The 69,987-nt window shown below is 47.4% G+C and overlaps 3 protein-coding genes and 1 long non-coding RNA gene across 14 annotated transcripts; 2 read left to right on the top strand and 2 right to left on the bottom strand.

The window, feature by feature from the left end:
- Positions 1–34,175: 34,175 nt before the first annotated feature.
- On the bottom strand, positions 34,176–37,141 carry LOC125404938 (uncharacterized). 3 transcript variants are annotated; one of them, XR_015739007.1, is made up of 2 exons: positions 36,825–37,141; positions 34,176–34,992 (listed from the first exon to the last, which is right to left on the bottom strand). It is a non-coding gene; the product is annotated as an uncharacterized LOC125404938 (long non-coding RNA). The 3 variants fall into 3 exon arrangements; XR_015004232.2 differs by lacking the exon at positions 36,825–37,141 and adding an exon at positions 35,968–36,244 and having other exon boundaries at positions 34,176–34,995; XR_015004231.2 differs by lacking the exon at positions 36,825–37,141 and adding an exon at positions 35,968–36,244.
- Positions 35,424–44,864, top strand: Mims2 (mitochondrial inner membrane scaffold 2). The gene is made up of 3 exons (XM_048441192.3): positions 35,424–35,671; positions 40,944–41,113; positions 41,865–44,864. The coding sequence occupies exons 1-3, from the start codon at positions 35,486–35,488 to the stop codon at positions 42,079–42,081; spliced, it is 573 nt and encodes a 190-aa protein (XP_048297149.2). The 5' UTR covers positions 35,424–35,485; the 3' UTR covers positions 42,082–44,864.
- A 487-nt stretch (positions 44,865–45,351) lies between these two features.
- Positions 45,352–60,225, bottom strand: Aurka (aurora kinase A). Of its 5 annotated transcripts, none has more exons than XM_048441203.3 (9): positions 60,091–60,225; positions 57,615–57,661; positions 55,732–55,990; positions 54,186–54,240; positions 53,283–53,474; positions 52,571–52,709; positions 49,139–49,287; positions 46,229–46,403; positions 45,352–46,143 (listed from the first exon to the last, which is right to left on the bottom strand). In XM_048441203.3, the coding sequence occupies exons 2-9, from the start codon at positions 57,654–57,656 to the stop codon at positions 45,958–45,960; spliced, it is 1,197 nt and encodes a 398-aa protein (XP_048297160.1). In that variant the 5' UTR covers positions 57,657–57,661; positions 60,091–60,225; the 3' UTR covers positions 45,352–45,957. The 5 variants fall into 5 exon arrangements, with proteins under 5 accessions (XP_048297160.1, XP_048297162.1, XP_087767070.1 ...); XM_048441205.3 differs by having other exon boundaries at positions 55,732–55,927; XM_087910944.1 differs by lacking the exon at positions 60,091–60,225 and adding an exon at positions 59,933–60,079 and having other exon boundaries at positions 53,283–53,471.
- Cstf1 (cleavage stimulation factor subunit 1) lies at positions 60,189–69,571 on the top strand. Of its 5 annotated transcripts, none has more exons than XM_048441199.3 (6): positions 60,189–60,321; positions 62,130–62,324; positions 64,688–64,965; positions 65,102–65,299; positions 66,101–66,491; positions 68,787–69,571. In XM_048441199.3, the coding sequence occupies exons 2-6, from the start codon at positions 62,156–62,158 to the stop codon at positions 69,044–69,046; spliced, it is 1,296 nt and encodes a 431-aa protein (XP_048297156.1). In that variant the 5' UTR covers positions 60,189–60,321; positions 62,130–62,155; the 3' UTR covers positions 69,047–69,571. The 5 variants fall into 5 exon arrangements, with proteins under 5 accessions (XP_048297156.1, XP_048297155.1, XP_048297153.1 ...); XM_048441198.3 differs by having other exon boundaries at positions 62,127–62,324; XM_048441196.3 differs by lacking the exon at positions 60,189–60,321 and adding an exon at positions 60,388–60,493 and having other exon boundaries at positions 62,127–62,324.
- The last annotated feature ends 416 nt before the right edge of the window (positions 69,572–69,987 follow it).

Genomic DNA, 69,987 nt, shown 5'->3' with positions numbered 1-69,987 from the left:
GACTGGATCCGGGACCGGGTGAGATCGAGTCAGCTGAGCGCTGGCAGACATGGGGGCATTCATGCTCTCTCTTCCCTGGACTGTGAATGTGAACTGCTGCTTCAGGCTCCCGCTCCACTGCCCTTGTCAGAGTATTTCATCATGGTAACAGAAAAGGAAACTGAGATGATGGGTGGTATGAGATGAGGCTTCAAGGGACCTGGGAGAGAGGCATGCGGGCCCACACAACAGGGGTCTTGTGCACCTCAGGAGCTGGGGACCAGAACAGAGGATAATGGGAGTCTCAGAGGCTACCCTATCGAGTGAGCGAAGGCATCCAGAGCCAAAGAGCAGCAAAACCTTGTCTTCCCGCACTACATGAGGCTCCAGAATGTGGACTACACAGAGAAGGAACCAATGGCCAGAGTCAGAGCCAGGAACCCGTCTTCCACTGGCAATGCCAAGATCTGAGTGGTGCGCATGGAGCTTGGGTCCATAGTGACCTTGTGCCCAGCCAGAAATGAGGTATAGCAGAAGATACTCCACAATGATGTTTGAACCATGACCATAGAGCCCATGTTTTTCTGAGTCAGTCCAGGCCAGATTTGGAGCCAGAGTTGGGAAATGTGACATTTGGCATATGTTCACCAAGTTCAAGCCTTTCCTGAGGAACATTTATATTTTTTTCGACCTGGGATAGAATCTAGTTTATTGGTTGCCTGGGAGACAAAACGTACTGCTTTGTACCACTTCAATGTTGAGAGGGTTTCAATGTTGTTTGGCGAAAGAGTTTGCCCTGCACCAAATCCCATAGACCTCACAGTCTCACGGGCAAGGTACTCCGTTCCATTACAAGCATCTTTGAAAACGAAGAAGCTGGGGTTCATTTCTATCAGCTCTTGCTTTATACCGATCTCCAAAGTAGCTCCAGCCCAAGGTTGAACATGTCAGGTCCACAAGGTCACTGTGACTTTGTATTTCGTATTAGGCCCGATCACCATCAGCTAAGCCCCACATCTGTGCGAGCTGTGCTTCAGTTGTCTCCAATCACTCAAAACCCCAGTTAGCGCTGTTCCAGAGAAGAATCTGAGAAATAATGGGAAGCACACGCGAAAACAGAACTTTAACTCAGGCCTGCATGATCCCAAAGCTGTGCTCTGCAGCAGCAGGCAGCATCCATGCACAGCCCCCAGCCGTGTGAGCTTTGATTTGTGGGTTGGCCTCAGGTTCCTGACCCTGGGGGGGGGGGTTACACATGAGCTAAGTGCAAGCTTTCATTCCCTCCCCTGTATCTGCAGGTTTAACCTTGGAGTATAATTGTCACTTGTGGTAGCAGGAAAAAAGTGACATGAGTCTTCCGGTGTGTGTGTGTGTGTGTATGTGTGTGTGTGTGTGTGTGTGTGTGTGTGTGTGTGTGTGTGTGTGTGTGCGCGCATGCCCATTGCCACCTCCCACCTCCCCGTAGGAGTTCTGGGATTACAGACACTAATGCTCAGCGTGTGTCCCGTGATCCTCCTGTTTGCACAGCAGCTGCCTTTAGCTACTAAGCAATCTCCCCAGTCCAGAGATGGATCTTTTATTAGGCTGACGTAAAGCATGCCTCCTCTGTCTAGGCCTAATGTTTGTCAATAGCTCAGCCCTTTTTTCCACTGAGACCAGGTGATTCTAGGCTGCTTTTTGACATTTAAAACTAACTATCACAATAAGGGTCCAGTTCCTTCATACCCTGGCCAACATGAGTCACTGACCTTTCTTATGACAGTCATCCTAGTTGGTGAGACATGATTTTTTGACTCATGTGCTCAGAAACACTGCAACAAGACAGGTGTGGAGCTGTCCACAGCCCTAGTGCTGAAACCAGCAAGTTATTCCGTGTGTGATAACCTCCACTGAACATGGCCAGCACCATACCATGGCTTGAGGCCCTGAAGTCTATAAGAGAGGGAAAGTCAGCTAAGAGAAGAATAAGAAAAATGTGAGAATTCATGCATTCCCTGTCTGCTTTGGCTGTGAATTGTAGCAACTACTTCAGCCAGTAATCTTTAAGATACCGGCCCGCTTTGGGTGTGGTCTCATGTACTATAAGTGCAGAGGAAAAGTGTTCTCGGCCCTCTTTTCTGCTGGATTTTGTTCCAGTTCCCAGTGCATGCAGTAAGGGTGCAGATCGCTACCCTTACTGTGAGTTTATCCCCAAATAAATAAACCTACGTTATACTCCATCCTGGGCTATTGTTGAACTGCCTCTATGTCCCCTCAATGATGGACCCTGTAACCTAAAATTGTAAGCCAGATAAACCGTTTCTTCCCCTCTAGTGCTTTTTGCCAGGGTGTCTTACAATAACTACCACTTGAAGTCCCTCTTGTCTGCTTTTTACTTATATATGACAAGCCAACCTGTGTATTTCAGCATTTGTTTGAGTCTGTCTGAGAAATGCTCACCTTGGTTGACCTTGGATCCCTTGGCCTTAGGCCTGGGACAATTCTAGAACTTCACAGTATGCTTCTCCTGCTTTTCTTGATGTTGTAGTTTATTGTCTTGTTTGGCTGGTTTGTTTTGAGACAGTTTTATTGTGTATCTCAAGCTGCCCTCAAATCCATGTAGTCCAGGCTGGCCTCTAACTTGGAATCATACACTGGCCTCTACAGTGCTGTGTCACAGGCGCCCCCCCCACCATGCTCAACTCTGACTCACTTCTCCACAGCATCCCTTGGCCTCTGCTTTTGCGAAACTCCTGTTCCCCTTTCTCTCTTTGCCCTCCTTCCCATCCACTTCCCAGCTTGCCAAAAAATCCCTTGGCTTTGGACTTCTTAACAGCTTCTATAATCCCTTCTGAACTCATGGTCTAAATCTTTCATGCTTGACCTACGGTTCGCCTCTAAACACTTAAAACCGAAAAATGCCTTCCATGTTATTGGAAGATTGTGTGAAGATGGTGGGGGTGGTACTGCTTTTAGCACCTGGGAAAGTATCTATTATTGTTGGTTACCAGTGTTTTTATGGTGAACTGAATACCATCCAGGTGTTAGCAAGCCCCCAAAGAAGTTCCCAAAAATCTATACCTCCTGGAAACCACACCTTTGTGTGCCCTCAGCATTGAGCAGCAGGGTTTAACCAATAGAATATTGCAGGCACAATGGTGCATGACTTACAAAGTGAAGCTATTAAAAGCATCTTGGCCTCTGTTATGTACTTTAAGGATTACCTGGTACTCTGTATGACCTGGAGAATTTCCTGTAGTAGCCATGCTTTCAGTTTTGAATGAGTGAATTTATTGGGTGTATAGGAAGAAAAAGTAAAAAGTATAAATAGCAAGTAATAGGTAGATGATAGATAGATACATAGATAGATAGATACATAGATGATAGATAGATGATAGAAGATACATAGACAGATACATACATACATAAGTACATCTATACATACATACATACATAGTATGATAGTTTGAATGTAATTGGCCCACATAAGCTCATAAGGAGTGCCACTATTTGAGGTGTGTGCTGTGAGAGAATCTTCTTGTACACTGTAAAGATTTGTCATCATATTGGCTTAATAAAATACTGATTGGCCAATAGCCAGGTAGGAAGTATAGGTGGAGTAACCAGATTAGTAAAATTCTGGGAAGAGGACAGGCAGAGATGCAGTCACCAGCCAGATGCAGAGGGAGAAAGATGAGAATGCTTCACTGAGAAAAGGTACCAAGCCACAAGGCTAAACACAGACAAGAATTATGGGTTAAGTTGTAAGAGCTAGTTAATAGTAAGTCTGAGCTAGTAGGCCAAATAGTTTATAAGTACTATAAGCCACTGTATGTTTCTTTGGGACTGAACAGCTGTAGGACTGTGTGGGACAGAAATGTCTGTCTACAGGTGTGGCCTTGTTGAGGTAGGTATAACCTTGTTGGAGGAAGAGTGTCACCACAAGGGCAAGATTTGAGGCAAGATTTGCCTAGCTCAGATCATTTCCTATTGCCTACAAGTTAAGATGGAGGACTCTCAGCTACTTCTCCAGCACCATGTCTGCCTGAAGGCTGCCATGTCCCATAATAATAATAATGGACTGGACCTCTGAAAATGTAAGCCAGCCCAATTATTTTTTTTTCCTTTATAAGAATTGCTGTGGTCATGGTGTCTCTCCACAGCAATAGTAACCCTAACTTAGACAGAAACAGAAGTTGTTACCAAGGACTGGAGTATTGCTGTAATAGGCCTGACCCTGCTTTTATTTGAAGGAAAATGGATCTTGAGACTGTATATTAGAAAATCAATTGGGAACCAACAATCAGGGAGCCTGAATGGGACTGGCTTAGGCCCTCTGCACATATGTGACAATTGTGTAGCTTGATCTTCTCGTGGGACTCCTAACAGTGGGAGCAGGGCCTGTCTTTGACTCTTTTTGCTAGCTTTGGGGCCCCTATTCCTCATATTGGTTGGTTTTCCCAGCCTTAATCCAAGAAGAGGAACTTAGTCTTACTGCAACTTGATATGTCATGTTTTGATGATATCCATAGGAGGCTGGCCCTTTTATGAATAGAAATGGAGGAGGAGTGGATTTATTTTTAGGCCAGCCTGGTCTACAGAGCAAGTTCCAGGACATCCAAGCTTAGGCAGTGAGGAAAACCATGGAAAACAGAAAGCTGATGAAGATGTGATTGAACAAGGGGGCCATGTTCTAGTCCCAGGAAGCAGCAGAACTTGGCATCTTTGGCTATGTGGTTCTGGCTTTAGAGTCGAGGAGCGACTAAGGAAAGCCTCTGAGGACAGGCATGGGTCAGGAGTGTCCCTGTATGGAGTTCTAGAGAGGCCATTGCATGAAGCTGTGAAGGTGAAGCCTGGATTGCCTTGGAGACCCCAAGAGGTTGGAGATGCCAGAGCCGTGGGATCCCTGCCGAGGAGAGCTGCTAACAGAGCGTGGAACCCGCCCAAGAGAAAGAAGTGTGCTGCAGTCAGCAATGCTGGAAGAAGTTGGAGATCTGAAGAGCACTTTGACATCAGACGTGGAGATGCAGAGTTTGGAGTCTGCCCAGCTGGTTTTCAGTCTTGCTTTGGTCCAGTGTTTCCTCACTATGCTCCCTTCCCTACATTTTGGAATGATAATGTATATCCTGTGCCATTATATGTTAGAAGTATATGATCTGGTTTTTTTTATTTTGATTTTATAGGGGATTACAGTTAAGAAATTACACAAACCTCAGAAGAGACTTTGAACTTTGGACTTTAAAACATTGCTGAGACTGTAATAGACCATGGGGAATTTTGAAGTAGGACTAAATGCATGTTGTATGATGATATGGTTACACACTTATAGGGGCCAGGGAGTGTTTTTAAATGCTTTTCCTTTATAAGAGTTGTTGTGGTCATGGTGTCTCTTCACAGCAATAGAAACCCTAACTAAGACACATAAATAAGACCTTTAGATACATAAATTGATGCATAGATAAATATGTAGATAGATGCATACATACATAGATTGACAAGTGATTATGATAAATAAATACATATATACATAGATCAATAGATGATGATGAAGAGAGATAGATGATAGATAGATAGATAGATAGATAGATAGATAGATAGATAGATAGACAGACAGACAGACAGACAGACAGACATAAAAGTCAGGAGCTCACCATATCCAGCGGAAACCCACTGAGGAAGTAGAGGTTATAAGCAGAAGTTCCCAACCGAGCTTTCTGCTATGTCTGGGCATCCCACGCTGAACTTCTCTCCCACCAAGGCTAGGCATCACATGCTTGGGTCCCCTCTTCTGTTTCCCATTACAGACACTTTCACACCACGGGACAAGCAATAGCAACCTCTGTCAGAAACGATTTGCCTGCTTTGTTTTGTTTTTAGCTGTTCTCAGGGTACGATACTTTTATTCTTGGGCTGCTTTGCTGTTCTCATCCCTTCCCCTACGATAGCAGTAAGGGGACCAGCCCATCCCCAGACAGGGGCCTTGGAGGACACTTTGAGACAAACATGCTTGGGTCTGAAATGAGAAAGGAGGCAAACCTGCTTCCAGAGTCAACTTCTCGGTGAACTCCAGTGCCTGGCCCATGAGCTGACACAGCCTCGTGAGCATCCTTGAACAAAATACCAGACAGAAAATAAAGGTTTCTTTGGGCTCATGGTTTAAAAAGGAATTCCATCCATCATGGTGGGAGAAAACAGCGGTGGCCTCATGAGGCAGCTGGTCAGTACTATCCATCACGGTGGGAGACAAAATGAGACATGAGGCCGCTGGTCACATTGCACCTGTAGTCATAGAGCAGAGAGAGGTGAGTGCTGGGTGTTTAACTGGCTCCTCCTTCTCCTCCCTGTCTATTCAGGCCACGGAAGAGTGCAGTCCACCCTTAGGATGGGCCCTCTTCCTCCATTAAACCTTTAAGCTATGTCTCCATGGCGATTCTAAATCCAATTAAACTGACGAATGGGATAAACTATGACAGAGAACCGTCCAGTCCAGTTCTTTCTGAGGCAATAGTGAGGTGGCTGTGGTTTGAAATTCTAGCTGCTCTTCCAAAGGACCCAAATGTCATTGCTAGCACCCACGTTCTGTAGCTCCCAACCACCTGCGCTCGAGCCCCAGGGAATACCACGCCGTCTTTTGGCCTCTGCCACAGCCATACCCATATGACGTACACACAGAGAGAGAGATACACACATACACATAAAAATAAACAAATGGGCACCTTTCATCTGCCCTTCTGACCAGGGAGAACGTGACTGATAACAGAATGCCAATGCTGCTTTCAGTTACTAAGTGGCAGGTGACTGATTACACAGAAACGGATGACGGCTACAGTTTACTAGAGAGCAGCCATGCTTCAATGACACAAAGTTCCTTCCGAATGGTAGCATCCTAAATCAGGTAGAGACACGTCTCTCTCAGTCGGAGATGGCCCTTCCAACCTGTGCTAAGACAGAGTTTTCATTAACTAACAACACTCTCCTGAGAGCTGAGAGTGTAACTCAGGGGCGGAGCATTGGCTCACCATGCATAAGGCCCGGGTGCACATGTACACACACGCACATACACACACACGTGCACACACACACGTACACACATGGAATACATATACATGCATGCACATGAACACACACACAATTCTGGAAACCCAATCAAAGCCAGTTTTCCACACTTTCTAGATCAGACTTTTAAGATTCTACACTTAACAAGGGTGAAGCCTCCCAAGAGCTCACCTCTGGGCCACACTGCCTCCTCCCTCTCCACCCTAATGGACTCTAGACAGTTTCCTAATAACTGGCTTACATTGCATGCCACAGACTCCAGATCTGTGGCTTAAGCTTGGACCCATGCATGAGTGGTCAAAAAAGGTCCTTATCCTATCCTTGCCCAAGTGATGTTTGGAAGGTGGTCCCCTGTCCCAGGTGATGCTAGGAAGGCGGTCCCCTGTCACAGGTGATGCTGAGCAGGTGGTCCCCTGTCCCAGGTGATGCTGGGCAGGCAGTCCCCTGTCACAGGTGATGCTGAGCAGGTGGTCACCTATCACTGATGATGCTGAGCAGGTGGTCCCCTGTCCCAGGTGTTGCTGGGAAGGTGGTCCGATGACCACAACTGAAGAGAAAATGCTTTTAAAGCCGGTGCTGCCCTCATCCCAGCCCTGCCTTGCCAAGTCCTTTGCCCGAGCAATTGCAGCAGCACATGAAATGAGAACAGCACTGAATGCATTTACCCGCACAGATGAGCTGGCTCGAGGGATGGGATTGAAAAAAAGCATTGAAAGCTTTTACAAGCACAAAGGGAGCCTTCTCCAGACCTGAAGCTGGAGGGTCGCAAGCTGTGCTCCAGTGCGGGTGACAGTAGGAGGCGCCGCATTTCTCTGTCTCTCATAAAGCGCTCCAGCCAATAACTTAAGGAGCAGAGACCACTCCCATCTCCAAACTTCCTGTACCCTTTTCTACTTTGGCAACTCTAAGTGAATTACATCTATTTCTTAACGGTTGGTGTTTATGGCTAAATTGGATTTAAGAGCCTTTTAACATCTCCAAAACTAGTGTAAGTGCTGGGCAGATGGCTCGGCAGGTAAAGCACCTGCTGATTTAGGGCACGCACCATGGAACTAGAAAGGAAACCGTGAGGGGAAGAAGAGGCCTTAAGAGAGGGAATGAGGTCATTTTTTAGGTGAGGCTAACAGAGTACATATGATGAGAACACAGGAGAGGGTACCGGAGGAAGGAGAGAACCCAGCGAGAGTGGAGCAAGAGGGCAGGGGAGGAAGGGAGCATCAGTGCAAAGTGTGTGCAAAACCACCGTAACAACAAAAAGTCTAAAAGTTTGCATTGCTTCCGCACTTTTCTGGTACAATTTCTTATCCTCAATTCACAGCCTGCCTTTTTGAGCTCCGCATATTACGGCACTGTTTGGCTAGTCTAAATCTCTAGCCAGGTTCTCCTTGAGAATTCTCCATCTTTTAATCCTAAGTACAGTGCCTCGGTGCTCAGCAGAAGCAGCTATTCCGAACTGCTTGAATAAATGAATTAATTAAAAAATATTTGCAAAAATCTATAGGGTTCTTAAATTCACGGCCAACACTTAGAAATCCTCATGTGGCCAGGGATAAAGCTCAGTCAGTGACATCCTTACCTGCAAGCATGAGACCCTGAGTTCAGATCCCCAACTCCAGTGTAGAGGGGGAAAGAAGCCGTGCAGAGAGGCTGACTGTGATCTCAGGTTAATGAGGCAGAGACATGAGGATCCCGGGGACTCCTTGCCAAACAGCTTAGCCTTCTTGGCAAACTTCTGGCCAAAGGAAGACTCTCAAAATAAATGACTGACTGACTGGCTGAATGAATGAATGAATGGATGGATGAACGAACACATAAATAACAAGATGAACCGCTCTTGCAGAGTGACACCTAAGGTTGATCTCTGGCTTCCACAGGTATACACATTTAAATACACAGACACACACACACACCACATACATACACACTATATATATATATATACATATCTATTCATACACACACTACATACACATACACACACCACACATACACACACGCCCATACACACACACACACACACACACAGGCATATATACACACATGTGCGCAGTCTAGATGCCCAAGTCAATTAGCATTTTCTGTGTGACAGACCACCACTTCACGATCGGCAGCCCAAGATGGCTTCTGCTCAGCAGATATCAGCTGCCCAGGAGCACTTGGCTAGGGTGTCAGCCTCCAGCGTGCTAACCTGGGCTGTGCGTGAGGCGTTCACAGTTCTAGAAACAACAGCAGGAACACTGAGACCTTTTGAGGGCTGGGTTCACACACATGTGTCATGATTTCTACTTAATTCTGTTTATCAAAGGTCACATGGCAAACCAGAGCCAGGGGATGGAGTAACAACCTCACCCCTGGGTGGGAAGAGGGGTGTCTGTCCATTTTGACAGGTTCTCATGCTTCTCTAAGATGAGCCGCTTCAGGCATGCAAGCCAGGAAGGGCTGATCTGGAGCGAGGAAGCACAGCCGCCTCAGACAATATGGCCCCCTCCTCAGGGCTTCACTATACTGATTTTCTCACTTACATGAGCTCCCAGTTCAGTGGGCATGGAAAGACTGGCCTCTCGCCATCCCAAGGTGACTTCCCACCCAATATATCCCAGATCTCAGCCTAATTTCCCTCCCTAGTACATCCCAGAATGACCTCCTACCCCTGTTCATACCAAGTCCTAGAATGACCTCCCACCCCAGTGTACCCTAAACCCCAGAGTGACCTCACACTCCAGGATAACCCAAATTCCTGAATGACCCCCCACCCCAGTGTATCCCAGCTCCCAGAGTGACCTCCACCCCAGTAAATTGCAAAGAGTCAGGAGCTCTGCCACAGTCCAACTACAGCTGCACCTTGAAATTGCTTTGTCTTCCAAAGAATGCTCTCCTTTCTCGTCACCCTGTCTCCTTTTCCAGGCAATAGCTAAGGAGCCTCAGCTGATAACCCATACCCCAGGCTGTTCCAGACACGGGTCTGGGACAGGATTTACAGGCTGCCATCTTGGTTCCACAGCCCGCCACTCACTCCAGGTCTCTCAGTCCCAGCACCCTCAACTGCAGATCGGTGTCTACTGTTTTCGTATTTCTCCCTGAAGATATGTCCACTGATTTGTACATTTTGTCCAAGTGCAGCTTCGCTTCGGATGTACTGGCAATGTTCAGTAAGGAAAGAAAATAGCAATAGTTCACTTCTTTTCATTTAGCCCTCTGTCTCCCAGTGTGATCGAGGTATGGCGGCTTCCCACAAGAAGCAATTTTCAACTCGTACAGAGGCGTTTAGCTGAAAGGTAGAAAGGCTCCTTAACTCGGGAGAGCTGCCTTAAGTACTTACATTTGCAAATTACAGTTCAGAGAGAACTGCTTCCAAAGTGACGGGCCATCCCTGCCGCTGTGATCACGACCGTGGGAGAGCCTGCAGCGCCACCTTCTGGGTAAGGATATGTATTACAAAGGTACCCGGTACGAGAAGCCCCTCTCATGGTCACTGCCCCAGGCAGCCTGAACCTGGTAATCAGGGAGCCATGGTCTTCTCCCTCTTGCAGGGGGTGCCTCTGTAATCCCCTGAAACCTCGTACCCAGTGCCTCGCAACAGAGCGAGCGGCCCTCCTTCAACAAACTTGTCTGAAATGCGCAGGAACAGGAAGGGCTCCCAAGAGCTGGCCAGTCACCTGGGGTAGCACCCCATTCTCCCTCCCCTTTCTGAGACCTCAGTTTCCTCGCCTGCAAAATTTAAATGAGGCCAGACTCCTGAGGCTGTTGCCCCAGGACCAACCACAGCTAGTAACAGTGAGCCTGGATTTCCTCTAAACAATGCTGCAAAAACGACTACGATCAAGAGCGGCGCTCCTTATAGCAGAGAGAGTGGCACCGTGGGCTCAAACAACTCACAGACTCTGAGGATATTTGCAAACCTTGGCATCCTATAGACGCAAGGGTATTTCAGCCTCATTCACCGATGGGGGGAACCCACTAAATATCTTGTCCAATGTTGATGGTTTAGTACAAGCAAGAAGTAGACAATAGGCAGGCTAAAAGAGGAGAGAGAGCATGGGTTTATTTTTGCACAAGACACAACAGCTATACAAGGTGTGGGACTCAAAGAAGAAGGTCAGGCAGCTGAAGTTTAAATCTCTCTTCATGGGGGCTTACAGGGGCTGGTGATCTTTAGCGGTGTGGTGAATGATTTGGGGTAGGGAGGCACAAAAGAGTCAAAAGTCTGGGACCAAATTTCTCTGGGTGTTTGACTCTGAGGCTCTCTTCTCACAAGTTGAATTCAGTCTTCCCTGGTGAATGTAATTTCAGGAAGACTGAAGGCCAGGAATGAGACCGAGGGTTCGCCTGGTGTATACGGTCTTGGGTTCCATCCTACACCAGGCATTGGGGTGCAGGCTTGTCATCCCAGCACTTGGGAGGTGGAGGAAGAAGGATCTAAAGTTCAAGGTCATCCTCAACTTCTTAGTGAGACAGTGCTCATCTATCCCTCTGAAACTGTTGGCCTCAGATAAACTCTTCTTCAGATTGCCATGGTCATCGTGTCTCTTCACAGCAATAGAAAAGTAATTAAGACAGCAGTCGGCGCCAACAGTGGGGTGTTGTTATGATGAGCCTGCATGCTGTCTTTAAAAGAACGTGGAAGATTTGGGGACTTTGGTCTAGGGAAGCAGTGTGAGTGCTGTAGAGTTGACTGTGTGATCACGGCTTAATAAGCCATCCTAGCAGGAGCTTGTTAGGCTGTTATAATGCTAAGAACAATGAGGACTATGGAGGCCCAGTTCAAGAGGCTTCCACAGGCACCAGTTTAGCAACTGGACTAGAGATCATTCTTGTGATGTATTGGTTAAGTATTGGATTCCCGGTTATTGAGTTCCTCCTCTGATGTAATAAGTCAAATCAAACCAGATTTAATAAACAGAGCAAAGAAAAACAGGGCACTCCTGAGTGACTCTCACGAAGGGAGAACACGTGGCAGATGGGGGACCGTACCTCAAATAGTCTGTGGACCTGGTTCCGAGCGTCCCAGGGGGAGGAGCTGACCCTTGGTGGGCTATCTTTGTGCTGGGTCTGGAAAGGCAGTTCCAGAGATGGTCCCCAACAATAATCTTTGTCAAAGAACATGGCTGGGTTTTTCCCTTAATGTAGAACAAGGGGAATACCCTTCCATTGCTGGTGGGAGTGTAAACTTGTACAGCCACCATGGAAATCAGTATGGTGTTTTCTCAGAAAGGTGGGAATCACTCTACCTCAAGACCCACCTGTACAACTCTTGAGCTTACACTCAAAAGATGCTCCATCATAACACAAGAACAATTGCCCAACCATGTTCATAGCAGCTTTATTCATAATAGCCAGAGCCTGGAAACAACCTAGGTGGCCTTCAATAGAAGCATGGATGGAGAAAATATGGTAATTTACACAATGGAATATTACTTAGCTGCTTAAAAAAAAAAGACATCATAAAATTTACAGGCAAATGGATAGAATTAGAAAGAAAATCATCTTGAGTGAGGTAACACAGACCCCAAAAGATAAATATGATATGTATTCACTTATATGTGGATATTAGCTGTTAAATAAATGATAACTAAGCTACAATCTATAGACCCAGAGAAGTAAAGTATAGAGCACTGGTTCTCAACCTTCCTAATTCTGAGACTTTTTAATACAGTTCCTCATGTTCTGGAGACTCCCAAACATAAATTTATTTTTGCTGCTACTTCATAACTGTAATTTTGCTATTGTTATGAATATTAAATACTTTTGGAGAGAGAGGCTTGCCAAAGGGGCCACAACCCACAGGTTGAGAACCACTGGCACAGAGGACGGGACTGTGGGGAAGGGGACACATGGATCTCCTTGGGAGGAGGAAATAGAACAGATTTTATTGGTGAACTGGGGCATGAGGGGACAGAAAGAGGAGGATCAGAGGGAGGGAGGGTGGAGGGGGGTTGAGGGAGGAATACAGAATGACAGCCGAAAATGAACCCAAAAAAAATCTGTTTGCAGGTGAGCTAAAAAGTTTGAGGCCAATTTCATTGGCAGAAGAGATTTCAAGATAGACCAATATTGACTCTGTTGCTTTGTTATTAATAACCACTCTATTGCATGTTTATAGTGGAAAAGAGCAAGCAAGGCAAAAAAAAATACAAAATGTACAGTCTGCCAAGAAAAGGCACACCAGGAAATTCAACACTGGAGCCCATGCTTGTGCCGAAAGAGAGATGTGATGAGAGGCAGAATCAAGGGAGCGGTGCCAGGATGTTGGAGGTGCCAATCCTCCGAGATGCCTGCCAAGGAGAGCTGCACACAGAGCGTGGGACCAGCTCGAGAGAGAGAGCAGCGCGTTGCAGTCAGCAAAGCTATCTGGTTCAGTATCCCCTCAATATTCCCCCATGGGTCCTTTTTGGAATAAGCTGAGGAGGTTGAAGGATGACTCCTACCAGTCGGGAAAGGGAGCCTGCACTGCGGTCTTCTGCAACCAGACAAGGCTTCTAGTTTTGAGACGGGGATGTCAACCCAGACACAAAACCTGTGACCTACAATTTGTCCTACCTACAAGACGTGCTGTGATACAGATGGCTTAGAACTTGTGGGAGTGGCCAACCAATGATTGGTCCAACTTGAGGCCCACATCACAAAAGGGAGCCTACCCCTGATGCTACTTCAAGGGCCAGGACCCAGAGGCTTGAAGGCACAGAAACCTAGAATAAAACCAAGCATGACTAGCCAAAAAAAACAAAATGAAATGACTCCTAATGCTATTCTGTTATACTCATAGATTGGTACCTAGCCCAACTGTCATCAGAGAGGCTTCATCTAGCAACTGATGGAAACAGGTGCAGAGAGACCCACAGCCAAACATTAAGTAGAGATCAGGAAACCCTGTAGAAAAGAGGGAGGAAGGATTGTAGTAGCCAGAGGAGGCAAGGACACCACAAGAACACAGCCCAAAGAATCAACTAAGCAGGACCCTTAGGGGCTCACAGAGACCAAAGAGACCATCACGGAGCTTGTATGGGTTTAAGCTATGCCCTCTGCATATCTGTTATGGTTGTATAGCTTGGTATTCTTGTAGGACCCCTAACAGTGGAAGAGGGGGTGTCTCTGACTCTTTGCTTGCTATTAAAACCCTTTTCCTCCTATTGGGTTGCATCAACTAGCCTTGCTATGAGGGTATGTGCCTTGTCTTATTACCTTATTACCTTAAACATGATCCAGCATGTTCAGTTGATATACCTGGGAGGCCTGCTCTTCTCTGAAGGAAAACAGAGGAGGAGTGGATCTCGGGGAGAGGAGAGGTGGGGGGAAGGACTGGGAGGAGTGGAGGGAGGGAAAACTTTGGTCCTGATGTAATCTATGAAAAAGAATAAATAAAAATATAAATAAATAAATATGCAGTCACCGAATAAATAAACTCACTTCCACTCCTACGGGAAAATTCTGTGCTGCCTCCTGAAAGGTTTTATAATAGAGTCTATGAAATAGACAGAGAATAGATAAGCCAACCAGAAAACCCATTTTGTGCATGTGCACACAAGACTCACATACTGGAAACTCAAAGTCGAGCCAGATGGCCGAAGCTCATGCAACACTCTGAGCACAGACAGGGGTGGGTACCTGGAGGCTCAGGTGGAGGGGGTCATCAGCAAGTCGCTTAAGTAAACACATGGCGCCAAGACACAGCTGGGCCTGATCTCTAGGGACAGGCCTCATCACTTACGGTAGCCGTTGCTTGCCGACGCTGTTCTAGTGTGTTTCTGTTAGAGACGGACGTCACTTTTACAGAAGGTCATCTTTTCAAAGCTGTCTGCATGTCTTCAGTGTCTCCAAATAGGCAGCTCAAAACAGGTCCGGCACAATCTGGCCAGCCTCCTGCAATCACTCTTTTGGAGGGACAGGAAGAAGGGGTGTTCTGAGTCCTAGTGAGTTTGTGTTGAATTTTTATTTTTTCCAATAAGAAAGTTACAGTTATATTTAAAAAAAAAAAAAGTTTATCCTTTTAAATCTTCCAAAACTGTTGGGCTCTGGTTGACCTTGCCATTATTGATTTTAGCCCCTGTCGTACCTGCACTTCTCAGACATGAATCAGAGTTCCCTCGGCCGTTATTAGTAATGACTTCCCTCATCGCCGTTAGTGACCATTTCGTACAAACCAACCCTCAGGCATCACCGGCCCACTTCTTCTGGATCCCTCCTGAGTCCTGGGAAATGATGGGCTCTTTCTGAAAAGCGTTGTGATTCTCGGAATGTCGCATAATTCTGTCCTCCGGTCAACTACTCTCCTCTCCCCGATGGGCTTACAGTCTGTGTCTCCCAAGCAACTCAATGTTCCCAACACCTCGGGTACAGTGTCTGGAGCTGCCTGCCCTCCAGCTTAAACCAGCCTCAGATGGATGAGTGAGAAAGGCCACAGTGGGTCCCATGTGTACTGACTGGACTTAGAGAAATGGCATCCTGACCAATTCTGTGCCCACACGCTGAGCTCTGTGTGTGTGTGTGTGTGTGTGTGTGTCTGTCTGTCTGTCTGTCTGTCCGTCTGTCTGTGTCTGTGTGTCTGTGTGTGTATGTGTGTGTATAGTCTGTGTGTGTATGGGGGGGTGTGGTGTGTGTGTGTGTAGTTTATGTGTGTATGGGTGTGTATGTGTCTGTGTATGGTGTGTGTGTATGTGTGTGTATAGTCTGTGTGTGTATGGGTGTGGGTCTGTGTCTGTGTGTGGTGTGTGTGTATGTGTGTGTATAGTCTGTGTGTGTATGGATGGGTGTGTGTCTGTGTGTGGTGTGTGTGTATGTGTGTGTACAGTCTGTGTGTGTATGGGGGTGTGTGTGTCTGTGTGTGGTGTGTGTATGTGTGTGTATAGTCTGTGTGTATGGGTGTGTGTGTGTGTGTGGTGTGTGTGTGTGTGCTCACAGCAACCCTCTGAAGCAGGAACCATCTTTATACAGTCTACAGATGAGGAAGCTGAACCTCAGAGGTGTGGACAGACAAATCTAATTGCCTAATTACATGGTAAATGTGAGGTAAATGGGCATGAACCCTAGACAATCAGATGCCAAAACCTGAAGCCATAAAAAGTCTTTTGCCTCAAAGCACTGGGCCAGTCTTCTGCCTGCTTTGTAGAAACGGAAAGAGAAAGTCCACAAGGGGAGAAACTGGAGCTTTGTTCTGTTTTGTTTTGTCTGCTCTGCGAAACAGGGTTCCCCTGTGTAACAGCCTGGATGTCCTGGAACTCACTCTGTAGACCAGGCTGGCCTCAAACTCACAGAGATCTGCCTGCCTCTGCCTCCCAAGTGCTGGGATTAAAGGTGCATGTCATCATGCCCAGCTGACCAGAACTTTCTGAATTTTTCACAATGTCTATGTTCTTACCCCAGGCCCCACAGAGGCCATCCACTATGGCCTTACCCACACTCACTATGAGCAGAGAGTGGCAGGCAGTGGCAGGCACAGACCCAGTGCCACACTAAGCATTGGTTAAGTCAAAAGCAGGTCAGTTCATATATATAGCCACAATTCTTCTCCCAAAAACAACGGAGGAAAATGAAGACCATCTGAAATCCAGTCCTTATTCAGGACGGGGGAGGTGGCTCAATGGACATGCTTAAATGTGAGGATCCCAGAACTCGATCCCAGGTAGGCAGGATGTCCCACTTGTAACTCCAGCCTCATGACATAGAGGCAGGGGATCTCCAGAGCAGGCTGGCTCACCAAAGAAACTGTATCAATGAGCTCTGGGTTGGATTGAGAGCCCCTGCCTCGCTGAATAAGGTAGAATAGTAATGGGGAATGATTCATCAATCTTGAGCCTCCACATGCACGTGCACACACGTGCACACATATCCACAAGGGTGCCCACCTGCATGCCAACATTCATACAGACACAGATACACCGCACACACATAAAAATAAAAGGGGGCAGGGGGTCTGTCCTAATTCAAACGTGGAAAAGTCATGGGCCAGTCACACAAGAACAGAGTCACTCTGAAACGGGTGGACAGTGGTCACGTCAGCTTGCACAGTGGGGAAGCCCTGTGTCCAAAGTGTTAGGGTTTGAATGTGATGTGACCATCACAGGCTCACATATTTGAACAATTGGTCCCCAGCTCATGCTACTGATTGGGTGTAGGTGGAGACTACTCATTTGTTCCTGGCTGCCCAGACCTGAATAATTACACAGAAACTATATTAATTAAAACACTGCTTTGCCTATTAGCTCAGGCTTCTTGTTAACTAACTCTTACACCTTAAATGAACCTAATTCCTATTATTTTGTATTTTAATACAAGGCTCGTGGTTTACTCGGTAAGGTTCCAGGATGTCTGTCTCCTTCGGCAGCTACATGGCATCTCCTCGACTCCACCTATTCTCTCTCTCTCTCTCTCTCTCTCTCTCTCTTTCTCTCTCTCTCTCTCCATCTGTGTTCAGATTTTCTGCCTGACTTTACTCTGTTAAGTAATTGGCTGAAAGCAGCTTCTTTATTAACCAATGTCAATAAAACATATTCACAGCATACAGTGGGGAATCCCACGTTTAGGGGAGATTGTAAAACCTTTAAGAAGTGGGGCCTAGTTGCAGGAAGTGGATCTCTGGGGGACAAGCCTTGACCTGCTTCCTGCTCTATCTCTGTTTCCAGATGGAAGCACCCAGATGTTGTAAGCTCCTGCTGCCAACAGCTGGGATCTCTCCTGCCATGCTCCCCACCATGATGTACGGACCATGCCATTACATCATGAGCCAAAATAAATCTTGAATTTTCTTTAACCTCACAGCAATAAGAAAAATAGCCAATACACAGGGAATGCTGACACTCAGGGGCTGCAGCCTCAAGAACTGCCCATAGCTTTCCTATCTGCTTATGCTTAGCATAACACAAGCACACAGTAGTTGCTCAAGGAATGCTCACTGAAAATATGGGTGACTCCATGGCCCCTTTTGCAAGACACCCACAGTTTAATCCTTCCCCCTTCCCAGCGCAAGAATGGCCTGAAGATGTGACTCTTCAGTTACACACACACACACACACACACACACACACACACACCGCCTTCCCCAGCTGTGGCTGTGGGAAGTCTTATGAGGTCCTGCTTTCTTTCTGGTCGTGCATGGTGGAGTTGCTTTCCAGAAGTCATAGGATGTATGGGAGCTTATTCCCACATTACAACAAGAAAGCTGGGGTTCAGGGGTTTTAAGAATTACTGTTTTAATTATGGGGGAATGCATATGAGTGAGAATGCCCAGAGAAGCCAAAAGAGAGTGCTGGATTCTTTAGAGCTCAAGTTACAAGTGATTGTGAGCTGCATGATGTGGATGCCGGGAGGGAACTGAACTCAGGTCTTCTGCAAAAGCCACAAGCAATCTTCAGCTCTGAGCCCTCTCTCCAGCCCCTCAAGATTTCTCCAAATCCTTGGGGACACATAGCTGGTAGTCACAAGGTCCAGAAGTCACTTCTGCCCTGTTTACCTCCAGAGATCTTGCCATGTGGCCATCCTAGAATATGGTCTCACTAGGGAGAAGAGTCTGCCGGTGCACATGATGGGCCTGGGTATCTGATGTGTACTGAAAGGATAGACAAATGAGTGGATGGGTGTTGGCTGAGGCTGCTCATTCGTTTCCAGCCGCTTAGACCCAAATTAATCACACAGAAACTTTATTATTTAAATCACTGCTTGGCCAATCACTTAAGCGTATTGCTAGCTAACTCTTATATCTTAAATTAACCCATTTCTATTAATCTGTGTATCACCACGTGACTGTGGCTTACTGGGTAAAGTTCTTTCCAGCATCTATCTCAGTCAGACTACATGACCTTCTCACTGACTTCAATGTGTGTGTATATATATATATATATATATATATATATATATATATATATATACACATATGTGTGTGTGTGTGTATCATGGTCGTGGTGTGTCTTCACAATAGAACACCCTGCAGCTTTGAAAATACTGCTACAGCAGGTCAGTTTCAAGGGTAAAACCACAAGTAAGCTACTAATGGGAAAGGTCATATATGTGTGTGTGTGTGTGTGTGTGTGTGTGTGTGTGTACCTTTTCCAGCCTGGCTATATTTTGTTAAGCCATTGGCTGAAAGCAGCTTCTTTATTCATTAACCAATAAAAGCAACACATATACAGAAGGACTTCCCATGCCAGATGAGAGCATCTCTAAGAACAGGCTGCTGGCAGGATCTGAGGCTGCATGACATCATGATTAATGGGTACTGGAAAATTACCAATGGTTCCAGCTATCTAAATCAGATGATGTCAAGGAAATCATCTATGTGTCTGTCACCAGGAGATGGTCCCAATCATGGTACCTGTGCTGGTTTAAATAAGAATGGCCTCCATAGGTTCATAGATTTGAATACTTGGTCACCAGGGAGCAGCACTATTTGAAAAGATTAGGAGGTGTGGCCTTGTCGGAGGAAGTGTGTCACTGGGGGTGAGCTTTGAGGTTTCAAAAAGTCCATTCCAGGACCAGAGTCTCTTTCTGCTGCCTGTGGAGCCTGTAGAACTCTCAGCTCCTTCTCCAGCACCATGTCTGCCTGCACACCACCATGCTCCCTGTCACGATGACTATGAACTAAAAACCTCTGACACTGTAAGCAAGCCCCAACTAAGTGTTCTGCTTGCTAAGTTGCCATGGTCATGGTGTGTCTTCATAATAGAACGCTGACTAAGGCTGCACCCGGGAATGCCCTGCAGCTTTGAAAATACTGCTCCAGCAGGTCAGTCTCAAGGGTAAAGCAGCAGGCAAGCTACTAAGGGGACAGGACGTGTGAGAATATACGGAGACTGACCCCATGCTCATCCATTCCTGAGAACTTCAGCAGAACTTGGGTCATGTGCCGGACTCCTGGCCAGAGAGTGGTGCGTTAACAGCCTTGCTGAGAGGAGGGAACAGCAAGCAAGCAAAGCAGGGGTGAGTGGCAGCCACCTTGTCACGGCACCTGCCCTTATACCAGGTCCAGTCCCATAGCATTTGCAGATTTTTATCTTGCTTCTGCTATCCAAAACTGGGGCTAAATAGACCTTTTTTCATTGTACGTCACTTGCCTCCCATATTTCATTGTAAGATAAAGCTGACTTGTGGTCCTTCCGCCTCAGCAATGCTTTGAGATGATAGATTTCACAGGCGTGTGAGTACAGGTATCAGTGATTTACAGTGGCATGGGTACCGGAAGCCAAGGGACCCTGACAGATTCCACAGGGATGTGAGTGCCAGGAGGAAAGCCACTGACACTACACAGGGACATGAGCGCCCAGAAGCAGGGCCACTGACACTACACAGGGACATGAGCACCCAGAAGCAGGGCCACTGACACTACACAGGGACATGAGCGCCCAGAAGCAGGGCCACTGACAGATCACACAGGGGCACAAAAATCAGAAGACAGGCTCAGAGCCATCTCAGAGGCTGCCGGCCACAGAAACTGCGCTGGGCACCTGCATTCAAGGAGCTTCCAATGGGATGAGGATCAATGCTTTGCTCTGCCAAGCCGTGAGAACCAGCTCAGAGTCCAAACCAAGCTAGGCTCCGCTCCCCACTTGCCACAAGAAGAAAATCATTTTCTATAATGAGGTCTTCGCGTCTCTCCCTAAGAAGGAAGGCTTGTTGTCAGCCTGCCTCTGCCTCATTACTTTTGAGGTGCAGAGCCAATTTTCCTGGGTGCCAATGTCTTCTCTCTGTGTCATGCAATTGTGAGTCTGAGCTGCAAAGAGCGGTCACCTCATAATCGGGCCATTAGAAAGGTGTGAAGAGGGGCATGCTACCAACGGTGTCTGGGTTTTAAATTCCAATAAAAATGAGCTGAAGCCTGAGGTTCAAAGGCACTTGTTTCTATCTGCTTCTCTTGCCTCTGTCCTATGGGCTTCCTCAGAGAGCCACATGTTCTGTCTACGCCCATGTAGACTCGGTGGCTCTTTTTTAAAAATCGTGTGTGCGTGTGTGTGTGTGTGTCTGTACACTCACACATGAGAAAAACGATACACTTGTGGAGGTCAGAAGACAACTTGCAAGAGTCAGTTCTCTCCTTCTGTGGCGTGGGCCCCAGGATCAAACTCAGGCTGTCAGTCTTGGTTTATCTTCATGCCCTCTCCCTTGCTCTATGTACAGCAGACAGGACGTTCGGAAGCTGCAGAAATCTCCTCTCAGCATGTCTTACCGCAGCTTCTCCAGGATGGCACACACCAGCCAGGAGCCACGCCAATAAGGATGCACAGACACCGACGGGATAAAACCCCAAGAAAGCAAAGCATGGCAATCCCCGACAGCCGCCAGCTTTCCCAGCTCCACCTGCACAGGGAGAATGCCACCAGAGTGAGGTTTGAGCCAACTCCATGGTGTGGGAATGGTTCTTACTGTGTATGTTTGTGCCTTTTCTTGAAACAACTTAAATTATAACCTATGTCCCCATTAGTCCACCATGCACTAAAGTACATACAATCTACATGAACACCCAATGAGAGAAAAAGATATAGAAAATATATTATATTTTGTAATATATAAAAAATTCCAGAAGACCCATGAGATCTTCAGTGTCGTACCAAGTGGTAATTTGAGATGTTTCTCTTAATAGGTACATGAGATAGATATTATGAAGATTGAACGATAAAATGTTGAAATGTTACTATCAGCTGGTCTTTCTGAAACCATTATCCAAGGGGCACAGAGCTCACATTATTCTCCCACTGCCGTGCAAGTGTGGTTGTGGTTTCTGAAGACCACGGTGTGCAGGGGTCGGGGTGTATCTCAATGGACAGAGTGCATCCCTATCATGAAGGAAGCCCAGGACTCAGTCTCTAAAACATCATGGAAAGTGGGTTTAGTGATGTATGCCTGTGATTTCAGCACTTGGGGGAAGAAGCAGGACATTCAGGAAGTTTTAAGGTTGTCGAAAACAAGTTCAAGCCAGCCTGGGCTACATGAAGCTTGTCAAGACAGAGTCAGAGAAAAGAGAGGGGAGTCAGCCTCCGGCATCTTCTTGAATCTCTTTCTACTCATGTTTTGAGGCGGGGTCTCTCACTGGCCTGGAGCTCACAGATGAAGCCAGGCTAGCTGGTCAGCAAGCCCCAAGGAGTCATCTCCCCAGCACTAAGAATACAGCCATGTGCTTTTTTTGTTCTACATGTGTGTTGGGGGATAGAACACAGGTCCTCGTGTTTGTCAGGCAAACACTTTACCAGCATGGCTTTCTCCCCAGCTCTATGTAATGCCGTTTTTAAAGAATGAGAGAAAAACGGGCAGTGTTGACAGAGTGTTGAACGGCAGCGAGAGTTAAGATCTTGGCACCCGGGGACCCCTCCCTGCCCCCACCGCTGCTGCCCTTTTGTCTCCTGGGTCCTGGAAACACCAGCTAGCCCTGCTGCAGTGCTGAGAAGTTCTATCCAGAGAGGTGAGTGGGTGCTTGCCTGGGCTCTCTGTCCCAGAAGAGAGCACAACCCCTCCCCCCTCAGCTTCTGCAGCAGGGTCTTCGGTGTTCCACGGGACCCCTCCCTGCCCCCACCGCTGCCACCCTTTTGTCTCCTGGGTCCTGGAAACACCAGCTAGCCCTGCTGCAGTGCTGAGAAATTCTATCCAGAGAGTGCTGAGGAGTTCTATCCAGAGAGTGCTGAGGAGTTTCATCCAGAGAGGAGGAGATGGGCAGGCGCCAATGCAAGAATTCCTCCAACAACCTGAAAGGCAACATGACATCTCCAGAATCCAGGGATCACGAAACTAGAAGAATTGAACACCCTACTCTAGAAGAAATAGAAGAAATTGACTCTAAGCGAATCTTTATGAAAATAATAGAGGAACTTAAACAGGAGGTGAAAATCTGCCGTAAAGAAATGGAAGATAAGTATAACAAAAAGATTGAGGAAATGAGTAAAGAAATGAAAGAGAAATATACCAAAAGGTTTGAAGAAATGAGTAAATCTGTAAATGAAATTTTGGGAAACCAAGAAAAAACAATCAAACAGGTAAAGGAAACAGTTCAAGATTTGAAAACTGAAATGGAGTCAATGAAGAAATCACAAGACGAGGGCCGGCTGGCTATGGAAAATCTAGGTAAACGAACAGAGACTTCAGAAACAAGCATAACCAACAGAATACAAGAGATAGAAGAAAGAATCTCAGACTCTGAGGACAGCATAGAGAAATTAAACGCTCTGACCAAAGAAAACAGCAAATCCAACAAAGTCTCATCACAAAACATTCAGGAAATGTGGGACACAATAAAAAAAAACAAATCTAAGAATAATGGGGGGTAGAAGAAGGAGAAGAATTGCAGATCAAAGGTCCAGAAAATATATTCAACAAAATTATAGAAGAAAACTTCCCCAACCTAAAGAACGATATCCCTATGAAGGTTCAAGAAGCATACAGAACACCGAATAGGCTGGATCAAAAAAAAAATCCCCTCGCCATATAATAATCAAAACACAAAACATTCAGATTAAAGAGAGAATATTAAGAGCTGCAAAGGAAAAAGATCAAGTAACTTATAAAGGTAAACCTATCAGACTTACACCAGACTTCTCGATGGAAACCATGAAAGCCAGAAGGTCCTGGATAGAGGTACTGCAGAAACTAAGAGACCATGGATGCAAGCCCAGACTACTTTACCCAGCCAAGCTATCATTCACTATCAACGGAGAAAACAAAATATTCCAGGATAAAAACAAATTTAAACAATACGTCGCTACAAATCCAGCCTTACAGAAAGTATTAGAAGGCAAATCACAATCCAAGGAATCCAACATTCCTAACACCGCCTACAATAACTCAGGCATCTAGCGACCCTTCACAAGCAGAACTCAAAGAAGGGAAAAACATACACTCCACTACCCCCCCCCAAAAAAAAATGGAGTCAACAACCACTGGTCATTAATATCACTTAATATCAATGGACTCAATTCACCTATAAAAAGGCACAGACTAAGAGACTGGATACGAAAACAGGATCAAACATTCTGCTGTTTACAAGAAACACACCTCAACCACAAAGACAGACATCTACTCAGAGTAAAGGGCTGGGAAAAGGTTTTCCAAGCAAACAGACCTAAGAAACAAGCAGGTGTGGCCATTCTAATATCTAACAAAATTGACTTCAAACTAAAATCTATTAGGATAGAGATGGACATTTCATACTCATAACAGGAACAATTCATCAGGAGGAAGCCTCAATCCTGAATATCTATGCCCCTAATATAAAGGCACCCACTTATGTAAAAGAAACACTTCTAGAACTCAAGGCAGTCATCAAACCACACACACTAATAGTAGGAGACTTCAACACACCTCTCTCACCAATGGACAGATCAATCAGACAGAAACCCAACAGAGAAATAAGAGAATTATTGGAGGTATTGAATCAAATGGACTTAACAGATATCTATAGAACATTCCACCCAAATAGGAAAGAATATACCTTCTTCTCTGCTGCCCATGGAACCTTCTCAAAAATTGACCACATTCTTGGTAACAAAGCAAACTTCCACAGATACAAAAAAATATTAGTAACCACCTGTGTCTTTTCAGATCACCATGGATTAAAGTTAGAATTCAACAACAATGCTACACCCAGGAAGCCAACAAACTCATGGAAGTTGAACTGTCAACTAATAAATCACCCCTGGGTTAAGGAGGAAATAAAGAAAGAAATTAAAGTCTTCCTTGAATTTAATGAAAATAAAGACACAACATACTCAAACCTATGGGACACTATGAAAGCAGTGCTAAGAGGAAAGTTCATAGCACTAAGTGCCCAATTAAAGAAAACGGAGAAAGCACACATTGGAGACTTAACAGCACACTTGAAAGCACTAGAAAAAAAAAAAGAAGCTGATTCACCAAGGAGGAATAGAAGACTGGAAATAATAAAACTGAGGGCTGAAATCAACAAAATAGAAACACAGAAAACAATCCAAAGAATCAATGAAACAAAAAGCTGGTTCTTGAAGAAAATCAACAAGATCGACAAACCCCTATCCAAACTAATCAAACGGCAGAGAGAGAACATGCAAATTAATAAGATCAGAAATGAAAAGGGGGACATAACCACAGACACAGAGGAAATTCAGAGAATCATCAGATCTTACTACGAAAGCTTACATGCCACAAAGTTGGAAAATGTAAAAGAAATGGATATTTTTTTAGATAAGTACCATATACCAAAGTTGAACCAAGAACAGGTGAACAATCTAAATAGACCTGTTAGTCGTGAAGAATTAGAAGCTGTTATCAAAAATCTCCCTACCAAAAAAAGCCCAGGACCAGATGGTTTCAATGCAGAATTCTACCAGAACTTCCAGGAAGAGCTAATACCGATACTCCTTAATGTATTCCACAATATAGAAACAGAAGAATCATTGCCAAAATCCTTTTATGAAGCTACAGTTACCCTGATACCAAAACCACACAAAGACACAACCAAGAAAGAGAATTACAGGCCAATCTCACTCATGAACATCGACGCGAAAATTCTCAATAAAGTACTGGCAAACCGAATCCAAGAACACATTAGAAAAATTATCCATTATGATCAAGTAGGCTTCATCCCAGAGATGCAGGGCTGGTTCAACATACACAAATCTATCAATGTAATCCATCATATAAATAAACTGAAAGAAAAAAACCATATGATCATTTCATTGGATGCTGAAAAAGCATTTGACAAAATTCAACACCCATTTATGATAAAGGTGTTGGAGAGACTGGGGATACAAGGATCATATCTAAATATAATAAAAGCAATATACAGCAAGCCGACAGCTAACATCAAATTGAATGGAGAGAAACTCAAAGCCATTCCACTAAAATCAGGAACACAACAAGGCTGTCCACTCTCTCCATACCTCTTCAATATAGTGCTAGAAGTTCTAGCAATAGCAATAAGACAACATAAGGAGATCAAGGGGATTCGAATTGGAAAGGATGAAATTAAACTTTCGTTATTTGCTGACGATATGATAGTGTACATAAGCGACCCCAAAAACTCTACCAAAGAACTCCTACAGCTGATAAACACCTTTAGTAATGTGGCAGGATACAAGATCAACTCCAAAACATTAGTTGCCCTCCTATACACAAAGGATAAAGAAGCAGAGAGAGAAATCAGAGAAACATCACCTTTCACGATAGCCACAAATAGCATAAAATATCTTGGGGTTACTCTAACCAAGGAAGTGAAAGACCTATTTGACAAGAACTTTAAGTCTTTGAAGAAAGAAATTGAGGAGGATACCAGAAAATGGAAAGACCTCCCCTGCTCTTGGATTGGGAGAATTAACATAGTAAAAATGGCAATTCTACCAAAAGCAATCTATAGATTCAATGCAATCCCCATCAAAATCCCATCAAACTTCTTCACAGACCTTGAGAGGACAATAATCAAGTTTATATGGCAAAACAAAAAACCCAGGATAGCCAAAACAATCTTACACAATAAAGGAACTTCTGGAGGCATTACCATCCCTGACTTCAAACTCTATTACAGAGCTACAGTATTGAAAACAGCTTGGTATTGGCATAAGAACAGAGAAGTCGACCTACGGAATCAAATAGAAGACCCGGATATTAACTCACAAACCTATGAGCACCTGATTTTCGACAAGGGAGCTAAAGGTATACAATGGAAGAAGAAAAGCATCTTTAACAAATGGTGCTGGCATAACTGGATGTCAACCTGTAGAAGAATGAAAATAGATCCATATCTATCACCATGCACAAAACTCAAGTCCAAATGGATTAAAGACATCGACATTAATCTGTCCACTTTGAACCTGATAGAAGAGAAATTGGGAAGTAGTCTACAAGATATAGGCACAGGAGACCACTTCCTAAGTAGGACCCCAGTAGCACAGACAATAAGAGAAACAATGAATAAATGGGACCTACTGAAACTGAGAAGCTTCTGTAAAGCAAAGGACACTGTCAGTAAGACAAAAAGGCTGCCTTCTGACTGGGAGAAGATCTTCACCAACCCCTCATCAGACAAAGGTCTGATCTCCAAAATATACAAAGAACTCAAGAAACTAGACACTAAAACTCTAATTAACCCAATTAAAAAATGGGGTACTGAACTGAACAGAGAATTCACAACAGATGAACTTCGAATGGCCAGAAGACACTTAAGGTCATGCTCAACCTCCTTAGCGATCAGGGAAATGAAAATCAAAACCACTTTGAGATACCATCTTACACCTGTCAGAATAGCTAAAGTCAAAAACACCAATGATAGCCTATGCTGGAGAGGATGTGGAGTGAGGGGAACACTCATCCATTGTTGGTGGGAATGCAGACTTGTGCAGCCACTGTGGAAATCAGTGTGGCGGTTTCTCAGGAAACTGGGAGTCAACCTCCCTCAGGACCCAGCAATTCCACTCTTGGGAATATACCCAAGAGATGCCCTATCATACTACAAAAGTATTTGTTCAACTATGTTCATAGCTGCACTATTTGTAATAGCCAGAACCTGGAAACAACCTAGGTGCCCCTCAATAGAAGAATGGTTAAAGAAGGTGTGGAACATATATACATTAGAGTTTTACTCAGCGGTAAAAAACAATGACATCTTGAATTTTGCATGCAAATGGATGGAAATAGAAAACACTTTACTGAGTGAGGTAACCCAGACCCAAAAAGAGGAATATGGTACGTACTCACTCATAAGTGGATTCTAGCCATAGTTAAAGGTCTTTGAGTCTATAATTTGTGATCCTAGAGAAGCTAAATAAGAAGGTGAACCTGAAGAAAATCATATAGTTATCCTCCTGGATAGTGGAACTAGGCAAGATCGCCAGGCAAACTCGGGTGCATGGGGGATGGGGGGTGAAAGTATGGGAATATGGGCAGGGAGAGGGGAGAGGGGGAGGATTGGGGAAGGCTTGGGGGAATGAGAGGGGGGAGGGAGGAAGGAGGGTTGGGGAGGCAGGGAGGTTTATATCTCAGCTAAGGGAGCCATTTTAGGGTTTGCAAGAGACTTGATTCTGGAGGGGTTCCCAGTAAAAATTAAATAAAAAAATAAAAAAAAGAAATAAAAAAAATTTAAAATAATAATAAAAAAAAGAAAAGAAAAGAAAACGCTTTACTGAGTCAGGTAAGCCAGACCCAAAAAGAGGAATATGGTATGTATTCACTCATAAATGGATTCTAGCCATAATTAAAGGTCTTTGAGCCTATTATTCGTGATCCTAGAGAAGATGGATAGGAGGATGAACCTGAAGAAAATTCAGGTAGTTTTCCTCCTGGAGATTGGAAATAGACAAGAGTCCCAGGTAACCTCGGGTGCATGGGGGGGTAGGAGGGTTGTTGGAAGGGGAGAGGGTTAGGGAGAAGGGAGCAGGGGAGGAATGGGGAATGCTCGGGGGACTGGGATGGGGGGAGGGAGGAAGGATAGATATGGGATCAGGGAAGAATATATTTCAATTAAGGGAGTCAGTTTAGGGTTCACTAGAGACTTGATTATAAATGGGTTCCCAGGTCCAAGGAGAGATCCCCAGATTTGTTCTCTGGACAGAGGAGAGGGTGCCTGAACTGGCCTTGGCCCATAACCATACTGATGAATATTTTGCTTATCACCATACATCCTTCATCTGGCGATGGATGGAGATGGAGACGGAGACCCACATTGGAACACTGGACTTAACTCCCTAGGTCCAAACGAGAAGCAGAAGGAAAGAGAACGTGAGCAAGGAAGGCAAGCAAGATCAGGGGGAACCTTCATCCGACAATGGATGGCAATACAGACGAAGACCCACATTGGAGGACTGGACTGAGCCCCCCAAGGTCCAAATGAGGAGCAGAAGGAGGAAGAACATGAAAAAGGAAATCAGGACTGCGAGGGGTGCGATCACCCACTGATACAAGGGGACTGATCTAATGAGAGTTCACCAAGGCCAGTTGACTGGGATTGAGCAAGCACGTGATCCAGCCAGATTCTCTGAATGAGGCCGGATTCTCTGAAAGTGGCTGGCCCAGATACTTTCTGAAAAGCCATTGACAAAGACACTGGGACTTGTTTCCTCTGCATATACTGGATTCCTGGGATCCAGTCTGTTTGGATGCTCACCTTCCTGGACCTGGAGGGAGGGGGGAGGAGCTTGAACTACCCACAGGGCGGGAGACCCTGACTGCTCTTGGGGATGGAGAGGGAGGAGGGGAGAGAGTGGGGGGAGTGGGAGGGGGTTGGGAGGAGGGGCGGAAATGGAGACTTTTGTATTTTAATAAACTTTAAAAAAAAAAAAAAAGATCTTGGCACCCCATCTTCACCTCACCCCAGCGAGTGTCCCTCCAGAATGTCTCCTCAGTTCAGGCCCACCCAGCATCCCTAGCTGTTCTAGTTCCATTCTGCGACTGTGCCAAACACTGTGGCACAATCAGCTTGTGGAAGGAAGGGTCGACTTGGTTTAAGCTGCAGGCCCAACATGGAGAGAAGCCAGGGCAGGAACCCAAGTCAGGGACTTGAACCAAACCACGGAGGAATGTTACTTGCTAGCTCACTCTCTGACCTGCTCTCAAGCTCACGCGGGCTTCCTTGTACAGCCCAGAGTCACCCACCTAGGTGGGAACCTAGGGAAGGGACTGCTCACAGTGAACTAGTCCCTCCTTCATCAGTTAATGCAAGCCACCACAGACATGGCCGTAGACCAATCAGATCTAAGCAATTCTTCAATCAAGGTTCTCCACTCAAATGACTCTAAGCTGTGGCAGATTGGAACTTAAGGCTAAGTAGGACACCAGCCACTCTCTGTGCACTGGTCACTTCTGCAGACTTGTGTAGTGTCCCACAAGTCCCACCAAGTCCCACAAGGCTTGGTGCTATAGCTGCAACTATACCCACATTGGCAGGTTGAAAGACTTAACCACAGGAGGTAGGTTCAGCCCCCTGGAGCAGAGCTGGGAGCTGAGCCTGATACTGTGGTCTCAGCTGGTCTGTACCATGCACATTCCAGAACACCTAGGTGAAGCAGGAGTCATCGAAGCTCATGCTAGCAAAGCCCACAGTCATCTATTGGCCACGCAGCTCTATTGGCCCTGCAATCTGAGAGATGCTCCCTTAACTCTGAGCTGGATTCTTCATCTTCTGTGGAAGCCAAGGGCCACTGTGCCTTCCTGTAAGGGCCATGATGAAGAGATGCTCTGGCCGAGAAGAAGACTCAGGCCCACAACTGCCATCCAATCTAGTGTGCTGGCAGGAAGGTACAGGCTGTAGTTAGAAAGAGACTTCAGTGATCCCGGGCAAGCATCGCAAGCCCCTTGGTTCTCAGGCTGCTGCTCTGTCCAGTACAGTCTGCAGGTCCCCACTTCACAGGGCTAACCTATGGGCACAGAGGACACCAGACCCTGGCCTTGAAAGAGGCCTTGCCCTTGGTGCAATGCCCACTACTTGACATTTTTACTCATTTCAGAAAAGGGACCTTACATTTTCAATGCAAGCTGAGTTTCTTCTTCGTTTGCTCTCTTATTTCCCAGGATGCTCTGTCCACCTCTACCATCCCAGTCTGTATTCCCATCAGGGTCCTGAGGGCTCTTGTTACAGCTTGCTGCACTGCGTCCTACTTGAAGCTGGCTTTGTCGCTGAGATTTTTGTCACGTGACTCTTCTCACTTGGTGCCAGAAATTTTACTTATTTGTTTATTTGTTTGTTTATCTCTCTATTTATTGAGATAGGATCTTAAGTAGCCCAGGCTGACCTCAAACTCACTGCAGAGCTTGAAGGTGACCCTAAGCCTCTGACCCTTCTCTCTCCACTTCCCAAATGTCAGGATTCCAGGTGTACCAGAGCACACCTGGCTTATTTTAGGGTTCCTTCCTTTTGCATATTTCCTAGCTGGTTCTGAGATACAGATAGGAGGAGCCAGCTCAGCTGTCATGTTGATACATAATGAGTACAAGCCGCTGGTGCCACTTCTCCTGACTGATGATGGCAGAGGTCTCAGGGTATTAATGATGGCTGGCAGCACTTCACTAATCAATCTGCTGGAGGTCAACGAGCCAGACAGAAAGGCAGCTGGAAACCCTTCTGGAAGGGACTTGGTTCAGCTCTTCGGGGGTCCCTGACAGCCAGTCCTCAAAGCACTGATTCCTGGTTCCTCGATTTCAGAGCAGTTTATAGCACTGAGATGTCACCCCAGCCCTTCCCCATACTCCCCCTCGGAGATGGAAGGAACTGGGCTCAACTTCTAGTCCCTTGCTGATGCTGCTCCTGTTGGATCTCAGTCAAGAGCCTGCACTCTCCAAGCCTCGATTCCCTGTGTGTAAAATAAGGGTTTGTGGAAAATGAGTTCCTGAATAAGCCCTGGGTTCAGCCACCAGCACAGAAGGAAAGAGAAAGACCACACAGGAGGTCAGGCCGAGTCTTTTGTCCTCCACAGCCCTGGTTCCCATTTAAAAAATATGTGATCTTGGTGGCTGTTTTGTACTTGTACAAAACTTCGAAAATGCAGAAGGCCTGCATTTTTTTTAAGATTTGAGGATATTTCCCACAATGTAGACAAAATTAAATTCAACAATAGACTCCCAGGTGGGCTCAGTCTAAGATCTCCTCCCTGTATATACCTTTTTAGCTGTTTATTGGCACTAGCTCCTTAGCATCTGTCGCTTGACACCCTACCAACCACTGTGAGATCAGATCAAACCAACTGGGACAAATCTCATCCCACTCAAGAGGGACAATTGAGACCAAACCACCAGATGGCTAATCAGAGAGGTCTTCAGATACGGATGGCAGGGGTGGGGAGTTGTCAGATCAAAATGAAGTCATGCTGGCTCAGTGGCACTTGCCTATAATCTCAATCTCTGAGAGATCAAACCTAGGAAGATTGTAAATTTGAGGCTGTTAGCCAGACGGTTTCAAAGCAAGAACAAAAAAGCTCAGTGACCCATATCAGGCTTCCAAAAATAACTCCAGAGGAGAAGTTACCCGATGTGGTTAACTGACTGCCTTCTAACCTCCTTGCAGCCTGTTCATATTTGTTCAGATGTAGAAATATTGAGAAAACTTCCAGACTGAATCATAGCTGTCTGGTGCACTCCGTTGTGCACACCTGTGTGCTGGAAAGACCTCTTACTGATGAGCAGCTTTATCAGTAAGAATGTATGCATGAGAGAGGGATGCCAGCCCCCATGGGCACTGAGTTTACAGACAGGACTTTCTACGAGCAGTGGGAACTCCTCCAAGCAGGGCTATCATCGGGTATCTGCCGAAGTATCTCAAGTGCCGTTGCCATAGTCTGTAGTTTACTTCTTTCTATAGATGAAGATGTTTCTTAATGTCCTCATTGTGCAGGCTATCTCTTTGTGTGATGCCTAGAATCCTCCTGAGACATGCCATCTCAAACACATTCAGCCACTATTCTGAGGAGCGTTTCATTATCCAGGTTTCAGAGTTGTAAAGAAGGCAATCCGGGCTGATCTCTGTGAGTTCAAGGCCAGCCTGGTCTACAAGAGCTAGTTCCAGGATAAGCTCCAAAGTTACAGACAAACCCTGCCTCGAAAAAACCAAAAAAAAAGACGAAGAGGAAGGCCAAAAAAAAAACACTGGATAGACAGCATAAAGGATGACGGTGGAACCTTGGGTATGACAATAACACAAGCATCTAGGACTGCCCAGGAAAGGAAAACTGGAGAACCACCATAAACGGGCTGCCCATGCACGGTTCAGCATTGCTGGGGCATAACTGATGCTGATGGCTAGCAGTGGGGGACCACTGGGGACAGAAGGAAAGAGGGGCACTTTCATGTGCTGTATTCTAGACACACCTGGACTTGAGTGTGTTTAATGTGAGCACATGGTTAACGGTGGCAGCATTTCCCAGTACACTCCTCCTCATCCTCTGTCACATTTAAAGGGCAAAAATAAAACATGTAGATGGAGCTTTCTGTCAGGACTGCTGGCTCCCAAATAACCACACAGAGACTTAATATTAATTATAAATGCTTGGCCGACAGCTTAGGCTTGTTACTAACTAGCTCTTACAACTTAAATTAACCCATACTTCTTATCTGCGCTATACCACGTGGCAGTACCTATTTTCAGCATGGCATATTCATCTTGCTTCTCTCCACACCTCCTGGCAACTCCCCGTGACTCCGCCCTTCTTTTTCCCAGCATCCTCTCAGTTTGGTTTTCCCAACTCAGCTCTTTTTGCCTAGCTATCAGCCGGTCGTCTTTGCTAATCGAATCACAAGGCTCCCTGGCAAAGACACATCTTCACAGTGTACAAAAAGATGATTCCATAGAATTTTTCTCTTACCCGAGACCCACAAAGCAAAAGTCACAAACTCAGTTCCTATGAAGCCAGAAGAGGAGGTCTAAGTGAGTGAAGAAGACCCAGCCACAGGAGCACTGTGGGAACTAGGAGGCCCTCAAGATGAAGTGCTATCAGGAGGCCGCTCTGACCTTGGAGACATCCCAGATGATACACCCACTCTGTGCACTGGGCACCAAGTAAAGGCCCTTTTCAAGGTCTGCATCAAAGGCTTCTCTCAACAGTTCTAAGAGGAGGACTATTAGCGTCTTCATTTAAACTGCAACTCAGAGAGGTTGAACCACTGATCCTAAATCACACAGCTGGACTTGCAGGACCAGTTTGACTAAGAACTTACTCTTAATTGGTCTTTATACCTTAAATACCCCAAGCAATAGTACTCTACACAGGACCACCTTGCCTCCTTCAGACACTCTTAAAGACCATGGTAAACAGAATGCACGCACACCCAGTATGAGAGCTTAGACTAACTGAAATGCAGCTAACACGTCGTGAGAATTTTAGCTTTATTAGTATTGCGTTTATTCTTTTTGGTTAATGAGACTGAGTCTGGGGACTACCCTGAAGCTCACCATCCTCCTGCCTCTGCTTCCCAAGTACAGTGGCTATAGACCTGAGCCACCATCCTGTCTTGAGGATTATTGGAATAGTTTTCCTGGAGTATAAATGCATGGCATAAAAGTGGCTTATACTAAGTGTACCGAAGTGACCCTCCATGCCCAATCATCCCCAAGTTTTTTTAACCCTATCCTACCTCCCACTCTTAGCCCCAAATGGCCATTGACCTGTTCTGGCTCTCCAGAACTTTGCCAGTTTTTGGCCTTCTGTGAAAATGAAATCCTAAGGCACATTTTACCTGTGGCTAGGATTTTCCCTTTGGCATGGCAGTCCCGAGACTTGTCCCTGGATGGAGGGATCAACTTCTTTCATTTAAAAATTATTTTATTATTATTGGGGGGCACATGTGCAGGTCAGAGGATATCTTTGTGGGAAAGCTGGTACTTTCTTCCCCACTTGACCTGGGTCCCAGGGTTAGAACTCAGACCCTGGGCTTACACAGCAAGTGTTGTGCCTGCCGAGCTGCCACCCCAGCCCCAGATTGCCCTTTTAATCCCTAATGAGTGGGGTCCACTCCAGAACAGTCTGTGGTTACATTTCACAGGCGACACGCATCTGGATTGTCCTGCATTAGTATTTGTGTCTTCTCATTTTAGTCTTTTGTGCATGTATGTCAGACAAGCTCTTGCGTGGTCAAGACTGGCCTTGAACTCCGAGTACTGGAATCACAGTCCTGCACCTCCAGGTCAAGATCATATTTTGCTTTCGTTTCTTTCTTAAGTTATAAAAACAAAAGGGTTAATTTTGTCTCACGGTTCTGGAGGTCCAAGGCAGAAGGACCACAACTATGCCAGCAAGGGCTTCCTATGGGGTCAAGTCCCCAACAGCGCAAAGAGTCAGGTGAGAGAGAGTTTTTGGCACAGGATTAGTCAGGAATTGAAATGAGAGTCTTTGCTTCTCTTGAGACACTATGGGAGTGGAGTTGCTGGGTAACCTGGTGTGTGTACTTTTAGCTACCTGCGAAAGTACCAAACTATGTTCCACAGCGGCTGCTCTCATGTTCACATAAACAATGTAGTAGGGTCATTTACAGGGCTTCTTCAAGTGAGTGTTACGTTCTACAGTCCCTTTCTTTTTTAAAGCGATCATGTAAGCACCAGTCTTCCGGATTTCACCCGTTCTGCTGGGAGGAAGAACAAAAGATGCATGAGCTCTCGGCGTGAAACAACAGCCACACTCCACAGGCTGGAAACTCAAAAGTCCTGGAAAGCCCCGCAAATATGCATTCCACAAAGGACAGGCAAGAGCTCCCGAGAGCCAGACAGGAGAACTTGGCCGGTTTCTCAGCCCCGCCCACTCCGCTCCAGGAGGCGGGGCTTAGCTAAGGAGGCGGGGCCTAGGGGCAGGGGTGAGAGCACGCGGCTCCGGATGGTTCCGCCTACCCAAGGATAGGCTGTTTCTGACAAGGGAAGAGCTGATGGGTGGAGCCCAAAGCCTGCGCTCCGCCCGTGAAGCCCCGCCCACCGCGCAATGCTCCGCTCGGGGGGCGGGCCTGGGGATGGTGGGGCAGGGCCCGGAGGGGCGGGCTCACGGCCACGGCCCCGCCCACCGCACGGTGTTGGGGCTGGTTCCCGAGTGGGCAGCACCGGAGCAACGCTTGCTCGCGGCGCGCCATGGCTGGGCTGCTGGTGCTGCTTGGCCCGGCGGGAAGAGTGGGCGCCCGGATACTTCCCCGAGCCCCTTGGCTCCTGGGAGCCGCCACCTCCTGCGCTCCACCGCTCTGGGCCTTGGCCTTGTCCCGCCCGGGGCCGGACTCCCGGCTGCTGCACACGGCCCGCAGGGACTGCCTCAGCCGTCAGGTAAGCCTCCCCACACTTGCTCGGACCCTGAACCCCCAAGTAACCCAAGCGCCGTGCCAGGGCCAGTCTCAAGGACAGCTTTGCATTGCACCTGCCCAAAATGTGTCACCTCCGGGGACCCTGAGTTCTAAGATCCTTAGAATCGGGAAAACATCTCTTTCAGTTAGCAACCTGAGAAACTGAGGCAGGAGGTGGTGTGGTGCTCGGCCCAAGGTCATGGAGTCGCCTGCATAGCCTCAGTTTCTAAAGCCAGAACAGTGGCGTTACCGAGCGGATTGCAAGGGGCCTGAACTCACTATGAACTTCCAAGCCGGCCTCTGAAGTTGTCCATTCTGAAGTTCAGTTCAGGCCTGGGCACTGGGCCCAGGAGGCGTCTTCTTGGGGTGCCGGTGTATCTAACGCCTCCCTGTGCCGGTTGCTCCACCCTTTTTATCTAGCTGGAAGAGCAGGCTCTCAGGGCAAGCAGTCCATCCTGCTTCGTTATGGTTGCCTTCCCTGAATGCTAAGAGTGAAAACTAGCTTCCGTTCAGCCAGCAGCGCAGCTCAAGTGGGTCTCGGAAGTAAGTAGTGGAGTACCCAGATCGGAAGCGTTAAGTCGTGGCGCAAGCCTAGATCCCTGCAGGAGAGGGCTTCCAGCTCCTGAGTCTGAACCCGCCCATCCCTGGGCTGTGTGACCTCAGACCCAGAGCCCAGGAGGTCTGGACCTGAGTCTGGCCTTTCAGAAGGCTGAAACTAGCACCTTGCCACCAAGAGTCTGGAGGACCACCACTATGAATCAGGCAGTTCTGAGCCCTGTCTGCTCTAGTAGCTTTTCAGTAAGTAGCCAAAGGGATTAGTCCCTGTACTTGGGTACCTCACACAAACATGGATGGGCTTCCTTCCTTCCCCTCTCCTCTCCTGGGTGACAGACAGGACACTGGTGCCTCATCTCTAATCCTGAGCGTAGGGCAGGATGCTTAGAACGTAGCCGCCTGCTTCCTGATGATTCCGCTTCCCTCTCCTCCAGGAAGTCTTCCCTGACAGCCAGTGGTCTGCCTCCCACTCACCCACCCGCGCGCGTGCCCTCACACACACACACACACACACACACACACACACAGTCGCTTCTCTGAAGTTCCAATCTCTGCCTCTGTGATCTGGAACAATCTCTCACCTGTTCCACCACCTCAGCCCTGCTGGCAGCCCAGACTCTGCCTCGATCGGTGTGTGTCCACAGCAAGGATGAGTGTGGTCTCCAGCTCCTAGGATCCCTGTCTTTGCTTGCTAAGTCAGTAACCTTGATCAGATGCTCCCACGGTTCTGTGTCTATAGAATGAGATGCTAATAAGTCTTTTCCCAGAGGGTGGATATGATAAGAGAGAGCATGCTAGCTGGCATCTGGTACATCATGCCAGAATTGCTGTCCTCGGTGTGATTACACACCACAGCAGGGCCCCTGAGCCCAGGGGCCAAGCTTGCCTCTTCCGCTGGTTGAGAGATGGATGGAATCAGAACCTAACAGAAGGTTCGAACAAAAGATACTCCTCACAAAACCTTCGCTGTGGGGGAAGGGCCTGCCTAGGCCTCAATCCAGCATCCCACTCCATCTCCATTCTGGCTGCCTTCCTTAGGAGGCCAGCTGGGGTCTCCAAATGTTCTAGACATTAAATCAAGTGTCTGCGGGACATGCCCTCCTCTGCCTACAACAAGGACTGAACTGTGTCAGAGAGGGAGAGATACAGTGCCCCAGAGGCCTGCCTTTTTTTTCACAAAGTATATTTTCTCTTAACCTTATTTTTGTATGAAAACCCATAACAGTAAGAAGGCAGACTTGGGAGGACTCAAAAATAAGGTTGATTGGGGTTTATTGTGTAAACTCAAATGATCCATGAAAATATTACCCCTCCTCCAATGGATGTCTGCTAGAAGATCACTCTCTCTTGCTGGCCAGGAGCGTGGCTGAGCTGGGACAGAGCTTGCCTGTCCTCAGGCAGGCTCTCAAAGCAAAGGAAATGCCCCTGCTGGACTGAGCCCACAGTCCAGGCCCAGCGTGCAAGGGAGCAGCTCTGGGGAGATCTTGTGGCCCCAGAGGGGAGGGGGGAAGAGAGAGGCCTGCCTTTTTCCGTCACATGATTCAGGGTCATGTGGACCAAGTGGAGCCCACTTGGGGCATGGGGGGGGGGGAGCACTGTTATGCGAGTAGCTTGCTGGCTTCCCTTATCTGACGAGCAGCACCCGTCCCACCAGCCCCTCGAACTCCCTCTCCTTGTCTGTCTTGGTGTCCTCACCCTGCTATGTCACTGTTTGTTGTCCCCTGCTCCCTAGACTCATAGTCTCCTTTGAGGTTGGTCTGTTTTGCTCATTGGACTGTCCTCTACTCTGGAACACTCTGACCCAGAGAAGATACAGAAGGCCAAGTGCTAGGACTGGGATTCAGTTAGCCCCTGTGCTGTCCTTGGTTACATACTCAACCCCTCGGGGCTCTGCAGGTCCTCTTCCGTTCGTGGGGGTGTTGTAAGCCTTGTGCGGACTAAAGTTTTCACCACAAAGTTTTCACCACAAAGTTTTCACCGCACTCAGAACACTCTCGGTACGAAGTCAGCACGTGCGGTCCTTATCAAACAAGTGGAACCGGGTGTCCCAGCACTGTGGTCAAGTTCCTGCCCCTTTTCTGATATGGCTTTCCTCTGGCTGTTTTGAAACACCGTCTCGCGTACTCCAGCCAGACTGGCCTCCAACTCAATAAGCCTGAACTTCTGATCCTTCTGCTCCCGCCTCCAAAGGGCTGGGATTATCAGCTTAGTCCACTACACTGGGTTTATACAGTGCTAAGAAATAAAAAGCTTTGCACATGCTAGACCATCTACCATGGAGCCAAATCCCCGCTTGAGCACTATGAGGTCAATGTCACACACTCAGGGCAGTCCAGAGCACTTGGGGGCAGGAAGCAGTGATACTCTATGGACAATGAGTGTCTACAAATGCCCCCATTGCTTGCAGATCACGCTCATAAATCCCTTTGGTTTGGCTTCTTTAAACCCCTCAAGAACTTGGAAGAAAAATGCATGGCCCTTCATGTTCTGCAAGAGTAGCCATTTCTAATAGGAGAGACTTTTCCAGGATGTTCTGGATCTGGAGGACAGGAGGAAAAGCTGCCAGCACCTTCTTTTATTGGCCAGCACTTGCCACTCTCCCATTCTTGAATCCTGCACTCCCTGCTGAAATGCTCACAGAGGCCCTGGTTCTCCCTGATAAGTAATCCTCTCCCTCTGGGCTGTGCTGATAGGATAGTCTGCAGCCCCTCCCAGTGCCTGTATCTCCCTTAGGCCAGTGTCAGTCAAAAGCCCATTGAAGTTTGGCCAGGGCAATCTCAGTTATGGCCCATTCTCCATGTCCCAGAGCTGCCACAGCTGTCCCTAATGAAGCCCCTTTGTCTCATACCCTCAGGTTTGGCAAAAGGCCTTCTGGCCCAGAAAGGAGACTAGAAAGGCAGCCAGACTGCCATCTAGAAAATAAACAGCAGCTTCTGCAGGGCTGGCAGAGCAAACATCAAAAAAAAAAAAAAAAAAAAAGACTTTGTTTAGAAAAGGGAGCAGGCTGAAGAGATGGTTCGATGGTTAAGAGCACTGGCTACTCTTGCAGAGGACCTGGGTTCAATTCCCAGCAACCACAGACAGCTCACCACCATCTGTAACTCCAGTCCCAGGAGATCTGAGGCCATCTGGCCTCCATGGACACTAGGCATGTACTTGGTGCAAAGGTGTCCATACGTGCAGGCAAACACCCATACACATAAAATAAATAAATCTTAAAGGGGGAGCCTTGGAAAGCCTAATGGAGGTACTGTTTGATTGGGACTGACAGGCTACAGTGAAGGGACTCATAAAGGAGGTAGCATCTGCATTTGTATCAGACATGTGGGATGGATGGCGTGCGTACGCGCGCACACACACACACACACACTTCACCCCTGGAGCACAGTCTGAGCTAGCAGGGCCAGGACAGAGGGTCAGGTGAGCAGGGCTTTCTCTCAAAGCTTAGTGATTACTTTCCAGTCACCTCTGGAACTGATGACAAGGCCCAGTCCCAGGCCTTTCCCCAGATCTGCAGAAGTCAAAGCTGGCCTCACGCAAGTAGGTACAAACAGAAGAGCACGCGAGCTGCCCACTGATCAGCATCCACGGTCAGCAGCATTTGTGCACCTGGGCTCTGGGGAGGGACACAGCAGGGTCACGAGCCTTATCCCACAAGTGCAAAGTGAGGGCCCAGAGCTGCAGCAAGTGGCTGCCACAGCAAGGATAGACCTGGTGGTCCCCTGCAGTGTGGTGCATCTGGCTGTGTAGATTCAGCTCGTGGGTTTCCTTCTCATTAGGGGGGTCCTGGCTCATTTCCTGGGGATCCTGGCATGCTCTTTGCCTTTGCAGACTCACATGTTAAAATCAGGAAAGAATCTGCCCAGCTGCAAGATCAATAACCAAAGGTGACTGGCAAGAGCCAGACTCATAAATTCTTTGGTTAAAAGCACTCTCTTGCCAGGTGGTGGTGGCGCATGCCTTTAATCCCAGCACTTGGGAGGCAGAGTCAGGTGGATCTCTGTGAGTTCGAGGCCAGCCTGGTCTACAAGAGCTAGTTCCAGGACAGGCTTCAAAGCTACAGAGAAACCCTGTCTCAGGGAAATAATAATAATAATAATAATAATAATAATAATAATAATAATAATAATAAACTCTCTTGTAGAGGTATATTTTGTCTAATCCAGACAAAATGTGTGGCTGGGCTCTCTCTTACCTGTTCCAAAGCTGTAGACTCTCAGACAATAATCCAGCGTGTGCTAAGATCACCCCATGTAATCAATCAGATAGCCCAGTGGGAAACACTTGCCTTGTACACCTGACAGCCCTGAGCTCAATTCCTGGTCCCCACCGTGTGGTTTGAATGAGCATGTCCCCATAGGCTCAGGCGTGTGAACACTAGGTCCCCAGTTGGTGGCTCTGATTGGGGAGGTGTAACCTTTCACTGGGGGTGACCTTTCAGTATAATCCTGCTCCACTTCCAGTTTGTTAGCATTCCCATCTCAAGCTCCATGTCTAGATCCCATCTGCCAAGTCCTGCAGTTAGTTAGGAGGTGACGTGGACATCTCCGGGGCCACCGGGGCTGACCTAGCCCTGGCTTAGTGGGAATGTGCGTGATAATTGGTGTCTATAATAATAATATTAAGTGGGTAGAAAGAGGTATAAAACTCAGGTAAGGGTAAGCATCTGTGGCAGCCACCAACCTTTGCTCTGTGCACAGGAGCCCAACAAAATCACTGAGCCAGGAAGCGGTGCCAAGAGCACAGAGGGAAAGCTAAGCAAATCACAGCAACTGAAGCAGGTCTTCCAGGAGTACGGGGCCGTGGGCGTGTCGCTGCACATTGGGATCTCGCTGGTCTCCTTGGGGATATTCTACACAGTTGTTTCCAGGTACGATTTTCAACAGCGTTCACTGGCTGGGATGTGGTAGTGCTGTGAGTGCCGGGGTGGCTGAGACTACAAGTCCCAGGCTAGCCTGGGCTTTAGCCTCAGGCCTGTCTACAGGTAACTGAAGGAAGGAAGTGCTGGGAGCATAGTCAGATGGTAGAATGTTTGCCCAGAATTCACAAAGCCTGGGTTCCACTCCTCCAACAGCACCAACCACACCTATAATCCCAGCATTCAGAAGGTGGAGGCAAGAGGATCACAGTTCCATAGAATTTGGGGCTAGTCTGGGCTGCATGAGACTCTATCTCAAAAATATTTTTTTGTTTAGTTTTGTTTTATTCCTGCTGTAAGGTAAACTAAAATGTGGATGAATTTTGTTGTTGGTTTTGGAGTTTTTTTGTGGGGGAGGAGGTTCATTTGCCAAAACCTACCTATTCATCCATTCCTTGTATTATAATACTGGGTCATCTGGGTCAACAAGATGGCTCAGCAGGTAAAAAGTGCTTGTCAGAAAAGTCCAGCTATTTGAGTTCTACCCCAGAACTCACAGCGGAAAGAGAACCAACTCCTGGAAGTTGCCCTCTGACCTCTGCATGTGCGCCATGGCATGTGTGTTCCTCATATTCATGCACACAATAATCATAAGGGTTTTTTTAATAATAAAAAGTAAAAATACTGTCACCCTCCTAAGCAACTCAGTTTCTTCCTTTAACTTCCCGGCTGTGATGTTTTCTTTGCCTCTTTCTCCCCCCAGTGGCATCGACATGTCTGCAATCCTGCTTAAGCTTGGCTTCAAAGAGTCCCTGATACAATCCAAAATGGCAGCCGGTACCAGCACATTCGTGGTGGCCTATGCCATCCACAAGCTGTTCGCGCCCGTGAGGATCAGCGTCACCTTGTTCTCTGTGCCCCTCGTCGTTAGATACTTCCGCAGAGTGGGACTCTTTAAGCCTCCAGCCACCAAGCCATAAGGAAGCCAGTTTCTTCTGAACTACAGGATTTGGATTGGTTTCAGGGTGGGGTTTTCTGGGGGAGTATGGGGCAGAGGCTAATGACTGTGTTCCTTGTGAGTTGATTTTATTTTTGCCAGCAATAATCTGGTGTTTTAATTTACTTTTTAAAAAATGATATTCCTCAAAGAACCATGTTCGTGACTTAAAATGTCACCAAGGCTTCAAAATGAGTTGACAGCCACTCATGGTGGCCCAGACCAGTAAAGCCAGCTACTGAGGAGGCTGAGGCAGGAGGATCTCAAACTCAAAGCCTGCTTGAGCTACTGAGATCGGGGTCAGTGAAGAGAGGGCTGAGGGCATTGGCAGCAGAGCCCTCGCCCAGCACACCAAGAGCCTAAATTTGATCCCAGTACAAAATGGGATTGCCAACAGAATGCCCCTTTAGATCATTAGGCAGGAGTTTGCAGCACCCCACAGGGCTAACCTTTGCTCAGGTTCCTGAAAAGCAGTGGTTAATTTGCTGGCTTTGAAAACGCCCTCTCGCCTGATTTATCACTGGCAGCAACCTGCAGTTAACACGCAGTATTCTGCAGACAGCTGCCAGCACCGCGGTTAATGAAGGAAAATTAACAATCCCTAATCACAGTCTCCATTAACATCAAGCCCTTGACATTCGCAACACTTGCTCCGGGGAAAAGCAGCCATGGGCTTCTGGTGTGTTTCACTGACTCCAGAGCTCCTTCGTGTCTGGATATGATGAGGCTGTTTGTCTGCAATCTCACTGATAATGGGGCGGGCAGTATTGGTTGCAAAAAATGGAAACGCGGCCCAGGTGTAATGGCATCACTTGGCTCCTGATGCCCACACTCAGGGGAACTCAGATCCTTCCATAGACGCTAAAAAGCATCCTAGCTCTCTCAGACACTCCTCTTAGCTATCGAAACCTTGAGACATTCCAGAGTAACGCCATGTTTACAGTGTGCCACTGTTTATGCTTTTTAATTGAATTGAATCATATGCATGAAGTATTTCTACCACGTTCCAAAACAAACCAAAAAATGGAAAATATTGTCTGTTCCAAGTAGAAGACAACCATGTAGGAACTACAAGCCAAGGGAGAGAGAGATCTTAATTAGGGTTCTATTGCTGTGGTGAAACATCATAACCAAAAGCAATTTGGGGGGTGGGGGAGTTGATTTCACTCACAGGTCCATGTTACAGTTCATCATCAAAAGCAGTGAGGGCAGGAGCCTGGAGGCAGGAGCTGATGCAGAAGACATGGAAGGGTGCTGCTTACTGGCTTGCTCATCAGCCTTACTGAGGACCGAAAGCCCACTCACAATGGGCTAAACCCTCCCCCATCAATCACTAATTAAGAAAATGCTGTGCAGGCTTGTATACAGTCCTTTCTTATGGAGGTATTTTCTCAATTGAGGTCCCCTTCTGATGACTCTATGTCATCTTGACATAGAACTAGGCAGCACAAGGAGCTGGACATGTTTAACTACAGTCCACCACGGGAGGGTCAGTGTAGAGGGCGGTTAGAGTAGGAACCTCAAGCTGCTCAATTCAGGAGCAGGAATTGGTTCCCTCGCTCAACCCTCCCCTCTGGGCGGGCACTTGTTATGTCATAGCCAAAAGAAACTCCAGTCCCTCAAGCCCCAATCCAAAAGATCCAGGAATGGGGTCGACCTGGGCTAAAGGATTTCTGGTGGTTACATAAAAGCCAGCATTCCTCAGAACTTGTGAAACCGGTTCCCCTCTACCCAAAGGAGACATTTCCCTTACCTCTGACAGAAGGGAGCTAAGGCTACCTGTGGCTATCAGCATATCAAAGCTCATGCTGGCATCACAAGCCAAACTCCCTTGAACTCACGGGCTTCCCTTCCCCAGCTACTCTCACAATCCTCGGCTCCTGCTACTGTATTCTCCTCTCTCACAGGTAGCCCTGCTTAGGTCCAGTCTGCTGGCCATGTTCCGTTTACTTCTCTCTTTGCTGTGGAATCCTTCCAGATGCCCCTGGCTGTTCTCTCCCATAGCTAAAGAACCTTCCCCTTAGGCACCATGTCAGTTTATACAGCTCTACCCTGGGGAGCCAGCGTTTGACGTAGGCTCAGCTGCATGGTGAGAAGTGTTGCATTTCTTTTTCTGCTCACAATTCCGTTGACAATCAGAAAACACAGAAGGCACAGCTAGCTAGCAGGAACACATGACTGAGATCTGGCTGACAGTTTCTTAGTCCACAGTCACCCACACCATTTGTCTTGGTTAACATTTAAAAGAATTTTTGTGAGACAAACTCTCCACTCGTGACATCTTTAAAGCGAGAGTCGGTCTTTTCCTCTTAAAGCAGCCCACAGCTGGAGCTTGTACTAAGATCAGGATGTATTACAGAAACTAATCCCAAAGACAGCCACATAGCTGAGCAAGAAGCCCCAGGTCAATGTCGGGGGGGCTTGTGTGGACTAGCTGGACAGAGGGGGTGTCTCTCCATCTTGCCCATTCAGGTTCCTTAGTAACACCTATGCAAAGAAATACATTGAAAGTAGCAATAAAACTAATTGTACCCACAACATGTGTCTTCCAAGCCAGCAGCCAGAACCAGGGGTGAGTTGAGAGGTTGGAAGACTAAAGCACCATTATAAACCAGCAAACCAAGCAGATCTGTTCCTGTTATCTTCAGTGGAACTGGAGCAAGGCAACTATCTTAAAACGTAAACCATTGTTTGCCTCTCGTTTTCTAAGCAGACCCACTGATCAGCTTAGATTCTGTGAAACCAATAAAAACTTTTGTAAAATGATGTGTTCTGTCATCTGTTAAGCCATTGCTGCTGCCAGCTAGGAAAGCATCCTGTGAATGTGGCGGCAACCAGCTGCTGGTGTGAGCTGCAGGCACCAGTGTCCCACACTCGGCTTGGATCCCTGTCGTCCCATCACAGGTAACGGCAGCTGGGTGGACAGGACTTGGGATGGTGCTATATAGACTGGGGACCAAAGGCTTACTTATCCCCCTGCAGTTCCACTCAGGCTTGCTGTGAAGTGTGAGGACGCTCCGGCTGACGTTTTACACTGACCACTTGCATTTTCTATCACCTGACATCTAGTGTCCTGAGTTTGCTATGAAAGCCTGTTTCTCTAATTCCAAGCTCCCCGCTGGTTGATGAACAGATAATACTGGCTGCTATAAACTCGACATGTTAGGATTATAGCCAAGAGACCAGAAAAGCACACCTGCTCACTCTAGCCAACAGTAACCAGGTGACCAAATGATTGCCCATGTACTCCAGGTAGATGTTATACATATATTTATATATTTAACAAGTTTGTGTACTTGACAGAACTCCAGCATAACAGCCCATAACATCTAGAAACACCTGAGTCGAGTCCAAAGCAGGTAGAGCACAGGCTCCGTTAAGGTGGTTGAGGATCCGAATCCCATACAGGCTTAAGGCTGAAAACCAGTGTTCTGAAGGGTTGCCACTTAAGAAAAGGCTATATACAGAGCTTTATTGTAACATTTAAAAGGCTATACAAAGCTTTATTTTAACATTTAAAAGAAAACTACATATTCATTCCAACAGCTTTCCCAGGCCTGGTGGCCCAATAAGTTACACACACACTCAGGCACTTGAAGGCTATGGACACAGGTGATCACTGGGGAGGTGGCCAGAGTGAGAACTTTCCCACGGTGAGACCCCACAAGGACATTTTGGGGGTCACAGGCCATGGGAACTGTTGCAGTGGAACCTTCCTCCAGATTACTGAACCAGGAAAAGCAGCATGATTCTTGCTCAGGACGCAAGGCCAGGGACTGCCTGCTCAGCAGGGATGATGCCCCCGCAGTCTTGATGGAGCATTTCTCACAGCTGCACAGGGGCCATGGCTCCGAATTCTCTAAGACGATTTGCTAGTTAGCTCTTTGGTTTTTTGGCCAGTCGAAGACTTTGAGGAATTAGCTGTGATCCAGGGGTGCTCAAGGACTTCCGCTAGTGTTAGCCTCTGGCTTGCATTGTGCTTTAACAGTCTTGAAATGAGGTCCCTGGCTCCTTCAGTCACAAAGTCGGGGAATGTGAATTCAACCTGAAATATAAATGATACAAATGACATGGGTCAGTGTACAGGAATAAACAGCAGCCCTTGGCAAGAACTGAAAGTGACACCCTACCCGTGATATCCTTCTATAGGTCTCCTGGTAGGTCTGTGCCTCAAAGGGGGGCATCCCAACTAGGAACTCATAGCAGAGGACACCCAGGCTCCAGAGGTCCACCTTCTCATCGTGCATCCGGCCCTCAATCATCTCGGGGGGCAGGTAGTCCAGGGTGCCACACAGTGTGGTTCTCCTGAAAATGAAGGAGGCTGGGTTGACACTCTGACCTACATGGCAATGTGGCATGAGCACCCCACCCCCTGCTCAGTGCTGTCAGACAGGTGCTCACCTACACCCCCACTTTGATGAAATGGATGGCGGGGAGTGTATAAGGTCACACACTAGCCATCACGCTTCCCCAACAACAACTCCAGAACCTCTTGGAAAATCTCTCATCCCAGCAACCCTATCAGGACAGTCTGGAGAACTTTGGAGGCCAGTCTGGGCTTTGAAGCAAGAACTCATCTCAGAAAACAAAGCCGCTATGTAGTGTTCTCCGTAAATATAATTTGGAGTTCTACATGAGCTCTCAGTGAAGCAACGCTACCATCCTAGGCTGGGAATGTCGGCAGATCCCTGTAATTCCAACATCTAGTGGGATGAGGCAGGATTGAGAGAGGGTCAAATCCAAGGCCAACCTGGGCTACAGTGTGAGCCTGTGTCAGGGACGCAAGGGATAGAAAAGCAAAGTCATAGAAATGTAAGGGTCTACAAGATGAGAGGTTCACTCCAGCTGCTCTTGGTTTGGGGCTTAGAAATTTTCTATTTTACATGTGTTTTGTCTGCATGTCTGTACACATGAATGTTATGTCCAAGGAGGCCAGGAAAGGGCACTGTGTCTCCTAAACCTGGAGTTACAGAGTTCTGAGCCACCACATGGGTGCTGGGAACTGAACCCAGGTCCTCTGCAAGAGCAGCCAGTGCTCTCAACAGCTAAACCCCTCTCTAAACCTTTTCTTTTTAAAGTGCTTTACTAGCCTCCAAGGAGCAATTCCCGACCTCAGCCTTCTAGCTGCTGCTGGGATTACAGGAATGCCCCACCACACCTGGCTGAGATTGTTTGTTTTAGTCTTACCAGGCTGGCCTCAAACTTGAGATCTCCTCTCAATTCCTGGGATTAAAGTATGCACCATCACACTGGGCTTGGTTAGCCTCTCTCACCTGCCACAGAGGGAGAGTGTGTGGGGGTAGGGGGGTGTTCTGATTTAAAAACAGCTATAAAACATCATGGACAACTAGAGAAATCAAGCTACTAAGAATTCAGCTAACCATGGCGGTCACAATGGTGGTGACTGTGCAGGGCACCTGTCTTACAGAATATGTACACTGAGGCATCGCGATGCTGTGGAAAACTACCCACAAAGCCGACGCCACGGTGTCCAGGGCTCTGGAATGTTGCTGTGGGCTGCAGTGCTGCCATCACCAATTTGGCACTTTTGATCCATTTGTGTTTTGAAAGCCATAGCTGGAACAAGCCAGGAGCAGACAATGGAAGCTAATGTTGCTGAGATACTGCAGGGCATACTCAACCATCCATGCCTAGTGCCTCACAAGCTCTCTGTGGAAATCTCAAAAGATGGGCCCCAAAATCCAGCATCTCTGATGGGGACTGAATTTGAAAGGCAGCTGGAGCGGCTGGCAATCCCCACTCCTCCTATCGTCTCGCCTGAATCCTGCAAGCTGTCTCTATCCTGATGCCACCACTGAACAGAGCACAGTCCAGGCTAACCCAATCGCACAGTGCTGATTTCACTGGGTAGCAGAAGTGTCCACTGATGTCATCAGTTCAAAAAACCCTGCCCCACTGCAGCTGAAGACAAACAGAAGTGACCTTAAACTGCACTAACCATTTTTTCTTTTTTTTTTTCCGAGACAGGGTTTCTCTGTGTAGCTTGGAGCCTGTCCTGGAGCTTGTGCCTCAAACTCAGGCTAGCCTCGAACTCAGAGATCTGCCTGCCTCTGCCTCTGCCTCCTGAGCGCTGGGACTAAAGGCTGTGCCACCTCTTATAACAGGCATTAATCTTCAAGACTACATTTATTTGCGTGCTTTGTGTGATTACGTCGAGAGAACATCACAGAGCGAGAGGTCGGAGGACAATTTGGCCTGACTCAGTTCTCTCCTTCCACCAAATGGTGCCAGGACTGAACTGGCTCAGCAACAAGCACCTTTATTTACTTACTGAGCTTTCTCCTCCAGCAGGAGCATGCTTGAAGATACCCCATTCACAAGCTGGAGAGATGGCCCAGCAGTTAAGAGCACTGGCTTCTCTCCTAAAGGACCTGGGTTCAATTCCCAGCCATATGGGGCACTTCACAACTGTTTGTAGCTCCAGTTCTAGAGGATCTGACACTCTCACAGACATGCATGCAGACAAAACATCAACACACATAAAATAGATTAAAATTTAAAGACACTCCATTCACATGAAATATGAAAGCTATTTAAACCCAACTTCAATTTGCAAAGGTTGTCTCCTTTTCAACTGCTGCCATTAGACGACATCCTTGCCTCAGCTTGAGGAGACAGTAAAGGTCTAATTCCTGCTGCTGACACAAACAGGAGTCAGGCATCCTCAGAGCTGCACCAACACTGCATGGTTTCCAAGTTCTTAAACAACTGGCGTTTTGCTCTGCTTGCCACCCCAGTTCAAGTACCCCCAGAGTGCATCTTTGTTTATTGATCATACATCAGCCAGACCTCTAAGTTCATTGCCCTCTTCCATTAGCCTCTCGGGATATTCAGAGCCTAAAAGCCAAGGCCTAGAGTGCCAGACCCCAAAATGGTCACCAAAAAAAGCTTTATCAGAACTACAGTGGTTCCAAGTATTCCTAGGTCAGCCAAGGCCCCTTATTTCAGAGTAAACTAGCATTTACTCAACAGTCCCCACCCCCACCCCATCCAGGGCTTCCACCTCTGGAATCCCATACCTGGAAGATGGAGCATGCACAGACCACCCGAAGTCTGCGATCTTCAACTCTCCATTTGGCCCAAGAAGCAGGTTCTCTGGCTTAATGTCTCTGTGGATGACTCTCTTTGAATGGCAGTAAGACAGAGCATTTGCCAACTCGGTGATGTACTGTTGGGGAAAAAGCATTGAAGGCAGGGTTAGCTTTATGTAAAGCAGCTAGGCAAGTGTGAAAGTTGAGCCAATGGAGACTAACTAACACGGTTTTCAGCTTTTGAAGCAAACACTGTAGACCATAAATATAAACACAACTACAGACGGACAGACTCACCAGTAATGTGAGCTTGTAAGGCAGGGAAGGCACCGGCTATAAGATGGAATTACGGTCCCACCAGGCACCATGGAGGAAATGCACCATTAGCACTAAAACAGTTTAGCAGTCTTGAAACATTAAAAGGCCCTGACCAGGTACAGACCCTGAAGGAAGAACCCCGCAGTCTGCTCTGCATCCCATAACAGGAGATTCAAGATACACATGCTAAGTTTAGTCAACATGAAGTCCCGGGGCTAGGCTGTGTCTCAGTGCAGCCCTGAAAGTCAGCTGCACGAGGCCCCTCAGTCAGAGCTGACGCTAGCAGTGTGTCCCACTGTCAGATGCATATGTAAGTGGAAAAAAAAAAAAAAACTTGGTTTTCCCAAAAGAAAGTAAGGCAGAAAAAAGTCCTTGTCAAACAGGATATTTTTCATTCTTTTGTAGCTCACAGTAGAGACCAATGAGGCTGGCACCCACTGCACACTGCCAGAGCCACGGCAGCTATGGGCAGCATCAGTGAGGGACAGCCAGCACTCCCTGGAACCACGTCCCGCTTACGTCCCAGGCTGCGGGACTGGGGCTAAACAAACCCCTTACATTGCTCTGTAGTTACTTAAATTACATGAGGAGTAAACGGGTGGGGGTGCTATGCTAATTAGTAAGGAATAAATATTCTTGGCTTATATCTCAATGCACACAATTGAACTGAAACCTTAAATGGAGAAGCACAAATGTATAGACGTTTTGTCCACGTACAAAGTCTGAAGCAGGGTAACATCAGGAACCAATGGACAATTTCCTCATTTACCTTTGAGAAGAAAGTTGGTCAAACAGAAGATTTCTTATTGTTTGTTTGCAGAATAAGAATACAGAATTTCTTTGTAGCCCTGGCTGTCCTGGAACTCACTCTGTAGCCCAGAATGGCCTCAAACTCAGAGATCCTCCTGCCTCTGCTTCCCAAGCGCTAGAATCAAAGGTGTATGCCACCACTGCCTGGCTGATGATTTCTTACTAATGGCCAATTGAAGAAAATGATTAGTAGAGGTTGCTGTAAGCGTCAGGTGAGCATGGCAGCAGCCTGTAATTCCAGCATGCAGGAAGCGGGCTGCGAAAGAAAAGCCGCTATGCCTTAAGGACCGCGAGACCTCAGACTGCCTGGAGGAAGAGCGTGGAGAGAGAGGGAAAAGCTCAGACCAGGAGGAAACATTTGCAGAATAAAGGAGCTAAAGGAACTAAAATACAACAATCAGGAAAAAAGCACTATAAAAACATAAGACACAGGCACATATATATGACAAACAGCCAGTGTCATGTGACGCCAGGAAACCCAGATCAACCACTACACCCTGTCAGAACCACTGATGTCCAAAACCCTGATGGCAAATGCCCAAGGAGGGGTCTGGTATTCAGTGACTAAACTGCCACCAGCTGACCCAAGCATACCGTGTAACACATATACACTGGACACATAACTAGTGAGGAGGTGGTGGGTGCTGCTCTCACTGCTGGGGGCAGTGGACAGTGCAGCCCAGGGAGAGGGTGCCCACACTGACCCACATGAATGAGGAAAGCACCAGTCCCAGTCCACCTCGCTGCAGCAGGTAAGGTGAAGTGATCAGCAAACACAGACGCTCTCCTTCTCTGTCGCCAAGGACCTAGAAACATCAACAGCTCAGCAGCAAGAGTCCTGCCCTAGGCACCAGAACTCGGTTTCCAGGAACATTCTTGGAAGAAGGAAAGGGTGCTTCTAGGGGCAGGCCCAGAAGTGAAGAAAAAGTTAAGCACTCTGCACCAGAAAAAGCACATACAGCCCAATGTCCCACAACGGCAGTTTACATAGAAGCAAGAAGAGCTCCCAGCAGCCAACAATGGAACAAAATAAAACAAGTCCCTCTGCATTTTAAGTTAAAGACAGGAGAGAGAGAGAGAGAGAGAGAGAGAGAGAAGAGAGAAGAGAGAGAGAGCACGCGCTCCTCTTCTAGAAGTTCTAGACAGTTCCCAGCACCACAAAGGTGTTCACAACCCTCTGAAAGTACAGCTCCCTCTTCGCATGTGGTACACAGATAAACATGCAGGTAAACTATTCAAATACAAAAAAAAATAAATCCAAAAAGAACTCATGACAGGAAGAACAACCTCCTGGCCCAAAATCCAAATAGTTCACACTCCGCTCAGTCCTCCTCCGCTCTCCACTCCTCAGGGTGACCGTGCTTAGCGGCTGAGAGTACAGCATGCGGAAGGAGAGGCTGACTTACAGCAGAAGCAAAGGACAAAGATCACCTGGGCACAGGGCACCGAGCTTACCACCGAGCAGGCTGTCACATTATAATGTGCCATAGGGACGTGTGACAAGAGTGCGCTTGGTGCTGAGCTCCTTCCTAATCACAAGGGAAATGAATGCGCTCTGAAGAAAGCGTGGACGTCGCTACGCCAGTCATCACCAGCACTGATCCAGTCACGACCAAAGTAGGACACTCACTAAAGTTGTTAGCAGGAGAGAAATAGGTGTAGGGCGCACAGAAACTCAGTGCTGTTGTGATTTCTGTATCTAGAACTACACTAAAATAAACACTGTGGTAATTTGAATGCAATTGTCCCCCATAAGCTCATAGGGAGTGGCACTGTTAGGAGGCGTGGCCTTGTTGGAGTAGGCATGGCCTTGTTAGAGGAAGTGTGTCACTGTGGGAACAGCTTTAAGGTCTCCCATGCTCAAGATACCACCCAGTGTCTCAGTCGACTTCCTGTTGCCTGCAACATGTAGGACTCAGCTACAGCACCATGTCTCACCATGATGACAGTGGACTGAACCCAATTAAATGTTTTCCTTTGTAACAGCTGCCCTGGTCGTGGTGTCTCTTCGCAGTCATACAAACCCTAAAACAAAAACAGACAGACAGACAGACAGACAGACACACACACACACACACACACGGGGGAAATCACAAGGGAGAGCGGAACTAGATTATATACATTTCCACAGAAACACACACAAAGCCAACCACTCTATACATGAGGTATAAGCTGTCTTGATTTTTCCAAATGTTCAGTCACATGAGCCTTTTCTGTGAAGACAGTTACCTGCACCATAAAGAAAGGGACATTAGGAGACAAGAGGGGGAGCCTGGACAGTGAAGCACTTACAGTAGCCGTTCTCTGCTCGTCAAACTTGGAGCACTTCTGGAGCTCTCTATAGACTGTCCCAAGGGGTGCATACTCTAGAATCAGATAAACTCTGGTGGCATCGTGGAAATAGCCATACAGCCTGAGGATGTTGGGGTGCCTGCAACAAAGAATGGAGACCGTGACACCTGGCTTCAGAGTCCATCAGGATGTACTGATGTCGAGCCCACCCAAGAAAACAGCACCTTAACCATACCCACACAAACAGATTTGGGTGTGATTCACACCGCTCCCTTCCAGACATCTTTATTCTAAGTAGGAACTGTCAGCTGAACACCAATCTCTAGGTGTTGAGGGGTGGGATGTGCCAACAGAAGACACAACCAAGGCAGACGGGCTGGCCGTGGGCAGGTGCCAAGTGGCTGGGCACAGCCTGCTGGAGGTGACAGCACCACTCACAGCCAGCCAGGTGACGGCAGAGACAGCCAGATGACAGCAGAGCTTCAGGGCTGGCATCTGAGTCAAACTAGGAAAACACTGAGATCAAAAAAGAAAACTAAACAAAATACACCAATTCAACCATGGTCTTCCCCTAACTCTCCTTCTGAGGAAAGAGATCCCAAGTCAACTACTTGAGTGATGTATTCTCAGGGCCACATCCCCTGCATCTACAGAAGATGGCAGCTTTAATCCTTCCCTCTGGTTCCCTGCTCTTGGCAGGAGGGCCACTCACCGCAAGTGGGACTGTATCTCCACTTCTCTTCGAAGCTGGTGCTCCACCCCGGCTTTCTCCAGCTGGGTTTTAAACAGCACCTTCAGGGCCAGGATAAACTTGCTTTGCTTTTCCCTTGCCAAGTAAACATTTCCGAACTTTCCTTTACCCAGGGGGCGGCCAATGTCAAAATCCTCCAGAGTCCACTGCCTTCTAGAAAGTAATGTATTTAAAATATGAAAAAAAAATCTCTACCATTTGCCAATAAACAGCCGACCTGATCATGCTCAGATGACACCTAGTACATACACTAACAAGCACCCACCCGGAACCACCAGAATGAGTCACAACCTTAAAGCCCAATGCCCCCAGCCCAAATCAGCACTGTACTGCAGAATACAGACTGACAGACAACCCTCACCACCACAGGACAGCAACAGTATGGACGACAGCACGCCCTTCAGGACTGTGTGGGGACCTCCTCCCTGCAGAGCCCCAGAGAAGCCAACGGGCTATAGGGAGTCACTCTGGTGGGAGACACAGAGGCACTGTCACTGATGAAGCAGGACAGACCCAACAGGCCATCCAAATGGCTTCACAAACTGTGTACAAGTTCACTGAGTTGTACAATCCTCAGTTCTGTGTTGTATATTAACGTGTGATGTTTTTCTATTTACTACTTTTACAAATAAAGTTTTAATAAAATTTTCTATAAAAAAGGTAATTAAAGAGGTAAAAATGACTTTTGATCCCCTGGTCAATTGGTTTAATGAGGATGTGCTGGGATCGGTGGCCGCAGCCAATGTTCTGGTACTGAGGATGAGTTAGGATGGAGGGCCGCAGCCGATGTTCTGGCCGTGAGGATGAGTTAGGACCAGGGGCCGCAGCAGGGTAAGGTTCTGGTAGAGGAGGAAGAAAGCTTACTTTTTCGAGTCTTCTGTTTTCTGTTTTGATGACTGTTCCTTTTCAGAATTATTTCCTATATGAAATAAGTTAAAATACTGTTTTTAGAGCAACTATATAGTTCTTTAAAAAAAAAAATCTGTGAACAGAGATAAATCAAAGAATAATCCCATAGCCAGGCAGAGGCAGGCAGATCTCTTTGAGTCATTGCCAGCCTGGTCTACAGAGCAAGTTCCATGACAGGGCTACACAGAAAAATCTTGTCTCAAACAAAACAAAACAAAACAAATAACAAAAATCACCAAAATATTAGAGGTGCATCAAGCATGACAACCCTGGCTTTTCATTTCTTCATCGGGGAAACTACTAAACCAGAAAGCATAGTCTGCCACGTGGGGTCTCAATTTCCAGAGCAAATATGAGCAGGCCCTCGTCCAACAAGAGCAAGAGTGTCCATCCTCATCCTGGAACCTTCCCCCGGGAAAGACTTTCCAGAGAGAAACCAGCAGCACCCCATCCACAAGCTGCCCCTGCCACCTTCTCCACCTGCGCTGGGGCAGCCAACATCCATGTGCGGCGTACAAATTATCATCATGGGAAGAGAGCACAAGCCAATCACCCTCCTTCCAAAGACACACTAGCTTCTTAGAAGATGTGACGTGGCACACCTAGGGACCACGGGTGCTACTTCAAGAGCTGCGCACGCATGAGACATGTCCTTGTCACCTGAGACTCAAACAGCACAGCAGCCCCACTCAGGCTACATGACTATGGGTCCAAACTAATTTCTCCTTCCTGATCCAGTCTCTCGATTCATGTCTTCAATATCACCACTGCGGACTGAGGACCATGACCCAGGCACATACGCTCCAGCCACCCGTCCCTTCCGCTGTCACCCTTTTGGGGACCGGCATATACACACATAATTTAAATGGGTTTCCTCCAGACTGTCTGCCATTGGCTTGTTTTACAGACACTATCTCCTGAGGAATTTAAGTTTTCCCTCTTCCTACACCATTTCAGTTGCCTCTTCCCCACTCATCTTCCAGGTCGTATCACCCAGTTGTCTTGAATCTGCTTCCTAAATGAAGTGGCAAATTCACCCACATCTCTCCTTTCTGGCGATGTCTTAGAAGTTAACTGCTGACTTTTTAGCCCATTCTGTAGAAGTGTGTCAATAACTGGCGACTACATGAAGGGGCTGCAAGGGTTGGAGATGCTGAGCAAGGCTGGCTATCTCAGAGCCTGCAAGTACTACCAGCTGCTAAATAATCAAACATTAACCCTGCTCCAGCCACTGCCTTTTAAGTTCAGACTCCCTCCCACGCGCCAACAACCAGCAGCAGCAGCCCCTCCCTTACAGCCAACATCTCCTTCTGCTCCAAAGAACCTGCAGCAGCTTCCCCTTGGCAGGGCCAGCCATTACGTCTGTCTCCATCCCACCTTCTCTTTATCCTCGACACACATGGCATAGAAGCCAGGGCTTCGAAATAAATGCCAATCTACGCATTTGCTTTTTGAAGAACTAAAAAGGATGACCATCTAAGGTAGTAAAAGACTGGCTTACCAGAGGCTGTGGGCTGCTCACTCTTCTGGGGGTTGCTGAGCCGGGAGACAGGTCGAGGAACGCTGGCAGCTGGCAACTGCTTTGGCACTGGCTTCTGACATGAGGCCAGTTTCTGCGCTTGTGAAAGGACACGGTGGGAGGAGTTGGAAGGACACAGGACCCGCTGGGCCTGGCCACTGCTAGCCAATCCTAGGTTCTGAGAAGGAATTTGCTCTGTCACCAAGACTCGTTTTGGACCAAAGGGAAAGGGAACTGTAGTCTGAGATGGAGAGAAAGTAGACAGACATAGCTGATGGTATCCTGAGAACTCAACCAAGTTTCCCTTGTAATCTAAGACTCATAAATATCGTGGATAACAAACGGAAATGGGGGCCAGAAAGGTGACTGAGCAGTTAAGAGCACTGGCTGCCCTTTCAGAGGACTTGTGTTCAGTTCCCACAAGCATCTTCAACTCCAGATTCAGGGGGATGTGATGCCCTCTTTGGGCCTCAAGTGTCATGCATACACACGGTACACAGATGTACATGCAGGCAAGGATTCATTCACATAAAATACAAACAAATCGTTTTTTTTAAAAAAAGTTAAAAGGAGGGGAGATGAAGCTATTTTAATATGCATGTGGCTAAATGGAGGGCACCTCCCACCCTCACCCCAAAAGCCCCCTCTATTAACCACTCAGGAACTCAGCCTCCAGCCAAGGATGGAAACACTGAACTCTATCAAGTTCAGAAGCCAGGGATGCTGGCGCACACACCTGTAATCCCAGTACTTGGGAGGCTGAGGCAGGAGCAGCACTGAGTTCTAGGCCAGCCTCAGCACCTCAGTGAGACCATCTGCCAGGAGCAGACTCAAGCATTACCAAAACTTCATGTCCAAACCTTGTAACAACTTTATGTTTAGGAAATGACTGAACGAAATCTGACTGTTCAACAGCACTAACCTCAAGCAATTTTGCAGAACAGTTTAAGGTTATGCTAGGCTTCCCATAAGCTTGTTACTAGTACTCTGTTAATACCCTGGTTTTACTTTCAGAGCACTTATTCAACAGGGTCCCACTGAATAATTCTAGCCAGCCTGGATCTCGCTACATAGAACAGACTAGCCTGTCTCAGTCGGCCCACCTCTGCCCTCAAGGGATGGGATTAAAGGTGTGCCCATCACACCCTACCAACAAAAATATTTAAGAATGTAACTTCCACCTATAATCCCAGCATTAGGGAGGCAGAGGCTGTCAAACCTGTGAATTCCAGGCTAGCCTGGTCTAAAAAGTGAGTTCCAGCACAGCCAAGACTGTTACCAGAGAAACCCTGTCTTGGGAGGAAAATCTAATCTCCAAAACTAAAATGCATAAGAAATTATGAAAAAGTTGAGTTTTCAATAGGAAAAAAGGGAAGACTCTGACAAAAAAAAAAAAAAAAAACAAATGTAGGTATTATGTCAAGTCCTAAACAACTCTTAAGGCCCACATCAAGCAGTATCAGGGAAGGTGGGACTTCTTCCTGCTTAAGAGAGAGGCCCAGCATCCACCACTCACTTGGAAGACAGGAGGTTTGAAGTGTAAAGCCATCTCCTGCAGAAACGGAGGCGCACCGCATGGAAGCTTCCAGGCCAGGTCAGGAAGGGACTTAAGCTTCCACAAAAGCAATGGTGGGAAGAATTCCAATACCAGAATCGTTTCTACAGGAGCTGCCCCCTGGGCTCTAGAAGCTAAGCCTGACAACCTGAGTTGGATTCTCTGACCCACATGGTAGAGAGAACCTAGGCATGCACGCTGCCCTCTGACCTATGCTGTGGCACACGCATGGGTGCACACAAACAAAATGCATTTCACTTCAAAATTATTTCTAAAAATACAACCGTTAAACACGGGTAATTCTGCTTACCTTAGCAGGCCTGGAACCACAGTTTTCTTTACATCTGTCCATGTCACCTGAAGAGAGAAACAAGAGCCTTTCACTTACAGGAAGCCACCTGCTTTAAAGTGCCGACAGACAGATCTCTGTACGTGTGCCCCGTGTGCACCTCGTCCTTTCCTTGGCACAAGTGAAACAAGCTGACACACACGCAGTGTGCGTGAGGCCCCTTCCCACGGACAATCGCTGCATCTGTCACAGCCTCTCTCATTCTCTCCCCTCCTGGGCACGTTCTTTCTGCTTTAACACATAATGTCCACCACACACAGCCTGCTTGGATACCTCCCACTAGCCCCACCACTGCCTTGGGCTGTGATGCCATCTCTCATCCCCCTTGGAGCAGCAAAGCTCACCACCTATCCTTCTCTTCCTCCAAACCCATTCCTATTGGGCCCTTTGAATTCCACTGCATTGCCAGTCGCTCAGCTTCCCCTACAGTGGCAAACCCAGCACTAACCATTCCCAGAGAACAGGTTTGGCCAGTCACCACTTTTGTCTCCTGTCCCCTACCCTCCTGGTTTGGCCTCATCTTACCCCCCAAACCGAGTCCGTTAACTTTCTCATCTTCACCAAATGACCTTCACAGATCTCTGTAGCACAATTAATAAAAGCCCAGAGACAGATGCTGGGGTTCGGCCTGAAGGTCAGAAAAGCAAAGCAGCAGCCACTGCTCTTACCTCAGCCTGAAATGGCAACCCTGCCTCCAGGAATCCTCAGAATGAGGATTAGATTCCTCTCTAGGGCTGGGATTAAAGGTGTACATCACTACTGCCAGGTTTCTATGGCAAACTACTGTGGCTACTGGGATTAAAGGTGTGTATCACCACAGCCTAGTCTGTAAGGCTGATCAGTGGGGCTGTTTTCTCTCTGAACTTCAGGCAAGATTTATTAAAATACAAATGAAACATCACTGGCACAACAGGCTCAGGTTCCCCTTCGCACACATATGCTTGCTGTCAGAGGGACAAACAACTATGTGGAAAGAGACCATAATGCAAAGATGAGGGAGGCTAGGCAGGAGCTGGGAGCAGAAGGGAAGATAGCTGTATCCACTTCACTAGATGCCTGTTAGGGAACGGAGCTCCTGGGCCCAGATGCTAGCTTTAATAAAGGACCCTGCATTTCAACTTTCCCACGGTTAGCTACACCAGGGCCCTATCCCTACGAGATTTCTATTTCCTACATCTGCAGTGAAGCCAGGATTTTGTTCAGTTTTGGTTTTTTGAGACAAGGTATCTTTGTGTAGCCCCCAAGCTGGTCTGGAACTGTGTAGATCAAGTTGGCCTTGAACTCAGAGATTCTTCTCCCTCTGCTCCCAAATTCTGGGATTAAAGGAATTTGGGACCATACACTGCCTTATGTTTGTTTTTGAGAAAGGGTTTCATGTAGCCCAGGCTAGGCTAGCCTAGCCTTGAACATGCTATAGCAGAGGATTACTTTGAACTTCTGATCCTCCTGCCTCCACTTCCCCAGTGCTGGGATTACAAGCATGCTCACCATGCCCAATGTACAAAGTGCAAGGAATCGAATTCAGGACGTGGAATTCAAGAATCCAGGCAAGCACTCTGCTAACTGAACTACATTTACAGACAGGCCCCACTTTTGAGAAAGGCTCTACTCTAACGCCTCAGACTGCCTATGTGAGCAACCACATCTAGTGTGCGGGGAGGTTAATTTTTTGCTTTAACTATTTTTGTTGGTTCAGGGTTACATGTAGTTCAGGCTAGCTTCAGATGGGCTGTGTCTCTCTCTGAGAACGGCCTTTAGCTTCTGGTCCACTTGCCTCCACCTCCTCGTTATTGGTATTAAAGACGGGGGCTACCATGAAGGTTTAGGCAGTGCTGGGGACTCTCAGGGCTTCCAGGATACTCTACAAACTGAGCTTTAACGGGTCTACACTTTGAACCAGACCCTCAGGTAGTCCCGACATCAACTGCTCAAAAGGCTGCAGTGAGGGCAGCACCGGTTCTGGGCGTGTGTCTCTACAAGGGGGCTCTCATTCATCGTCGATCCAATCTAGACCCCAGCCTCTCCACTAGAATCAGTCCCCACTAAGCCGCAACTGCTGCACCCATACCACCACCGCCAGTTTGCAAATTACTCGGCCGGCTGGTGGTCTGGGTCCCATTCCCACCGGAACCGAAACCCAAGGAGAGAAGAAGCCATCTGGATCTTTCTTACACCGAATGCAAACCTACTGAGACAGCCCCCTACCCCATTGCCACTCAAAGTTCCCCTTCGGTTTGCAGCACCCAGGCTCTCCCTCGCCCACCCGGTCCCCTTCCTACCCATGGGCAGGATCCTGCCTTCGACCGAAGCCTCCAAGCGATCCCGGGAGCTCAACCGTTACAATTCAAAGGTTCTCCTTTTAAAATAGGAGTTAAACCCTCTCCTCCGAAAGCTGATTGGCTCGAGGCGAAGCGACACCGTCCTGTGATTGGCTCACCGTGAACGCGACGATGGGAAGCTCGGTCCGTGCGTAGCTGGAGCGCAAGCGCACTGAGCCGTCAGAGCCCGGAAGTGGTGAGCCAACTGCCTGTCCGATCTGTGGCCGTTCTGTCGCTCGCCGTGCTCCCCCGGATCGGGCGTTTGCCGGTCACACACCAGCCCTTTGGGTTCAGGGTTGTCGCGAAGGTGATCAGCTCCGAGGCGGTGAATGAGCGCCCGGAACGTGCCAGTGAGTAAGATGGCGAGAAGGGCAGGCTGGCGAGTGAGCAGGAGGTTGCTCGGCGCTCTGCTGCGTGCCCTTCGCGCATGCGCAGTGAGTGCGCACTCAGAGCGATCGATCGGGCACGATTCGCGCCTCCATTTTTCTAGAAGAGAACGGGAGACCGAGACCCTGATCGGGGGTACGGGGTTGGGGGTAGGAGGGGCCGTAGGGAATCGGGTTGGTGCGGTTGGCTGGGGTCTGTGGTGGATTGCGTGAACTATCTGCAACTTGCGGAGAGGATGGCTAGAGGCCGTACGCCCCGAGTCCGTGTGCCAGAGTTGGCCGGCCAGGCCTGCAGCCCGAGCCTCCAAGGGCCGCGGTCCCTGGGTCCGCTGCAGCCCCGGGGCGGGCTCTTCCTGCCTCGTGTCTGAGAGTTCCTTTTGGCGAACTGGAGAGCCTCGAAGTAGACCTGGAGAGCCTCGAAGTAGACCTGTGCTCCACTGGAAGTTCGGTGGGGCATTCAGTGAAGGCTCAGCCACTCCCCCCCCCCCCCCCCGCCGCCGCCTTTAAATCTCGTGGTACAGCCCCAGGTATTCCCTGGCAAAAGTGAAAAAATGGTAGCTCAGTAGTTTAAGTTGTGGGCTCCGGAGTGCGCAGACTTGCCCTCAACTTTTGGTGGCTGACTTTAGCTTGGATGGATCTCTTAGATTCTTGGAACTCATTTCCTCCTCTGTTGTGTCCCGGCGTCTTATGCAAGAGTAGAATTGTGTACATGTATTTCTTACGTAAGTGCACTAGTATATTGAATACCTTCGTTCAGTGATCTAATGCCAAGTAGGTGCTTGGAATCGTATCTAGCAGTACGAAGTGCTTGATTGGTGTTACCTGTTGAGGACACCCCATCAGTACGATGCTGTGTGTGGTCTTGCTGGCTTTTTGTTGTTGTTGCTGCTGTTGTTGTTGTTACTGAGTCTAGGACATCTAGCAGGCTAAGCAAACATTAACCCTCGGCCATATTACCAGGTCCCATCTTCTTGCTTGCTGTCCCCAGACTCATGCAGTCAAACGTCTAGCCACACACATACTGATATTTATCAAATTGTCTGCTCAAATTGATATGGAAGCTATCGCCTTCAGTTTTGGGTCATTCTCATGGACTGGAGAGCTTCGATCCTTCCAGATGAAACTGAGAGCACAGTCTGTCCAGATTTACATTTCCTGTTTGTTTTGGTGGTATCACTTTAAGTTTGTGACAGGGTCTCTGACTGGCCTGTGACTTCCTGTGTGGGCCAGGCTGGTCTCAAAATCACAGGAATCTGCCAGCCTCTGCCTGCGAGTGCTGGGATTCAAGGCATGCACCACCACCGCCCAGTGAAAACAGGTTTTAAAAATAATAAAATGTCACTCATAGATTTACAGTCCAACTGGTGAGAAAGGTAAAGTAGTCCAGACATCTACAGAGTGTGAGCTGTCTGCCTATTGCAGGCACCAGTGCTAACAGAAGGAATAGCAACAGAGAAAGGCTGCAGGTGGGCAGTTTAGCAGAAGAGAGAAATAGTGAAGGGTTCTCCTGTACCGTTGGTGACATGGTTTGTATAGTTTCTGTATGCAAGCATCCACCTCTGCACTTTCTGTGCACCATCTTGATTAACCTCCAGTGACTTAGGTAACAGTCGAGGAACCTGAGCCAAGGAAAACAGGGTGACCATCAAAGATAATACAGCTAGTCAAGCTGGGAGTGGAGTGTGTGGCTGCTCCTGGCCGAGGAGATCTGCGCGGCTGGTCGCTGAGGAGTGCCTCTGCTTTTCACCAGTGCCTGTTTACTCTTGCAGCAGTCAGGGAAACTGTCCTCTTCTGCAAAATGTACAGAACCAAAGTGGGTTTGAAGGACCGCCAGCAGCTCTATAAGCTGATCATTAGCCAGCTGCTCTACGATGGTTACATCAGCATCGCCAATGGCCTCATCAATGAGATCAAGCCCCAGTCGGTGTGCGCACCTTCGGAGCAGCTCCTGCATCTCATCAAACTAGGTAAACTGTGAGTGCGGATTCCTACATCCCAGAATAACGTTGTAGATGTCTGCCAAGGGCAGTTTCTGGGGTTATTTCTGCGTGGTTTCAGTGTCCGATGTGTGCCAAGTACAGAGATGGGTACTTGAAGGGTAACTGAAGTCCAGGTGATGAAGCTGGTTCTATTTGTACAAATGATCTGGGCACTCCCCTCAGGTCTCAGCTCAGATGTCATGGCAGATTGCTCTTCTTGCCGTTGCCCCTGGCTTTCCGTGCTCCTTTGCTCAGTTGCTCTGCCACAGTGATCCGCTTCCCTCCTAACATACTATCTGAAACTGGCTTTGTCCTTTGTATCATTTCCATACACACACACACACACACACACACACACACACACACACAGAGAGAGAGAGAATCTCTGTAGCTATCAGGGCCTTGTGTTGGTCGTTGGTATATCCTGGAACCTACCTCTCCCTCAACAGGGTTTTGAATTACCCAGCTGTGTCCACATGTCACTTCCAACATTTATGGTAAGTTTGTGTTTAAGGATGTTTTCAATCAGGAAGTGGTCTCCACAGCTCACACACAGACACACACTCTAACATTATTCTGGGTCAGTATGAAAGCGTACGTAACAAGAGATATGTTCACAGAAAATATAGCACCATACGGAATACATTTTATTCCTTTGACTTGATAATGCCACTTATGAAATTGTCCTGGGCGGGGAGGTAAATTAAAATGGTCAACAGAGAAAATTTAAATGTAAGATTTTAATTCTAGATATCCATAAAAATGTATAATGTGGAAGCAATACAATGTTGAAGATTTGTTCTGGTGAATTGTGAATGTTTAAACAACCAGGCAAGTCCCAGTAGTACACGCAGACGTTTGTCTTGAAAAGCAAGAGTTGTATGCTTGGGAAGAGGCCACAAAAGTTCTTCATGTGTTTTGATTCCTCCTATACCAGTTACAGTTACTGTTTATGTGATTTGTGAGGTTATTTTAAAGCCAACACTTTCTTGTTTGTTCTGGGGCTTACTGAGGAGTGATTTTTATTATTACTGTTTTGCTAGTTTGGGTCTGTATGTGTGCGGTGCCCCTGGAGGCCAGAAGAGGGTGTCAGATTCCCTGCAACAAGAATTACAGACATTTGTTAGCTAAGAATTCAACCCAGATCCTCTGAAAGAACAACCAGTGCTCCTAACAGCTGAGCCATCTCTCCACCTCTGTGTTTTCTTTTGATTTTAATTTTTTTTTAAGGTTAAGTTTTTTATTTTATGTGTTTGGGTGTTTAACCTGCATGTATGTGCATGTACCATGTGAAGCCTGGTGCCCACATAGGCCAAGAAAGGTTATCCAGTCTCTTGGAACTGGAATCATAGATGGTTGTGAGTTACCGTGTGGGTAATGGGAACTGAATCTCAGGGCAAGTACTCTTAACCCCTGAGCCATCTTTCCAGCCTCCTTGTTTTGTTTTTAAGACAAGATTTCATTATGTAGCCTTGCCTGTCCTGCAGCTTGTTATATAGACCAGACAGGCCTCGGCTTATCTACCTCAGCCTCCGTAAGTGGGCTCCATCATTCCCAGCTTTTTATTTGCTTGCTTGCTTGTTTGATATTGGATTTCTTGTCTCCAAGGCTACCTTGAACTCAATATGTAGGTGAAGCGGATCTTAAACTCATGATCCTCTTGCCTTTTCCTCTTAAGTTCTGGGGTCACAGGCAACTTTTGTAACACCCAACGAACATATTTTTTATAAACTAGAGTGTACTTAAGTATGGCATTCTTTAAAAAGAACTTCACTAATATCACTAATTCACCCCAAAGCTGCAACTAACTAATCACAATCCTAAAGACTAGAATTCAGTGCTGGAGATATAACTCGGTGATACGTGTTTGCCTGGTAGGTGTGAGGCTATGGGTTGTCCCCAACACCATAGAATAAGCAAAAATGGACTGGAGAGATGGCTCAGCGGTTAAGAACATCTTCCAGAGGTCCTGAGTTCAATTCTCAGCAACCACATGGTGACTCACAACCATCTATAATGAGACCTGGTGCCCCCTTCTGGCAAGTAGGCAAACATGTAGGCAGAACAATGTATACATAACAAATGAAAAAATCTTTTTTTAAGAAGAAAGAAAGGCAGCTAAGTTTTGTTTCCCCATTCTAAATGGGGAAAATAAGTTAACTACAGTGCTGTTGTTTGGTGGTGTTAAAGATGAATTCTGCATGCAGCAGTGTGCATCGTGCACAGGATGGGCAGGGTGCATGGCTGTCCGAGCATTTGCTGGTAGTGGCGGACATCGTTTCCACCGTAGACCCGGAGCTTGTCTTTACACTTAACAGCTTTTCTCACGCTCTTAACTTTGGTTCCTCCAGGGATGGAAAATGATGACTCTGCAGTTCAGTATGCGATTGGTCGCTCTGATACAGTTGCCCCTGGCACAGGGATTGACCTGGAGTTTGATGCAGATGTCCAGACAATGTCGCCCGAGGCTTCCGAGTATGAAACCTGCTATGTCACTTCCCACAAAGGCCCATGCCGCGTGGCTACCTATAGCAGAGACGGGCAGTTGATAGCCACAGGCTCCGCTGATGCTTCCATAAAGATACTGGACACGGAAAGAATGTTGGCCAAAAGTGCCATGCCAATTGAGGTACCCTTCCCGCCTACCATTGCTCCAGACAGTGCAGCTGTGTGCTCGCCAGCTCTGGTGTGCCCGTGGGACTGTGGGCTTGGACCAGGTGCCTCTGTACCTTGAGCATCTATCTCTCCTTTTCTTGTTGGTCCAGGTCATGATGAATGAGACTGCACAACAGAACATGGAGAACCACCCAGTGATTCGAACTCTTTACGACCACGTGGATGAAGTCACGTGTCTTGCTTTTCACCCTACAGAACAGATCCTGGCCTCGGGCTCAAGGGATTATACTCTAAAATTGTTTGATTATTCCAAACCGTCTGCTAAAAGAGCCTTCAAGTACATTCAGGTTAGAGATCAGAGGAGCCTTGACTTTTATTTAGATACAGTATTTTATGGTCATTTTCTTAGACTCGGGTATTTTGTGACTTTTATTTACATACAGTATTTTATGGTCATTTTCTTAGATTCGGGTATTTTGTGACTTTTTCTGGTGGTCTCAGTGATCACCCTATAAAGGATAAGCCCTGGGTGCCACTTTCCCAGACTCCACTGGTGTATGGGTCACGGCTGTCCTCTGCCCAGGTAGGACTGCAGCTGGGCCAGGAGGATTGGCACAACAAGTTCATGACCAGCCTGCACATAGTCAATTCCTTGCCAACTTGAACTATAGTGTGAGACCCTGTCTGAGAAGCGGGGTTAGGGAGGGGTCACTTTTGTTGCGCTGTGGGTTCGAGCTCCAGGACTGGGAAAAAACGAAAACTTCCCTATAACTATAGCTTAAGTCACCAGTGTTCTCAGTTGGAACTGTTGAATGTTTCAGAAAAGCGACTTGTGGTCCCCTGTTGGGTCCATGTGCAGAAATGCTTGTGTTTTCAGAAGCGGTTTCCGTCATTCATTGGCTGCTTTTCCTTAGTATCGCTGCCCTTGAGCAGGTTAGAAAAGCTCTTTTTCACCTTTCACCACATGAGGGCAGCTCCCTTACTCCATTTGCAAGGGTCTGTCTGATTTCACCCTATGTTCATTCGCAAGTGACCTCCTGTCTAGTTTACGGAGTAACTGGCCAGTAAGTTTTCTTCATCCCGGGATGTGCATTTGTCCCCCTGCTGGTCAGGTCCTGGTGACTGACACTGTGCCTCTGTCCTCACAGGAAGCTGAAATGCTGCGCTCCATCTCTTTCCACCCTTCTGGGGACTTTATCCTGGTTGGGACTCAGCATCCTACACTCCGCCTCTATGACATCAACACCTTCCAGTGTTTTGTTTCTTGCAATCCCCAAGATCAGCACACCGATGCCATCTGTTCCGTTAACTACAATCCTAGTGCCAACATGTACGTCACTGGCAGCAAGGACGGCTGCATCAAGCTGTGGGATGGTGTCTCCAATCGCTGCATCACAACCTTTGAGAAAGCTCACGATGGCGCAGAAGTCTGTTCTGCCATTTTCTCCAAAAATTCCAAGTACATCCTCTCGAGTGGAAAAGACTCTGTAGCTAAGCTCTGGGAGATATCCACAGGGCGGACGCTGGTGAGGTACACAGGTGCGTGAGAAGGGATGCTGGGGTTTCCTAGGGATCAGATTCCTGAGGACTGGATATACTGCAGGAAAGGAGTTCAGAGAGGCCTTTGGCCCATCCCTAGGCCAATATAGGAAGCCCCTGGAAGAGATCACCAGTGTTCATGTATAAAGTAGACCCAGCAGATGGGAAGAAAAGAAAGCCAGCTCAGTTCCCCCATTAGTTACTGTTAGTCTCTAGTTTGTAGCATCTGTGCCCATGGGCTCCTTTTATGGTAAGTCTTGAATTTGCCCAGCGTGGTACTCAGTTCAGCTCTGGGTACAGAGAGTGCTATGTGCTGTTGCGCCTTATTGTGGTCCACAGCCCCTAAGAGTGTTGTTTGACAGGATCGTCTGGGAAGTTCCTCTCCTGTGAGATGTGTGTCTCACTACAGTAAGCACACCAAGGTTGTAGCTTGCAGGGTATTGTCAAGAAGCTCTCTGAGTTAGCATCTTGGAGAGGGACATAGAAGAGCTGGTGACATTCAAGCCACTAGGGTGCAGTACTGGTCCTCTCTGTGGCACAAGCTAGTTGCCTAAAGAGCCACTTTTGTCATTATCCTTGGTAACTTGGATACTTTATATGGTATCATTCTGGAAAGCATCTCTTAAAACCAGGTGCTCCTTGTATGCAGAAGCCACCAGAGAGAACGTGAAAATGTTCCATTCACAAGTGACAGTCCTGCTTTCCTGGGAAGATGCGCTAGGACAGGCATGAACTGGACTGCTACCAAGAGCTTGGATCTTTGTAGACACCTGATTTATTGGCTTAATTTAGTAGAGAGTTGCATTTTTTTTTCCTGAAGGAATGTATACATTATGAATTTTCTAATTCCCAAGTCATCACCCTGACAGTTGGCGTCCTGACAGTCGGCATGCCAGGGTTTCCATTCTGGTTTGAAGACTTACTTAGAATGCAGAGTGGTTTTGAAATAGCGATAGAAAGGGGGAACCCAAAGAGGACATTGGATGTATTAAATTTATCATGTGTTTTTATATGTACTAGACATTTCAATATTCGTACTCTATAGCTAGGCTATGGATAGATAGGAAAAGGATGAGCCCAAACTTACAGGAAGAGAGTTAAAATTTCCAGTATTTTATAAGAGAAATTAAATGGAAAGTCGGTTATAAAATGCACAGCATTCCTGTAAATCCGAGAAGTAGAAGTGAGGCCGTCTTTCTTGACTCATCAAACCGTCTGTGACTCAAAGGGATATTATGTTGTTGGTGAGACATTTGACTGACGGGTCGTTTGGTAAATATTTCACAATGGTAATAGAGTGTTGTGTCGATTTTTTTTTTGTCACACTCTTCAGTAAGTCCATGTACCTGCACACAGATTGATGTCTGTCACCATTACCTGGAGTCAGTGGAAGTTAGGAATGGACACAGGTGCAGATTAGAAGCCAGAGTCCTGCACAGCATTGAGTAGATCTGCCTTGCACCTGGTTCTGTGCAGACCTTACAGATAAACGCTCCTGGTAGCGTCTCCTGAGCGCCTGCATGGTGGGGCTTATGAGTCATTTGCTTTACTCCTCAGCACCCTCATGGGCAGGCGCTGGAGAATTGGGGAAAAAAAAAAGATTTGAATTAGGAAAGCATCTACCCAAAGTCACGGCCCCTCAGGAGTGCACACCCCGCTCACTGCCTCTGTAGCCGTGTTCCTCCCTCATACAGATCTGCACTTCCAACTCTGAATGAAAGTAACACATGAGCTCTGGTTTCTGAGGTTAGAAGTGCAAGGGTATTTGGGAGAATGTCCACTAAAATATAGCCTCATTAAGTAGTGGATTGCCCTGGCTGTTTTAATATTTATACATTACATGATATTTTAGCATAAAATGACTTCTGTTTATAGTCATGAAGTGATAAAGCTTCCCTTTGAAAGGTGGGCGCTTATGTGGTGTGCCGTTAGGAGTTTATGCTGAGGATAGGATGCTGTGTGCAGAGGAAAGGTGGGCGCTCGTGTGGTGTGCCGTTAGTTTATCCTGAGGATAGGAAGCTGTGTGCAGGATTTTACAAACTGTTCAGTGGATGCAAGCTGAATGCCCAGCAGTAAGAGATCGTTAGTGATGCTAGGCAGTGCCCAGCACCATGGGTGTAAACTAGGAGATGGATGGCGTAGTACAAGGTGGGCCTTTGCCTGCAAGTGCCTCGAAGTGAGTGGTTACCTTGAGTGGTCCGCCTGGAGGTGACAGTGTTGGCACAGTGCTAGAACTTTGTGAGGGTCTAAGGCTACCCCTTGGTCCACAGGCTAACATGTTGGTTTGTGTGATAGGCGCAGGTCTGAGTGGACGGCAGGTGCACCGGACACAGGCCGTGTTTAACCACACTGAGGACTATATTTTGCTGCCGGACGAAAGGACCATCAGCCTCTGCTGCTGGGACTCTAGGACAGCTGAGCGCAGAAACCTGCTTTCCCTGGGCCACAACAACATCGTGCGCTGTATTGTGCACTCACCCACCAACCCCGGCTTCATGACGTGTAGTGACGACTTCCGAGCTCGGTTCTGGTACCGGAGGTCCACCACTGACTGAGCCAGCCCCACTCCTAGGGTTCCTGTCTCAGGACTCTGCCCTCCCTGTGTCCTGCCACCAGCTGCAGGAGTGAGCAGTTTGTACCATCTGGTGGGTGTGCCATTGCCTGGCTCCTGCCTTGGGTTTGAACGTGGAAGCTCTTTTCTTGACCTTGATGGAGAATTGTGGGAGAAGTTGGAGAACAGACCTATGCGCTTGTCTGCTGCTGTGATTCCGGTGTGCTTCCCACCGGCTCCATAAGTGCAGGACTTGCCATGGCTTTTGCCTGGTCCAGGAGAAGGACAGAACACTGGAAGTTCTTCGTGGCCCGCGGGGACTCTCACAAGGAGTGTCCTCCGGCTCTTTTGTGACCTCTTGTGCCTGCCCTGCCCTCTTTGTATTTCCTTTCCAGCTGTGTTTCAACACATGAGGAGGTCTGCAGCTCTGAGGACTTCAGTTTGGTGCCTTGTGGAACCACCTTGCAGGGTCCCATTCCCATTCTGAGGTGACGTCACCCTGGTAATAAAGCTCAGATCCAAAACCTCACTGTACCTTCTTCTTCACTTCAGTAACCTAAAGGTTTCTATCGCCCTGTCTGCCATTTCCTGCAGCATCCTCCTGGTACCAGCAAGGCTTGCCTCTCTGAACAGTAACCGGCCCATAAGCCCAGTAAAGTAGGATGATCAGGAACATAGGGCCTGCCTTGGCTAAATAGCAAGTTTGAGACCAGCCTGGGCTAGGCCTGCCTTTAATCCTGCTCTCGGGATGCAGAGGCAAGTGGGTCTCTGTGAGATCCTAGTCTGGTCTACATGGTGAATTCCAGGGAAGCCAGAACTACACAGTGAGTCCTTGTCTCTAAAAACAAACAGAATGGATGGGAATGGTTTGATGGGATACGTAATCAAAAATGTGTCCAGTCTAAGCCACGAGAGCCTACTAATGCCCCCAGCCTGACAGAAGCG

Source organism: Myodes glareolus, chromosome 10 (assembly GCF_982192425.1).
Source record: "Myodes glareolus chromosome 10, mMyoGla1.1, whole genome shotgun sequence".
NCBI lineage: Eukaryota > Metazoa > Chordata > Mammalia > Rodentia > Cricetidae > Myodes > Myodes glareolus.
Note: the sequence above shows the minus strand (reverse complement) of the source record. Positions and strands in the feature narration are given on the sequence as shown.

Bases quoted from the DNA above. Each gene is read 5' to 3' on its own strand.
- Mims2 (XM_048441192.3), top strand. From the start codon at position 35,486: ATGGCTGGGCTGCTGGTGCTGCTTGGCCCGGCGGGAAGAGTGGGCGCC. The intron at 35,672-40,943 runs GTAAGCCTCCCC...CTCTGTGCACAG, and splicing joins GGGACTGCCTCAGCCGTCAG to GAGCCCAACAAAATCACTGA. The intron at 41,114-41,864 runs GTACGATTTTCA...TTCTCCCCCCAG, and splicing joins TTCTACACAGTTGTTTCCAG to TGGCATCGACATGTCTGCAA.
- Aurka (XM_048441202.3), bottom strand. The intron at 54,241-55,731 runs GTAAGCCAGTCT...TATTTCATATAG, and splicing joins TGAGCAGCCCACAGCCTCTG to GAAATAATTCTGAAAAGGAA. The intron at 46,404-49,138 runs GTATGGGATTCC...CTTCATTTTCAG, and splicing joins GTGCATGCTCCATCTTCCAG to GAGAACCACACTGTGTGGCA.
- Cstf1 (XM_048441199.3), top strand. From the start codon at position 62,156: ATGTACAGAACCAAAGTGGGTTTGAAGGACCGCCAGCAGCTCTATAAG. The intron at 64,966-65,101 runs GTACCCTTCCCG...TTGTTGGTCCAG, and splicing joins AAAGTGCCATGCCAATTGAG to GTCATGATGAATGAGACTGC. The intron at 65,300-66,100 runs GTTAGAGATCAG...CTGTCCTCACAG, and splicing joins GAGCCTTCAAGTACATTCAG to GAAGCTGAAATGCTGCGCTC.